Raw genomic sequence first — 72,089 nt, forward strand, 5'->3', positions numbered from 1 at the left:
TGTTATTCAGACTTGTGTTGTTGCAACTTCAGGCATAGCCTTTAGTGGTTAGTAATTCTTTCTTCCTTCCTTTATCTCACTCTCACAATGATTTATGTTGGTCCTCATAATTTTTTTAAAGTTACAATTATATATTTTAGCTATATATTATTATAATTACTTCCTCCGTCTCTTTTTATGTGGATGCATATTACTGTTTGAAGAGTTTAATGATTTTGTAAATATAATTTTCTCAAAATTTAAATTATTAGCTGTGCCGACTTGTAGTGGTAGTTTTGAATGTACCAATTTTTTTTCTAAAAATTATAAATTTAAAGCAGAAAGAAGTATTTTGACGTGACATAAAGGTATAAAAGTTATTTGTCTTATTTTACGTGTTATGTTATCTGGAAAAAAAGAATCACACTATCGTTGATTATAAGTCAGTCTAATCCCACGCAAATACTTGTGCAAACATGGTTAGCTTTTTAGAATTTTACTTCTGCATATTGATGGTGTGAAATATTTCATACACTATTTGTGCATTTTAATATGTTTTTGCAGTAATTTGTCATTTTTTTTCTTCAAATTACTGTTCTCAATCTTATGAACGATTACTTGTTACTTCTTTTTAAGTAACCAATAATCTAAAGTCAAACTATAACTTTTAATTTGGATAGTTAACTTATCATGCATTGAGGTGATCAAATTTGAGCGTTAGTTCCATATTTGAGATCTTGTGAAAAGTTTAGTAGTCATAATTCCAATTCCAATAGTGACGCAAATCAAGTTGGGACTAAAAGGAGAATTCAATTCAAGTTTGACTTCACAAAAGGTGGTGATTTAGCTGTGTTTTTACTTTAAATCGTTAGCTGATGAGACGTTTTTACTTTAATAGTACTCTTTCCGGTCTCACATATTTGACGGAACGCAAAATTTAAGAAAGAAAAAAAATATTTTTGAAAATTATGATCTAAATCATATAATAATAAATATAATTATAGCTATACAATTACATCATTAAGAGATAAAAAATTAAAATTAATTATTTATTTTTAAACATAAACATGTGTATCTCTTAAGACGAACAAAAGGAAAGTGTGTTATGGACTAATGAAAATAATTGGATAATGTGTAAACCACTTTCCATGAAGGTGGCCAGGTGGGGTTGGAAAAAAAAATGATTAATCTGTATTTTTATCATAGCGTGTGTTTATCTCATTCTACTGCAGTTAATGGTGATTTTGATTAGGAGAGAGAGATGTAGATAAAAAGAAATTAGGGACATCACCATTAATGTTGTTGAAATGTACCAACAAAAAAAATAAAAATAAATTAATATTGTTGAAATGTTGGACTATATACATTGTCATTGTCATTATATAATGCACGGGATATTTGTTTATCGCCCTTCTGGCGTCTTGCTTTGTTGGTGGGTTTGGGGACTCCACAGATTATAAAAATATCAATGAATCTTGACATCACTATTTGTAAACAAATTTCAGTATTTAAAATATGTAAATATTAATTATACATTAAAAAAATTCTTTAAAGAGTTGTTAGATATTAATTTTTCACTTACAAAATTTTCAAATATTTTTTTCCTTTTTTTTTTTATCTGGTGCCCGATTAAATCCTGAATCGCACCACGTAGGGCTCATTCAGGGGAAGTGTTTCTTACAAAAAATATTCGGCATACTCAGCGCTGAAATCCGAAACTTCGAGAGCAGTCTTATCCGCGGATCACATCCTTTTGTGGTTTCAAATAAAATTCATGTAAAATACAAAAAGTTGGAACATCTTTTTCTAACTTTTGTTCCAAATAATATCTTATTTTAAATATTTATTGAATATTATTCAAACGCTTACTTTATCCTTTGCACGGGTGAAAAAGGATGTGTGGGGTCCGTATTAAAGTGGTCTCATCTCGTTAGGCTCAAAATGTGAATTTCTAGAATAGCTGTAAAGCCCTTGTCCTTTAATTTACTTAAATAATAAATAATACTACTTTATTTCGTTTCATTTTATATGTATCTTAATTTCTCGGAATATAAAATATGAACAAAAATACTTTTGAATCTTATAATTTAAATTAAGTGCTTATACTATTACCTTTTGATTTTTGTAATTTTAAACCTATCATATCATAACAATAATGGATCATTATTAAGAGGTGAAATGATTGTGTCAGAATAGAACCTTACTCCCTTTGGATCAATTTATATCACACTTTTTTCTTTTTAATCGGTTTCCAAAAAAAAAAAGACATATTTTTTTAGTTTGCAATAATTTTTCATTGAATTTTAAACTTTACCTTTTACGTTTAACAAGATTATTTATAACATAATTATCTTTGATTTGTTTTTGGCCACAAGATTCAAAAATTTTCTTTTATTTCTTAAATTTCGTATCTAATCAAGCGACATCACATAAATTGGGACCGAGGGAGTACTAAATATGAAGGTTATGCGACATTCTTTTTAGCGGACTAAAAAAAGGCTCGTAAATTGAAACGGAGTAAATGATAATAATATTTTTTTCATTTTCAATATACTCTTTTATGCTATTTGCAGAAAATCTTTAAAGAACTCTCGGAAATTATTATTTTTATAGAATTTTTCCGAAAACCAAGTCAAAGCATGCCTAAAATGATGACTTATGATTTATATATATTTTGCTATTAATATCTGTGTAGAGTAGAAAATAAAATTCAGGATGATGAATTAGTATATTCTTGGAATCTGAGAAATTATAATTAAATCAGTTTAGTCAATGATAGTGTGAATGCATGACAGAATTTAAAGTCTTTGAAAGACAACTGGAGTTTCATTTACTTGACTTGTTAGACTAATCACTAATCTGATACACATGCACGCAAGCTGGAAACTTGTAACAGTTATAATTTAAAGTCTTGGTTATGAATTATTATCTCCGCAAGTGGTGGGGGTCAACAAAATAATGTTGATGATCGTTTTCCACAATTAAACTAGAAGTTCCATAGGAGAATCACTATTGCTTTAGAATATTGAAAATAATTATTCCGATTTTGGTGGAGTTACAAATTAAAAAACTCGAGAAATTTTGTTTCAATCAGGATTTACATTACAAAGATTGAGAAAAGGTCGAATAATAATATCCAGATCACTAATATGGCTAGATCTGAATTCAGAATTTTAAGCTAGCGTTTGGACATAGATTTATTGAAACTTGAGAAAAAAAAAAGAGTTTTTGAAGTTGCGTTGAAATTCTTTTTTTTTTTTTTTGCAAGTTGAGGTTGTGGTTGTACTTGCATTTTACTTGAAAAAAAATTAAAGTTTTCTGAGTGAAAGAAAATTTTTTACCAAAAGACTGGCCCAAACCAGTTTTTAGAACTTGGATTTTTTTTCAAAAACTAATCAAACTCCATGAACAAATAATGTTTTCAATTTTCTTTTCCGAAAAAAAAAAGAAGAAGAAAACTTTGTCCAAATGGGAGCTAACTCATTTGGTACAAAATATATTTCCTCCGTCTCAATTTATGTGATACTTTTCGCTTTTCGCGAGTCAATTTGACTAAAGTGTGAAGCTAAATTGGATTAGATTAACTCATTATTTTCAGATTAAAATTTATATATTTGAAAACTACATGAAAAATATTATAAGTTGTAACTTTTCTCATATCAATATGGTGGAAAAATACACCTTAAAATGTTGGTCAAATTTCATACAATTTGAATCTCGGAAAGCGAAAAGTATCACATAAATTGAGAGAGATTATAATTTAATGCAAACTACTATAGCATAACGACATATCGAATTTAATAAATTACTATACATAGAGTTCCAAGTAGAGAGCAGTGGGTATTATTAATTCTACATCCACCACTTCACCTATATCATTTCCTTTAAACAAATAAAATGAATCTTGAAGTGTATAGGAGTGACGCTGCAAATTGGCGCACTCTCCATTGTTTCCTTGATAAATATGGTGTTGAGGCCAGTTTGCATGCAACTGAACTATTTCACAGGGTATTTGTCACCTCCTATCAACACAAACACTAATTTTGTTCTCCAAACATTTTACAGATGAAAAGAAATCACTCTTTTAAAATTCGTGCACTCTCCCTTCGATAAGGCATTATTAATGTGATAAAAAGCATCTAAAAATTAAATATCTCTTATTTTATTTATTTACATTTATTTTACCTTTGATGAGCAGGAGGTTTTGGAAGCTATCTTTTTGGTATGAGCGAAGTTGTTGCTAAGCAGTCAACTGAAGCTAATGCTGCAGATAATGTTAAGAACCCTTCTTTGGGATGGATGATGGGTTTTCTCTTTGTTGTTAGCTTTCTTGGACTTTTCTCAGTTGTTCCCCTTCGTAAGGTAAACTCTTCACTCAGCATTACATCTGTAATGTATATGTATAACACATTTTCTAGCCAAGGCGGAGCTAGAGTTTTGGTTACGTGTTCAACAGAACCAATAGTTTTGGCTAAAACTCTGTATTTGTGTTAAGAGATCAACTTAATATGTATAAATAATCTATTCAAAACTCAGTAGGCTGCATTTTTTATAATCTTGAACCCATAAACTCAAAATTCTAAATCAGAGACGGCACTTCTATAGGCCTCAAGTAGTTTTGGAATGAATTGCTCACTATTGATCAGAGTAAGGTCTCGTTTTCCCACTTAAAGTGATTAAGTGATGCGATTCGAGGGATTATTGCTTCATGAGTGAGACCATGCATTTCATAGAAATGTGTGCATCAAACAATGACATAAAAGTGATCCGAATGGTCATTTCTTTGTATCTCAATTTTGAGGAGATGGATTAATATCGACATTATTATATATTGGATGTTAATATTAGTTACATTAATTGCAATTTAATTATTGAAGTACAAAAATTCGTGTATGAGTGGTATGTTTAGTTCTCTGTAAATTGTGGGCTTCACTTGTGGCTTTTTTTTTCAAGCCCCATGGACCTTGTTGTTTTATTGCGCTTTTCACTTTTAAAGCACTGCGAACTGTTCTTATTTTGTTTGGATGAGTTGCATTTTTGAGATTGTGTAAATATGTTTCAGATTATGATCATAGACTTCAAACTTATTTATCCGAGTGGCACTGCAACTGCTCACCTGATCAACAGTTTCCATACTCCACAAGGAGCTAAGCTAGCCAAGTGAGTCTCTAATTTCGTATGAATTTTACTAAATATTCTATAGTCTTATAGATTATAGTACTTACAGTACTAATTGCTCTGTGCAGGAAACAAGTAAAAGCTTTGGGAAAGTTCTTCACCTTCAGCTTCTTGTGGGGTTTCTTCCAGTGGTTTTTCACAGGTGGTGATGGCTGTGGGTTCGTGAATTTTCCCACGTTCGGTCTCAAAGCCTACGAGAACAAGTATGTTTGAATTTCAAGTAATATCAACTTTTTGCTCACATCAATTGACCTGAATTCATGATAATCTTACTTGACATGAATTCATGATAAGCTTACTTGTGTACAATAGAACAACTGGAAAAGACTGAATAAGCGTTTGGAATCATTAGCATATAAGTAAAGTTTTCAATTCGTTTTCAATAACCTACAAAACGCTGTTGTACAAAATGCTGTTGTCCTAAGTTTAATTAACCTTTTGGACTCTAATGAACAAATATCTGATGTTTTTGCATGTAAATCCGAAACAAGACTATTTTGCTATATTGCTCCGACTCTCCAAAAATATTATTGCACCCTTGTCGGATCGTCTAAAAATGCATTACTTTTGGAGGATCTGATATGCACCCAGTGACATTTTTGGAAGAGTCCGAGCAACATAGATGTTTTGTGTCCATTCATTAACTTGGAAGCATATTTCTTGTTATATCTGTCTCTCCATGTGTCCTCCCAACTTGTGCTTGTTCTACACAAGATAATTAACTTTCTTCCTATATATCATTATAATGTTTTGACTTATTTCTCTGATCAACCAGGTTTTATTTTGACTTCTCGGCGACTTATGTTGGTGTTGGGATGATATGTCCTTATCTAATCAACATATCGTTGCTAGTCGGAGCGATCCTTTCGTGGGGTATAATGTGGCCTCTTATTCAAGACAGAAAAGGTCATTGGTACCCTGCTGATCAAAGTCCTAGCAGCCTTCACGGTATACAGGGTTACAGGGTACGTAATCAAAATGACCCGTAGTTTTTAATTAGCTCTTCGATAAAATTCAAAATGAGGCTAATGGCTTTTCTATATGTTCTTCTATTTCAGGTCTTTATAGCAATAGCCATGATCCTTGGTGATGGTCTATACAACTTCATCAAAGTTCTTGGACGAACGTTATATGGTATATATTGCCAATTCCGCGAGAAAAGAGCAGGGTCTGTCCTTCCTGTTGGTGTCCGTGCATCCCCTACAGAGGCACCTCTATCTTATGATGATTGGATACGAACCGAGCTTTTCCTCAAGGATCAAATCCCTACATGGGTTGCAATAGCCGGTTATATTAGCATTGCCATCCTCTCCACTATAACTCTTCCACACATTTTCCATCAACTTAGGTGGTACTACATCATTGTGATATACATTTTTGCACCGGTACTAGCCTTCTGCAACGCTTACGGATGTGGTCTCACCGACTGGTCGTTGGCATCCACATACGGAAAGCTAGCCATCTTCACGATTGGGGCATGGGCGGGTTCCGCTCATGGTGGGGTTCTAGCGGGATTAGCTGCTTGTGGTGTCATGATGAACATAGTCTCCACTGCGTCTGACCTAACGCAGGACTTCAAAACCGGTTACATGACTTTAGCTTCTCCAAGGTCCATGTTCATAAGCCAAATAATCGGAACAGCGATGGGATGTATCATTTCTCCTTGTGTATTTTGGCTCTTCTACAAGGCCTTCCATGACTTAGGCGTTCCCGGTTCAGAGTATCCGGCCCCTTATGCGCTCGTCTATCGTAACATGTCTATCTTGGGAGTCGAAGGATTCTCAGCTCTACCGAAGAATTGTCTCACCCTTTGCTACGTATTCTTCCTCGGAGCTATTGCTATCAACGCGGTAAGGGACGCTGTAGGAAAGAACAAGGCGAAGTATATTCCTCTTCCTATGGCAATGGCTATACCGTTCTATCTTGGATCGTATTTCGCGATTGATATGTGTCTCGGGAGCCTGATATTGTTCGTATGGACAAAGATAAACAAGACCAAGGCCGATGCATTTGGACCAGCCGTAGCGTCTGGACTAATTTGTGGTGATGGGATCTGGACCTTGCCTAGTTCGATACTAGCTTTGTCAGGTGTGAATCCGCCGATTTGCATGAAGTTTCTATCAAGGAAGGATAATATCAGGGTACAAAGTTTCATAAATTCTTGAAGTCGTATACTGGTAGGTTTTATCGGGTTATATTGTTCTGTTTCCTCTGTATGTCGCCTTTTCTACGAAGATTGTTCGATGTCCATATTGATATGAACTGCCATAAAGATAGAAGTTTTACTTAGAGAATATGTTGATCTTCATATCAGGTTGTAAATGTGATATATCTTAAGCACTACTACAAGTTAATTCTGATTAAGTGGTCATTTTAGCTATAAATTAAAGCTGTAAATGTGATATATCCCGTATTAGTGCCTTTACCCGTCTATGGTCCGGTTTGCTATATTTACCCGTATCTTTGAAGACACAAACACAAAAAAGAAGTCGGTGAGCTTTGATCATTAATACTCGGTTAATGTGGGTGGCGCATGGTTGAGATCTAAATTAACCCATGATTGGTAATGGGTAATGTGAAACTTAGTTTGTGGGGAGATGATTTGGGGTACAAACAAACTCCCACATTGGTTGCTGAAAGAAAAGGAAACTATATACTAGGTATACTGATACTCTTACGAGGTATAGTGATACTCTTAATGCTGTGTGACTTTTCCGGAGAAACCGTGCGGACTTAGCTCAAAACGGATAATTGTTCACATTAGCTGCATTCAGCTTTGCATTTGAAGACGGGGGAACATACCAACTTTTGTTTCAGACTTGAGTCAAAAGTTTTCGACTTTAAGCTCAAAACTTAAGGTAGACATGCAATCAGTTTAAGTTTCTATACCAGTCATGGCATCAAATAGAATTAGTACATGCAATACTTACAAAACTGTCTAGAAATTGAATAATTAATTAAAACTCAATGTTAAAAGTTACATGGGAGTAAACTAAGCCAACCTGAGAAAGGAATAAGATATTATTTTTGACAGCCTTGGATGGTGGAAAATGCATCTACTCCATAAACACATTGGTGCCATGCCACGGAAAATTTCATATTTAGCCGCAATGAACTTATTTGAGAATATAATTAAGTAAATAAAAGTGTATTCTCCCTTATCATTTATTCTTTTAAATGAGATGATCACACATATATAGAGGTGTCAATATGGGCTGGCCCAGCCCAACCCAACCCAATCCTAAAGGGTCAAAGAATTAAATGAGCTAGGACGGGCTGACCCTTTTAATTGAAGGGCCTACAAAATGGCAGCCCAACCCAGCCCTAAGCGGGCCGCGGGTTAGGACGGGCCAGCCCTTTAAGTTTTTTCGTCTTCCGGAATAACATTTTCTAAGTGATTTTTGGTACAATTTGAACATGAAACTTATGCAATATGAAATAGAATCTTCTACCACACCATTCTTAAGCAAAATCATATCATAGAAGAAAAAAATTTAAGAGAACAAATATAAATTATTATTTTTTATCACTAATTCAGAGCACGTTCAAAAGAAATTAAACATAATATAAATTCTAAGACTAAAAAGTATTACTTTATTTTCTAATTTACTACTTAGTAGTAAGTACATTCTTTTTTAATCATTACTTTTATCTTTTTGTTTAATTTACTTATATATTTTTTTTAAATTAATTAATTTATTATTCTTTTCTGGCCTCAAGGGCTGGCCTCAGCCCAACCCTTGAGGCCGGCGGGCCAAGAGAGGCTGAGATTTTGAGCCTCACTTCTATATAGGCCAAAGAAATCCTAGCCCAACCCTACTTAAATGAAGGGTTGGGTTGGGCCGGTCTCGCGGGCCAAGCCCATATTGACAGCTCTACACATATACATTTGACACCTTTGCATTCAGCCTTGCTGGGGACCCAACACGGGGCCATGTAGTGAAAGTACAAGAGAGGGGGGGGGGGGGTGAATTGTAAGCCTAATAAAAAATCCAGTCGACTACTGTTTGGTGCCAATCGACTGATAGCGAGACAGCCTGCACAAAATTATCAGTCCTTCGATTTGCACAAGTATAAACCACAATAAATAGTAAGGGTGCATAAATAATATGAGAGCAATAAAACAAATGACACTAGGAATTTTTATACTAGTTCGGAACCAATGTGGTATCCTAATCCAGTCCCCTTGGGTTGCAAGGAGGTTATCTCTTTAAGCTTTTTGTAGTTTGAGTTGAGTACAGCCTTTGTGGTTTTCCTCGTTCACCACCAACGTTTACAAGATTAGTTTTCACTCGCTCACCAACAACGAACAAGATTTGTTTTTGACACACTCACCAACAACGTACAAAGTTGGTTTTTCACTCGCTCACCAACAACGACTCTTTGGTTTTCACTCGCTCACTAAATAAACGAACAATGACACTGTTATACCCCATTTTAACCGGATTAAATTAGAGTACAACATATTGGTGATTCCTAAATTGGTTTGTTTTAAGGAGTCGCCACCTAATTAGTTTAATGGTGAATTAGGACACCTAATTTATTAACTAAAGTAAAGCTAACTAAACCTCCATTAATAGTCCGCTTAATCAGTATGATTCTAGGTAAGGGTTCTATATTATCCTAAAGGGAAAGGGTTAGACATCCTTTAGAATCCGTTAACTACGGTTATCCGGCCAAACTTAGGTTAATTAATTGAGGCTTAAAATTTAAGAATATAGCTTTGAGAAAAAAGATAACTTATAACTAACAAAGTTTTAAGATATTATTATATGAATGATGCACTCTATATGGTGAAAATAAGTACTTAATATCCAGAGCGGTAATCCTAAATGATAAAATCTACCCATTCTAATCCTACGTGAATCATAAGTTACACACATACTTTCAAACCACAGACAAATCCAACATACAGATAAATTAGCAATCATGAAAACAAATGGTGAAATAAAATGAATGATGAGGAAAGGGGAGAAGAGAAAACGATAAAGATGTCAAAGACAGCCTCAAACGATTAGCGATTTCGCTTGTTTCTCACCGAGTGTTGTGATTAAAGAGTATGGGACGCATCGAATCCATGCATGGGTATAGCAATAGCGCCGAGTCTCATTTCGAGACTACATTGTGAGAGAGTCCTGAATTAAGACTCCATTTGCTCCAACGTGTACATGTAAAGAAGGGGAAATAAAGATTAGTGACAAACGATTCAAGTTTCCGAGACTTTAAAAGCAATCAAACACAACTTGACATATCAACATTCATAAAAATAAAAATAAAAAGAGGAAACTAATAAACATTCATTACTGTGACCAAAACAGATTCATAGATTGCTATTATCTTTGTTCATTAATTGGTTCGACTGACTTTAAAACCTATTGCTACACAGGTTCGTAAAAGAAAAAGAAAAAAAAGCTGATTTTGACACATACTCCATACAAATGAAAGTGACGAAATAGACATGAAAGTGAATGTAGGACACATAACACTTTATGCTTGATTATTCAAGTTTAGGATATCATTTAGCTGAGGTTTGCACTCTTAACTAAGGATTGGAAATTAAACAAACTGAATTTTAGGAATTGGAGGTAACAAAAAAAATGAATTTGCATAATATGTCAGCCATTCAGCAGTCCCGAACTAAAACTACTCAAACAAAATAGGAGAAACATATTTGAGTACTCTTGAAACTTTAAACTAAAAACATCATTTCCAAATTTTAAACAAGGACTTTTCGACTCATATTTTGTCAAATAACCTTAAAAGAGATAAACTATTTAAAGCATTTATATTCTTATATTGATTTAAAGAGAAAGATAGGCTCGAAGAATGAAAGAAGAAAGCATTGCTCAAATTAAGGAAGTAGATTAGTTTGTAAAAATCCAGATGGTTAAATCCTAAATGAAAGGTAAACTTCATTACAATTATGAAGTCAGAAAACACATATTCTACAAATAAGGTTCAAATAGTCAAAGCTCAACCCAACAATGAATGTGTGGGAATATCACTAACACTTAGTCTATGAAGAAAATATTTATTTAAACTAGTTAAGCTAACATGGCCAAATTTTATACTCGTAAACTAAAGCTTTAAGCATCTGAATCCCAGTAACTTAAGTAAAGAAAACTGAGATGTAAACACGACCCAACGACTTAGAACTAATCTGACTAATCCACAATCACAGAACTATAGAAAACATAAATAAAAGGGAAGAGCGCTAGAATTGAAATAGGGAAGACCATTACTTATCCAACTCCTACAACATTAAAAAAAAAAACTAAGCTAATTTTATGAGAAATCAAAAAGGCATAGAAATTAAAAAAAAATGAAAATAAACTCTGCCGAGGAAGAAAATTATACTAAAGGAACACAAACCAGCAGTCTAAACATACCAAATTAGAACCAACTAAACTAAACTAATCTAACTACATGAATTTACATAGAACAGAACTGAAGCGAAAGGAGAAGGAGGATTACCGACCTTTCTTGGGTGCAGCGAACTAGATGCGGGATCTCCGATATACCCTCGAACACTTCAAATCTCCGAGTCTGCGTAGACTCAGATGCGAAACCACATCAGGCAAATGAAACAAAGACGATGATCGGATTTTGCTCGATTCAGAAAATGCAAACACTACTGAGCATTAAAATTTTTTGGGATTTTGTGCGGCTAAAACAAAGCTTCTCAATTCTATGGAGTTTTCAGGCGGCTAAAAAAAGAAGACCCCTTTCTATTATAGAGAACCAAGATTTATAGGTTTTTCGTTTGTGAAGAATAGAGAGAGGAGCGGGGGGACAAAGGGAATGGGGGTGTGCAGTGACAACGTAGGGAACAGGGAGGAGTGGATGTGGCAGAGGCGTGGGGAACAGGAAGGATGGGGCGAGTGAGGGAGAGACGAAAGAGAGAAAGAGAGGAAGGGAAAGAGAGAGAACAGGGGAGATGGGGATGGGGGTGTGCGGCGGATGAGAAGGAAAATCTGAAAGGAACCCTAGTGGTTCCTTTTTGTTTAATTAGAATTGGGTCGGGTCAAATGATTTAATGGACTGGGTCGATTTTAAATGTGGGCTGGGGTGAATTAAAATGGGTAGTGGGCTATGAAAAATTGTTTTGGGTTAAATTTCAAATAAAAGACTCATTTTAATTAATTGTATACTAAGTGTGCTACTTAATGAAATATGTAATTATTAGTGCTCAGGTAATCAAATTATATGACGTTGTAATAGCCGTGCAATAATATTTTGAAAAATAAATAAACGCTATTATTTAATTGTGCGAAATAAATGCGATGCGTATGCATAAGGTGGTAAAAATGCTGAAGCGCAAATTATGATAATACTGGTAATAATAACAAATAATAATAATAATAATAATAATAATAATAATAATAATAATAATAATAATAATAATAATCATAATGGTAGTAAAAGATAATGACAGGATAATGAAATACCGGTATTAATAAAAGCTAATAATTATAGTAAACAAAAATGCAAATAATATTTTTTTTTTAAAAGTTGCCAAAATATTGGAAGCGAAAATAGGTATTTCGGAGGAAAGGTGGGACAAAATTGGGTGTCAACAACTTGTCCCTCTTTGCCCGGTAATGATGAAAGAATTTTTGGGCAAAGACGTTGACTTAGTAGCCTATTTTGTCCCGGCTAAAGGATTTTGGAGGACTAAGGGTAAAGAAATTACGACCGAACTCCGGTCTCCGAATCGCCTACATATCTCGGGCTGCATGAGAATCAGGCCATGTGTAGTTCTGGGATGAATACCACCCCTATGAATAACAAATCCCGATTGGTGCGAATCTTTGCAAAATATTGTCCCAGTGTCGAATTATGATGACACTGGGTATTATGGTAGAACTCGAAAATTCTGCTGGAATGTGAGCGGGATATTTGGAGTTGGAGGTGAGTGTTCGAGGTAGATCTTTGACCCTTGTCGGGAAGTCTGCTTTCCTTCCCGACGCATAGCCCCAGTTCGCTGCCGAAGAAATAGTTCCACGTTGCGCTAAAGCTCCTGCGAAACTTTAAACTAGATAAAAATAGTCAGTAAAAATAAATATCGAAATAAAGCGATGTAAAATAAACCCATAAAAACTGCAATGATTAAAATGATAGGCGCGGTGCGATGTGTCTGCGAGCGTACGCAGAGCATTTAAATAATAAAACAATACAGGTGCAGTGCGGTGCATCTGCGAGCGTACGCAGAGCAATTGAAAATAAAGCAACGCAGGTGCGGTGCGACGCGTCTACGAGCATACGCAGGGTATTAATAAAGCAATGCAGGTGCGGTACAATGTGTCTACGAACATACGCAGAGCATTTGAAAATAATAAAGCAATGCAGGTGCGGTGTGATACGTCTGCGAGCATACGCAGAGCATTTGAAAACAATAAAGCAATGCAGGTGCGGTGCGATGCGTCTGCGAGCATACGCAGGGCATTTTGAAAACAATAAAGCAATGCGGGTGCGGTGCAATGCGTCTGCGAGCATACGCAGGGCATTTGAAAATAATAAAGCAATGCAGGTGCGGTGCAATGCGTCTGCGAGCATACGCAGGGCATTTTGAAAATAATAAAGCAATGCAGGTGTGGTGCAATGCCTGTACGAGCATACGCAGGGCATTTGAAAATAATAAAGCAATGCAGGTGCGGTGCGATGCATCTGCGAGCATACGCAGAGCATTTGAAAATAATAAAGCAATGCAAGTGCAGTGCGGTGCATCTGCGAGCATTCGCAGAGCATTTGAAAACAATAGAGCAATATATGTGCGATGCGGGGCATTTGAAAGCAATAGTGCATGGGCGAGATTCGTACAAAATATTTGAGATAAAAGTTGTGCAGATGCGAGATTAGTGCAAAATATTTGAGATAAAAGTTGTGCAAGTGCGAGATCGGTATAAAATATTTGACATAAAAGTAGTGCTGGTGTGCGATTAGTACGAAAGTTATTTTAGGTAAAAGTATTGCAAATGCAAGTGCAACATCAGTGCGTTTTTATAAAACTTAATATGTCCAATTTTAAGCGGACATGTCTCAAGTAAATTAATCAAGTCCTATTATACGGCGGACAAACCTAATAACATCGCGTCCCATTTAAAGGGGGGAGCAAATCCAAATAAATAATGAAGTCCTATTATAAGGTGGCCAAACCTAAATAAATAATGAAGTCCTATTATAAGGTGGACAAACCTAAATGAATAATGAAGTCCTATTATAAGGTGGACAAACCTAAATGAATAATGAAGTCCTTTTATAAGGTGGACAAACCTAAATGAATAATGAAGTCCTATTATAAGGTGGACAAACCTAAATGAATAATGAAGTCCTATTGTAAGGTGGACAAACCTAAGATGTTCAATTAAAGGCGAACAAGCCTAACATGTTCAATTAAAGGCGAACAAGCCTAAAATGTCCAATTAAAGGCGGATGAACCTAAAATGTCCTATTAAAGGCGGACTAGCCTAAATGCGGTGCTTTTGCGAATAATGATGTTGTGCCTTTGCAGGGCATTTGAAAGTAATAATGCAATGCAGGTGCTGTGCTTTTGCAGTGCGGGACATTTGAAAGCAGTAGTGCATATGCAGTGCGGGGCATTTAAAGCAATAGCGCATATGTAGTGCGAGGTATTTAAAGCAATAGTGCATATGCAGTGCGGGGTATTTAAAGCAATAGTGCATATGCAGTGCGGGGTATTTAAAGCAATAGTGCATATGCAGTGCGTTTGAGAGCACTTATGCAAAGCATTTGAAAGCAATAATCATTTGTAAGACTCCAACATTAATTTGTTGCAAATCTCGAAAATTATTGATACCCGAGAGGCATAATTATTATAAGAAAACTCAAACCGTTCGACGCGCAATCCTTGCGAGGCTGTAAACATTACATATCTGAGCTTCTGCAACTTGAAAATCTGCATCCAAAGAGAATTTGTAAGTTTCTGGGGGGGGGGGGGGGGGGGGGTTGATTCGCGTTGACTTTGAAGATCTGGCTCTTGGCGCTTCATGCTTCCAACGTCATCTGGACTTGTAAACTCCGCCCATTTCTAAGTCTTGGCTAACTGGGACTGTGACACACTGTGAAACAAAGCGAGCGTCCTTTCTCCCAAGTCTTCTTTTGCCTGATGACTCTGTTGAGCATATATTCTTTCAAGTTTCTCGATGCCGTCTTGCGGCGATGCCTTTAAAATTTGTCCTAGTTTCTGGCACAGGAGGATGTTGAGCTTTTAGAATAGCGAGACCGAGCCTATATAGGCTGCCTACGTATCCCACTAGGGGAATCAGGTCGAGCGTAGTTCAAATTACAAGCATAAATAAAATTGAGGTTTTCTAATAATGTGACCGAGGCCTACGCGGGCCACCTACGTATCCCACCATGGGAATCAGGTCAAGCGTAGTTCATATTACAAGCAGAAATAAAATTGAGATTTTCTAATAATGTGACCGAGGCCTATGTGGGCCGCCTACGTATCCCACCATGGGAATCAGGTCAGGCGTAGTTCATATTTAGAGGTGAAAAGAAGTCCCTTAATGTAGAAACATCGAGAGGGCGGTGCTGAGCCCATGCAACACATAGAAGGCGATGCTCAGCCTTATGCAGAACATCAAGAGGGCGGTGCTCAGCCCATGCAACAGATAGAAGGCGGTGCTTAGCCTTGAATGTCCTATTGAAGGCGGACTAGCCTAAAATATCCTATTGAAGGCGGACTAGCCTAAAATGTCCTATTAAAGGCGGACAAGCCTAAAGTGTCCTATTAAAGACGGACAAGCCTAAAATGTCCTATTAAAGGCGGACGGCCTAAAATGTCCTATTAAAGGCGGACAAGCCTAAAATGTCCCTTTTTTTTAAAAGGCGGACTAGCCTAAATGCAGTGCTTGATTTATGATTACTAAAATTAGTGCGGAGCGAAGAGCTTTTGCAATGCTTGATTCATATGCGGTGAGACGAGTTTGCCGCGGTGCGTAATTTGCAGCAGCAAATATTCATGATGCAGTGCCGAAGATTTGGGGACCTTATACCCTGCCAAAATTTGCATCTAAAAGTTCCTGCACTCAAAGAAATTTGTAAGTTTCAAATTTAATCAGTATTAAGTTGACTTTGCCCTTTGCTTTATCTGAATTTTGCAATTGCCGACTTGATATTGTGTGATATGCTTCAAGAATAGCTAAAATATGCCCCTGCGTTACTCAAAGAAAACTTGTTAGTGTAAAATAAAATGGTTGCCTTGCATTGAACACTGCAGCTTGGCATTGAATCTGCATTTCTCGTGGTGATGGAATTGCGACAAATTTGGTGACGCTAATATATTGCTCGGGATCATGCTTTTGTCGAATAATGATAGGCCATTTGTAAAGCTGCCCCAGTGTTGCTTTGTGGGAAAAATGGAATTTTCACTATATTAAGACCGTGTCCAAGAATGGACTGCCTACTTATCCCGAAGGAATCAGGTCAAAAGTAGTTCATACAAGCTTTAGCAAAATTACGAGAAAGAAAGTTGATCATAGGGCGGGTGGATGGAGAACGCTAATGACAGTAGATCCTTTTAACCATCCTACTTAGTTCCACGCTTCCTTTTCAAATGTCTCGGTGCCAATCTTGATGGATCACCGGCAACAATAATTGCATTTGCAACTGGAGGGCCATCATTGTCGCACAATTTATTTTGTTTCACGCTTATCTTATCCTTTTCAATCATGTTCTGGATCTTATGCTTAAGTGCTGGGCAATCTTCTGTGTCATGACCTGGAACATTAGAGTGGTAAGCACAACTCTTGGACCAATCAAAATCTGGCGGTAGGATTTTAGGGATCCATCCTTTCTTTGGCTTCAGGAGTCCCTTGACTTTCATTCTCTCAAATATGCTGGTTAATGACTCTTCAAGAGGAGTAAAAGTGCGGAATTTTATGTGCTCTGACTGTCGTAAGCTAGACTGTGCTTGATCGGGTTGATATTGGAAGCCTCGTTGGTGAAGAGATATATGATCACGCCAAACTTGATAGTTCTATCGTGATTGCGGCTGATATGTAGACCTGGCAGCTGAGTCGGTTTCTCTCTTTTTGCCTTGCAAGTTGTTGAATGTCTTAGCTTGAAAAGTTGCATGTACTGATGAAGTGTCAACAATTCTTCCTATTCGAACGCCTGCTTCTACTTGCTTTCCAACTTGAATTAGATCAGAAAAGTCACGTAACCGCGCACATAACAACTTTTCATAATATATGCCCTTTTGCATTTGGATGAAAGTCAAAATCAACTCATTCTCGGGCAATGGAGGGCGTATTTTTGAAGCTTTCAATTTCCATCGGATGACATATTCCTGAAAAGACTCATGTGGCATTCTTTCTATCTCACGCATATCATAAAGATTCGGACTAACCCCGATGTTAAACTTGAATTGTTCTACAAAGTCGCGGGCCATGTCCTCCCATGTGTACCATTTGCGAAAGTCTTGTTCTGTGTACCAAGCTAATGCTAACCCTGATAGGCTCTGAATGAACAATTTCATTCGTATGGCTTCATCTTGTCCAATTCCCATTAATCTGCTACAATAGTCCTTCAAGTGCGTAACAGGATTTCCTCTGCCATTGAAGGTGTTGAATTTTGACACTTTGAATCCTGGTGGAAACTCAACATTTGGAAGCATGCACAAGCTTTCATATCTTAAACTTTGGACATTTCTTGCCCGCATCTCTTCTTCAACAATTCTCCTTAAATTTGTATGATATCAATAACAATTGCAAGCCTGCTTGTCCTAATAACTTATGACAGATTTAGATTTCAGAAAAATGCGAGACATGTATTTGAGTTATTTAAGGTCTCTAGGTAAAGGTTATAACCAGTAACAACAAAATAGTAGCATGATGCAATTAGTCGACTCAAACCATAAATAATTGACTAATTAAACAACAGCTAGATATACATCACGTAATGCAGTAAGAGAAACTTGAATAATCTTCAATAATACCATTTATTTAAACTTTACCATCATATGTTGTAGTTCCTTCAATTTGGAGAATACATATGAACTTTGAAGCAACTTTAATCTCGTTCCTTGACCAGCCGCTATGAAAATGTCAATGATTCTATTTATGGCTCGACTCAAGGAATTCCTACAAAACAAATTAGTTTGTGTTTGGTACCCAAGTCTTTTTGGGTCCTTCATGGTTAGTAAATTGTGTAGTTGAAGATGCATGTAAGTGTTTGCGTCTCCAAACATATTTAGATCTTGCATGATTTCTAGCATAATTGCACATAAATGCTTTATGTCCAGAATTACCACAGTAATGACATATAATATGAGAATAAGAGTGTTCACCTGTAGTTTCCTTATTAGTCGACTTGAACCTTACCTGAGTTGACTTGGTTGAAGTAGGGAATCTACTAGTGGACCCCTTTTCAGTCAACTGGTAGTTCTTAAGGAGATGAGTCGACTTCCATTGATCAAAGTGGTGACTAGAAGATTTGTGCAAAGTCTTTATTTGCTTGTGCAACTCAAAATTTTCTTCTTGAAGTAAGTCATATTTAGTCTGACATTCCTTAAGTCGAATATACAAGTCTTTCTTTTCTCGTTGAACTTTCTTGAATGCACCAAGAATTCTTTGCAAATCTTTCAAAGCTAGATCTAGAGTTTCCTACGAATCATCACAATTGTTACAAGTCATGATAGGAGTATGACATACCTCGTCGGTTTCTTCCTCGTCACTCGAAGAAAAGGTTCTATGATTTTTGTTTGTTTCTTTTCCTTCCAGGAAGCACATGAACGCCATTTCTCCATGATTACTCTCTTTATCAGATTCATCCTCGTCGCTCCAAGTTGAATTTTTGGAGTTCTTCTTGTTGTTGTTGTTATGACACTTTGATTTATGTCCAAGTTTACCACATTCGTAGCAGTGTATGTTCTCTCTTTGTTGGACCTCTTGATTCTGGATGGATTGAGCTCTCTGCTTCTTTCTTCTTTTCCTTTTGACATTGTTGGATGCCTTATCCAAGTTTTCTTGATATACCTTATCTTTTATGGTGCCCTCATGGATAGCTTCCAATTTGTCCCATATTTCTTTAGCAGTTTTACAAGCGGAGATTGTCTCATATTCTTCTTCACCAAGAGCACAATGGAGCAGGTACATTGCTCTAGCATTAGTTTGCATAATATCCAAATGTTCTATTGTGTAGTCAAATATGGATGTCTCTTTTTCGACCTTCTTTCCAACACTATTATTTGGAATAGACCTCGGCCCATTCTTAATACATAGCCAGGCTCTATAATCTATTGATTGAACATATATCTTCATTCTATCCTTCCACTGATTGTAGTATAAACTATTAAAGTAGGGTGGCCTGCTTGTTGAGAATCCCTCTTTAAACATGGCTTCAGTAATTTGATGCCCTGCTATGGATCTTTCCTCACTTGCTGTTAAGCAAAAACAAAAATGTGAGACGAGACTCTGATACCAATTGAAAGTACAAGAGGGGGGGGGGGGGGGGTGAATTGTAAGCCTAATAAAAAATCTAGTCGACTACTGTTTGGTGCCAGTCGACTGATAGCGAGACAGCCTGCACAAAATTATCAGTCCTTCGATTTGCACAAGTATAAACCACAATAAATAGTAAGGGTGCAGAAATAATATGAGAGCAATAAAACAAATGACACCAGGAATTTTTATACTGGTTCAGAACCAATGTGGTATCCTAATCCAGTCCCCTTGGGTTGCAAGGAGGTTATCTCTTTAAGCTCTTTGTAGTTTGAGTTGAGTACATCCTTTGTGGTTTTCCTCGTTCACCCCCAACGTTTACAAGATTGGTTTTCACTCGCTCACCAACAACGAACAAGATTTGGTTTTGACACGCTCACCAACACGTACAAAGTTGGTTTTTCACTCGCTCACCAACAACGACTCTTTGGTTTTCACTCGCTCACCAAATAAACGAACAATGACACAACCTCTCAATACAAAGCCTCACCAATTATACTATATCTCTCCTCTTTATTTTTTGTTTACACAGTAAGTCACTCAGGATTACAATGCTTATGAAAAGTAGAGCAAAGAACTTGAGAAGATTGAGACGAAAGTATAAGTGGCTGCGTATCTATTTTCTTGTTCTCCTTGTTCTTTTTATAGTCTTCAAGAATTAATTAGCCGTTGCATGAATCATGAACTTATATATTTGGTTGCTCCTCTTTGAATTTGGACTGCCTTTGAATAAGGCAGTGCCAGCTTGTTGCTTTCCTTTAAGCTTCCTGTAGGTCTTGAAATATATTTTCTTTCCTTGAATGAAGATTTTTTGCTACTGAATTTACTTGTATAATCTTTTTTTTCCTTGAATGTTGTACCATCAATAAATGATCACTTTTCTCACCTTTCCTATTGCAGAGAGCTTTTGAATAATTTTAAGGAATTGCCCCTCATATTGATTTCCTTTCCATCCGTAGAATATTGACAATGATGCTTCCTGATTCCTTTATTGTAGTAAACAATAGTATCATTTATTCAACCAATAAAAGCTGTCCTTTGGATATGCTTCCTTTCAAAGATATTGGTAAATAAATTTCCTCCACAATAATATTTGTAATAACGTAGCAAATAATATCAGCCATACCCTTCATAAGATTTGCTATGGTAATAAATATCTTTCTTCTAGAATGACTAATATTCTTTCCATCTTTGAGCTCTTCTTTTGGCTTGTACAAATATGAGATCTTATGAAAGCAACCCAACAGAATTTCAAGATCCTCTTCATTTCACCTCGGATCTTGATTTATATTAATTTGAATGTAGTCACATTCATCTTCTACAAATTGAATTTTGATCACTTGAGTGTGAAAAATTTTGTGCACTTGATACTTCTGACATATCTTGATAATCCATCATTTTTAGACTTTCCTTAAGTAACAAAAATCTTGATCTTTTCCTTTCGTAGAATATTTTCCTTCCATAGGATCGTAGTAGATATTCTTTCCATAATTTTAGCACCTTGATTTGAGTAAGTATTTTTCTTCCACATCTTCTTTCGCAATTCCATCTCGTAATATCTTATTTTCCTTATTTGATTAGATTTTCACCAAATCCCTCTTCATCAAATAAACCTATACCAAAAATAAATTTACCACAAGTAAATGTTCTTTTATTAAAACTTATGTTGGTTTGTTATCATCAAAATTAATCGGTGAAACCTTGGACCTAACATGCAGCAGTTCTTGAACTCACTGCTGCATCAGCCCACATTTCTCTTCACTTGTTTTTTTTTTTTTAATTATTACATAAGGGTAGGGGAAGGGGAAACGGGAAACGGGAGAGGGGATTACAAGGTGGGGAATCGAACCCTCACTAACAAGGTGAAAGTTCAGGTAGCCAACCAACTGAGCTACTAAGATTCCCCTTCACTTGTGTACGATATATGAACTACTTAGAAAATACAAATGATCGGTATGCCAAATTTTCGACGCTAGACAATTCTTTTTATGTTTTGTTTCGTTTAATTGTCTTTTGTTTATTAAAATATGGGTAGTGAAATTATGCTTGATGGATTTTAATTATTTCTCTCATTTGTGTTCTCTAAGCCGGAAACTCAGCATCCTGGTCATTTGTATTTTATGAGTGATTTTGTCATAGTTCAATTACTTTAATAGGACAAAAGATAACTTTGTGACTGTATTATTATAGATGGTAAAGTTCAAACCTTAATGTAATAAAAAATTAGATAAAAGTTCGGTGAAGTTAATCCTTGCATTCTGGCATGTGTTCGTTATCTTTCCCTTTGTATCTTCTTAATAATGGCTAAAAATGTAAGTTGTGTACATAAATTTGTGTTAGGTTCAAATCTTTTATATGCTGCTCCAAATAGAATTATTAGATGTTTTTTGTCCCCTTCATGGTCACAGCCCGTGATTTTCTTTCCTTCTGTTCATTTTAAGATTGTAAAGAAAACTAGTCAGGAAATTATTTTTCGGAAAAGTTCCAAATTACCCTTCAATCTGTTATCTTTTGGTAAATCTCCTCGTCTTCTAAAAAATGGACTTCTATCCATATTGACCCTCATCCTTGTCTAATTAGATTAATTCGTGTTGTTGAAGGGTGATTTTGACCATTTTTCTGAAATTTGAATCCTCCTCTTTTAGCTTAATTCGAATATTCCATAGCTCAGACAAGAAATTTCTTCACAAAGCGGAAAGATAGAGAATATCACAAGTCTGAATACACCAAAACCCAGTAGTACTGTCAAGAAGCATCTAAGATTATTTGAGTGTAATTGTGAGGCTCAGCGTGAAGCAAGAAAATCGACAATAAGGGAAAAGAACTGATGATTGCCACCACAATGAAGAGCATTTGACTCACCTTAGCAAAAACACAATGCCTGCTGCAATACTAGGAGTAGGATCTGTACAAACAAAAACGACAATGAGGATGAGCCTAAAGCCTAGCAAGATCATTAACCCGCCTGGCCGTCAATTCACGTGGAGCAAGTCTCCAAAAATACGGTGCATGCCATGTGTGGGATATAATGTATAATTTAAGTGCAATAATATGTATAAGTGAATGATAGCAGATATACATGTTCAGCTCAAATACAACATCAAAGTGACACCTATGCATTGCAACATATCGTCCATAAGGTGCAATCTTACCTGCATTGAACTATGTGTTTCAATAATCCATTCATAGTCAACCTCATCCATCAACAACCCAACCGAGTGTTACACTGTCCGCCATTGTGCTGGTTAGGGGTGTACATGGACTGGGTTGGTTCAGATATTTTAAATACCAAACCAAATCAATTGCGTTGGATTTTAAAATTTATACACCAAATCAAACCAATAAAATTCGGGTTTTCTCGGGTTTTTTCTTTCCCAAATAGTCTTGATACAAAACATATACACTTTTACATCAAATATTTCTTTACACTGTCCGCCATTGTGCTGGCTAGGGGTGTACATGGACTGGGTTGGTTCGGATATTTTAAACATCAAACCAAATCAATTGCGTCGGGTTTTAAAATTTATACACCAAACCAAACCAAACCAAACCAATAAAATTCGGGTTTTCTCGGGTTTTTTATTTCCCGAATAGTCTTGATACAAAACATATACACTTTTACATTAAATATTTCTTTAGTCCTAGTAAGATACAACTATATAATTAAGGTGTTTCTTAAGAAAATAACACAAAATGTAAGGAGAGTGATGACATTGTATTAAAATATTCAACAAAAGATAATAAACTCGGTTAAAATAAATACTGCTAATTAATAAGCCATAAGAAAATGATCATAATCTAAAAATACCAAGTCATGCTAAAATAAGTACGGCTAATAAGTATTAGTTACATGACAAAGAAAAAAACTTAAATTATGTATTTTTACTCTCTAAACCAATTATGCAAAACTAAAAAATAGATATCCAACAGTATTGTCATTCTTAGTGGTAAATGGAATTTCTTTTGTTAGCATTAGTGTTGAGTTGGTTTTGGTTTGGACTTTAATTGAGTTACTAACATTCATAGGATATAAAACTTATTGACATTCAAAATTCTAAGTTCAAGCTTGAATAATATGATAATAGATAAAAAAACTACGATTTTTTTTAAGAAATATTTATTAATTACATTACAAATAAATATTTTTATGTATAAAATATTTTAAAAATTGAATACATGTAATGTCAGGTTGGTTTGGTTCGGTTTGACTTTTTTTTTTTAGCTAAAACCAAACCAAACCAATTATGGTCGGGTTTTTTTCAACACCAAACCAAGTCAAACCAAATCACTAGTCGAGTTTTTTTCCGGTTTGACTCGGTTTATCGGTTTGGTGTGGTTCGTCGGTTTACTTTGTACTGGCTACTTGGACTGTGGGTGACTTAGGTACCGAGTGTCCACAGGCAGAGGCGAATTCAGGATTTCATGAAGATGAGTTCACCATTGCTTTAAGATAAGATATAAATTTTTATGGGGACATCGACTTCCTGAGCAAAAGATAATTAATTACATTGGTTTCTAAGTTTCTTGATTGTCATGACTCATGAGTTCATCGTTGTAGTGCTGCCATGGAGTTTTTTATTTTTATTTATTTATTGGGACTTGGTATAATTAGAAATAAAGGAAAGAAAAGTATATGATGCAATATGAAGTAAAAATATTTTTTTACTTGAGTAATAATATAAAAAGGAAGGTAAAAAGGTAGCTTTAGAAAATAATAGCAAAAATTTAAAAAGTTGCTTGAGCTAGGGATTGAACCTGTGACCTTGAGAATACAAATATAACCTTTGATCAGTGATCCACTCTGCCTATTATAACCATGTGTTCACTTAGCTAATATTAGATATATTATCAGAATTATACAAATAATATATTGAGATTAGTCGAGTGACCATGTGTTTCCGTGACCCAAAATTTACACGCCAATTCGCCCCTGCCCACAGCTCGTAAGGTACTGATACCATCTCAACTCATAAGTCATAGCTCAAATGACAAACAGTGCAATCATAATAATATCAATTGAGAACATGAAGTCGTGTTAATGCATTCCAACTTGTATAGAAACAGTACAGCTTAATAATCAATGCATCTAGTATGCATGTTCAATTTTACAATTCAGTGATAAATCATGATAAAATGTCATTGACTTCATCATATCAAGCTTTTAAAGTCACCATGTGGTCAACCCGGTCAGATTTCGAAACAACTTGCATGGACCGGCTACCTGTCCTGTAGCTAATGATTTCATTCCAATAATCAAGTTTTGATTCAAGTCAAATTCTCAAATGCCTAATTAGTAAAACAGGTCAAAATTTCTTAATTTGGGTATTCAAATCACATGGCTTCAAGGTTAAAGTTTCACCAAAATCAAATATAATCATCTTAGGGGGATAGAAGGGGGGATAGAGAATCATTACCTTGATGATTCAAGTCGAAATTCATACCTTAATTACATCTCCACGAGCTCCTCGTTGCCAAAAGTACCCTCATCTGATTTGTCCCTTCATCGCGATAAAGAGTCCCTCGTGATAACGAAGTACAACACTGCTAGACCATATGCGATCGGCTAATTAACTCCTCACGTTCCCAGAATATTGTTGATAGTTGGTCAATGCGCAGCCCTTCTTCGTGTTCCTGACTCAATTCCATACGTTTGTACTAAGGCAACTAGTTGACTCCTGCGTTCGTGGTTGCAGAGAGCAAAATCTCCTTGACCAGTCAACCCTTCAACTACCCTACACAATCGTGATGTACCAGTCATCGTCAAAAGATGTTTAATTTCTACGTGGTACAACATTTGCAGAAACACAACCGAGCCTTTAGGTTTCAATCCCGACCATCCAACAAGTTCCAAATAGTTATACCATTTATTCAAAGTTTCAGAGTACAATCTAAATCATATTTGTGCAAAATTAAAGGTCGGGTTGTTACATTTCTTTTCATTCAATTTTATGACAATGTCCCGCCGCAGTACAGTTTCAAAAGCCCTTATTTTGTTCTTAAAATTTCTATTAATTCTAATTGTGCCACATAAATTGAAAGAGGGAAATATAATATAAATTATGCCAAGTAAATTGAAGTAGAGGAAATATAACGCGGTTGGTTACAAATTATAATGTGGTTTATAAGTCTGTGATTTAAAGCATATTTATTCGGAGAGAAACATAGGAATAGACGTCGGCAGGAAAAGTTAGTTAGTACAATAGCTTTCAATTCATTCTAACAAAGTTAAAGTTCACCAGTCTAAGTTATGGCAAATGAAAAACGAATAAATTTTCCATTGAGGTAATTAAAGTGATGGAAAATTTTGAAATCACTTTAATTCCCAACGAAGGAAACGAACGACCCCCCCAAAAATCACTTTCACGTGGCGTTTTGGTACATTTCCTATTCCCACACATGACTTCACTTTTATCATTGCTTCATTGCAATCATTTAAATTGACAAAATTTATTCCTGTTTTCATACGTACGTATTTAATTTCTTTCTTTTTGGTTATGAGAAAAGTCTATAGCTACTTAATGCTACCAAGTAAATTTACTACAGTATAGGTTAACTAATACTCCTCCTCCTCAAATTATCTGTGGCTTTTTTATTTTATACGCCCCTTAAAAAATATTAATTTGAAGGTTATTTGACTAACTTTATCCTTATTTATGTTTAAGTTATAATCTCCATTCGTTAAATGTTAACTCTATTACTCTATTTAAGTGTCGTCTCCAATAATGACAAAATTTTACAAAGGGTAAAATGAGAAAAAAATAATGGTAAAAACTAACCCCCACCGGTGTTTACACCAGACCAATTTGTATGATATTTGTTTGAATGTATACAACTATCAATTAACCATGATTAATTAATGTTTATATGCACTTCATTAAATCACTTAATCATAGCAAATTGCAATGATTTGGTGTAAACACTCGGTGTGGGCAAGTATTTACCAAAAATAATTAATTGTGCGTGCCTTGAACTTCTAAAACGACAAATAATTTGAGACAATTATTTTCAGTAACCACAACAAATAATTTGAGACAGAGAGAGTATATTCTTAACATTTACGAGTTTTAATGTGGTAATTTTGATTTACCAAAAATAATATGGTGACTTTACTTAATTTATTGTAACATGTAAGTAAATATCAATTAGCGTGTATACAGGTTAATTCTTTCATATATAACTAATTTATCCAACCAAATACAGTTACTTATAGGTTAACTTTTCTTAACAAGTCTTAATGTGGTGACCTTACTTTATTTGTTGAAACATGTTAAGTATAATAGTACTGTATAGTCTATACGAGTTAAATATTTTCATAAATTATATATACAAATAGTGTAATAATGTAAAATATATTTGCATAATCAGTGTGATAACCTGTTAATTATATAAAGTTACTCATAGTTTATTCCACGTTACCAAACAATAGCTATTACTCCCTCTGTCCCAAAAAGATTGTCTCACTTTCCTTATTAGTTTGTCCAAAAACGATTGACACATTTCTATATTTAGAAACACTTTAACTCTATGAGATAATTTACAGCCACACAAATTTGGACCACATATTTCAAAAGTTTTCCTTTATTTCTTAAACTTTGTGTCAAGTCAAACTAAGACAATCTTTTTGGAACAGAGGGAGTACATGTTGAATAATTACTTATAATTATATTTTAAGTGAACTGATGTGTAAATATGTTTTGCACGATTTAAACACTTGATATAAGTTGCCCAATTATATGAATCGATTAAATGACCCTCAACAAAATAATACACATCGCCTATGTGTTATTTCAGAATCGCCCATGTATACATAGGGTCATGTGAGGGTCATATACCTCAATTCATTTTTATAAAGACCCCTTTTAGCTAATTTCCTCTTTTATTTGGCCTAATAACTTCGATTGTAAGTCTTCCTTGTAGCTTCTCTCAACATGTTCCTCTACCTTCATTGCAGCCTTAGGAATCTTTTCAACTTTTGCTACAGTATAATGACACCAACATATATGGAATATTAATATATATAACTTTCCTTAAGCTTTGAGTAAGCAAAATATATCTATGTTTTTTTAATTCTATATTTTGGTTGTTGACTCCTCTTCAACCTTGTTGGGTCTTTGTGATCTTTGTTCCATACTTTTTCTCCTTTTTATCCTATGATTGTACGAAAAAAATTCTTTTTCTAAGAAAGCTATATATCTGCAATTTCATTGGAGTTTTAATTTGCTACATTAAAGTTCCTTATCACTTTCCTCATTCTTGCTTATAACTTTCATCATTTTTGGTGAATGCAGCAGTAGAGAATATTTAGTTGCATAAATCACAGCCCTGGAAAATTTTCTTAGCAAGTAATTAAAAGTTCATAATCCAAGAAGAAGAGATACAAAGGTAAGTAAAGTCTTGAAGTTTCCATCTATTTGTTCTTGCATTATGATGTTGTTGTTTTTTATTTTATTTTGATGACTGCTATATTACCTATAACATAAAGTAATCAAAAACAGAAGAATAAAGACCAAAGATAAAGTCTTGAATTTTCCTTTTATTTGTTCTTGCATTATGATGCTGATGATGATATTGTTTTTTTTATTTTTTATTTTGATGACTACTATATTACACAGTATAATATAAAGTAATTAAAAACTCATAATATATCCCAGAAGAATAAAGACAAAGGTAAAGCTCTAATTTTTCCTTCTATTTGTTCTTGCATGATGATGATTGATGATTCTTTTTTTTTTTTTGATTATTAGGGAAGATGGCAAACACGACAAACAAGAAAAAAGAGAAAAAAGTTCCTGGTTTAGTGGATTTGGTGTTTTCTTGGTCTTTAAAGGATGTGTTGAACAAAGATCTTTACAGAGACAAGGTTTGAATTAATCTTACAAAGACACGATCTTAATTTCTTTGTGTTCATATGCTGACATGCCGGATTAACAATTTAGACATTGTTTGTTCTAAGTTGAGAGATTGAGTTCTGAAATGTATATCTAATTCCATCTTGTATTAATAATATAGGGACAAAATGTGAATCAGTAGTTGGATTTGCCATTGCATATGCATGCCCAGAACTAGTTTTCTAGTAAGCCAAGCAAGTAGTGTTGGCAAAATCTGCGCATTTATTATAGTTGTTATTGATCACATGTGGGATTTTCTTCATTTTTGAATCTTTAATTAACATTACATCCACAATATGGAAGGCGTTTCGATGCTTGGACAGGATGATCCTTTCCAACTTCCAATTGTCTGTTTTGCAGTTGTAGAAGCCTTTATGTTTATTACACAATCATACCTTGTGTTGAATCATTACAAGAAATAAGTTCTTTTGTGACAACTAATCACTGTAAAAAGTAGTGCTAATAGTTTACATGACACTTTGTTTAGGTCGCTATAGGAAGTGAGGGTAAATTTCATGAATAGTCACTTAATTATCACTTTTTTTCACCAAAATCACTTAACTATATTTTCTAGCACAAAAGTCACATAACTATTTCTTTTTCCACCAAAGTCACATAACTGTCACTTTTTTACACCAAAGTCACTTAATTATATCTTCTAACACAAAAGTCACAAAGCTTACTAACACAAAAAATTGCACCTACAGAAAAATTCAACTTCCGATGGGTAATATTTTTTAAATATTTTTTCTATTTTTAATCTAATAGATACAAACTCAATTAAAAAGAATCGACCCGATCCAAAACTCATGCATTTATTAAAATATTAAAAAAGCAAAACCAACCCTTCACCAAATATAGGACCCTTCTCTCTAGGGGCTCTCAAGCCAAAAATGTTTGAATTTTATTGGCCTTTTTTCCAATATTGTATATTGAAAAGTGTTACATGATGTTGGATAGTAGGAAATTGAATTATACGGAGTAATAGTTATTACTCCTATTATTTTCATCGAAAACATAACCTTGTGCTAATTGTTTTTTTCAAATTTATTCAGCCTTTGGTATTTTAATATCTAGATATGAGTTTTGGATCGGCTTTTGGATCTGCTCGATTTTTTTTAATTGAGTTTGTATCTATCCGATTAAAAATAAAAAAATATTACTCATTGGAAAATGATTTTTAGTAGGTGTGGCTTTTGTGTTAGAAAACATACTTAAGTGACTTTAGTGAAAAAAAAAAGCGATTGTTATGTGACTTTTGTGTTAGAAAACATAGTTAAGTGACTTTGAAAAAAACAAATGATAGTTAAGTGACCATTCATGAAATTTACCCTAGGAAGTGATTGTATTAATGGTGATCCTTGTAGACTTGTAGTTCACACATAAAGTAACACTTTAGCGGCGACTATACTTAGGTTGCCATGAATCTGGAGTCTTAAATTTCTCTTATTTCTGTTAAGGAACAGAATTTGGCTGAAAAAGTATTTGTGGAGATCTATCAGTAGTTGCTACTAAAGTCATCATGAATAGTTACTTAGGGGTTGCCGTGAATAAGTTTGGATAGACAATGATTCACAGCAACTCTAAAGTTTCCACAAAGAGTCTCATATCTTGTAGTTAATTGTATTGGCTAAGAGTGAAGTAGGTGTACAACCTTGCACATTGGAGAGTCTCAACTTTGTATTAACGAAATCAAGATGCAGCACTATTTTCCGCTTGTGTTTATGTTACTGGAAATTTCTAGTTTCTTATTCTATATCCTTCTTGAAACATTTTGTATTTTCTTTTCCCTTTGTGTGTGATTGGCCAAGTTACTAATCCTATCTCCCGTTCTCTGTCTGTTACAGGTTAAAGATATTCCAGAGACATTTGAGTCGATTGATCATTACCTGAGGTCATTCGTTACTCCACTTGTTGAAGAAACACATGCTGATTTGCTTTCAAATTTGTCCATAGTTTGGCGAGCCCCTGCACTTGAGGTTCTTGATGTTAAAATATCAAAAGACTTTAAGCCTCCCAAAGGTTTATATTACAATATTTTGTTGAAAAGAACTAAAGAGGGAGAAGGAGAGAAAAGTGAAGCAAAAAATGAATCAAAATACAAGCCAGAGGTTGGTGATCTGATCGCGCTAACAGATGTGAGACCAAGAAGAATTGAGGATTTGAACAGGCCTAGGAGATCTTATCTCATTGCTATTGTTCAAGGGATGAAAAATGAAGATTCAGACAGGATACCTATCCTATCTTCACAGCTTATTCCGTTTCAGAAACCGGATAGGGCAAAGGGTGAACATGGGGACAAGCTTTTTATCGTGTATCTTTCTAATTTAACAACGAATATTCGAATATGGAATGCATTGCATTCAGACCTTGAAAATGCAAACATGGAGATCATTAAGACCGTGTTGAAAAGTGATCCGGATATTGTAAGTAAACACCTTCTTTCCTTCTTGAACTTTAATGTGACAATAAATAGTTTGACTTTACTATGTTGAGTATAGTGTGACAAAAAAGTACTTTGTTTGACTTTACTGCTATAGGGACGATACGTGAAACCAAACAGTTAATCTAGCTTTACATTTATTGAGGTTTAGTAAATTTCAATTGTTTGCAGGGTGAAGTTGACTGCTCCCTTTGCTCCGTTAGAGAACCTAAAACTAATGCTGCTTTATCAATTTCAAGAGCCATTGCTCAGTCCTTTGAGCTAGACAATGCTCAACAAGAAGCTGTTGTAAGTTGTATTGCTACAAGAGAATGTGCTCACCGGAATATGGTAAAGCTAATTTGGGGTCCTCCCGGAACCGGGAAGACCAAAACAGTTGCCTCTTTACTTTATGTCCTGTTACAGATGAAATGCAGAACTTTGACCTGTGCACCCACGAACATTGCTGTGTTAGGAGTTACAAAAAGGCTGATGCAGAATGTACAACACTTTCCACAATATGACACATATGGTTTAGGAGACATCGTCTTATTTGGTAATGGGGAAAGAATGAAGATCGATGATCATGAAGATCTGTTCGATGTATTTCTTGACAACCGTGTTGCTGCTCTTGTTAGTTGCTTGTCTCCGTATAATGGCTGGAGAATTGGTATACAGTCAATGATATGTTTGCTTGAGGATCCCAAAGAGCAATATCATAAGTACTTAGAAAAGCAAAAGGATACGGACCATGACAGAGACGATACTGAGGATATAGATGATGAGGAAGAGGAAGAAAAAGGAAGTGTTACTAGTCAAGAATCTATTTTGGGCGAAAAAGATGGAAAGATCAACGACCAAGGACTCCAAAAAAATAGAAAGAGTAAGTTGTGGAAGAAATTTGTCCTTGACACATTAAAAGAGAACAAGAAGAACGATAAAAAAAATTCTCAAAAGAGGAACAACTCGAAAGCAACTGACGAAGCGAACAAGGTCAAGAATAAAAGGGGAGGCGAGCAACAAAGAAGCCGTTGTGTGGACATTTGAGGAGTTTGTTAACAAAAGATTCAAATGGATCCACAACCAGTTAATATTTTGCCTAACGGGCTTGTACACACATCTACCTACTTCTTTCATTTCACTGGAAGTAGCAAAGGAAATGATCAGACTACTTGAGATGCTTCAAACTCTTGGAAAATTGTCTGCTACTGTGGAACCATCTGAAGGATTAAGAGAAATTATACGGGGATTTGTTACAAGGAATAAGACAAGACTTTTTAATATTCGTGCAATGAAAACAGAATGCATAAAAGTATTGAAATTTCTTAACAAAAGTATCTCTCTTCCCAATTTCATCGAGGACTACCAAATCCGAAGTTTTTGTCTGAAAGGTGCGTGTTTGATTTTCTGCACGGCTTCTAGCTCAACGAAGTTGCACACAGAAGGAATGACGCCAATGGAGATGGTGGTAATTGATAAAGCCGCTCAGCTGAAAGAATGTGAATCCACTATTCCGTTACAACTCCCCGGTCTCCGACATGCTATACTCATCGGAGATGAGAAACAATTGCCTGCAATGGTTCAGAGCAAGGTTATTAATTAATCTCTTTACAACTTGTTTTTAAAATTACTTGTTTTTAAAATTATTGATCTTTTATATATAGATCTGTGAGAAGGCAGAGTTCGGCAGGAGCTTATTTGAAAGGCTAGTAATTTTAGGACACAAGAAGCACCTTCTCAATGTTCAATATAGGATGCATCCGAAAATAAGTATGTTCCCGAATAGAGAGTTCTATCAGAAGAAAATTATGGATGGTCCGAATGTGAAAGGAGCAGAATATGAGAAGAGATATCTTAAAGGAAGTATGTTTGGCTCCTATTCATTCATTAACGTAAGTACTGGAAGTGAGCAGGTTGATGACAAACACAGCACGAGAAATAAGGCAGAAGCTTTCGTTGTAGCTGAGATACTTGCCAACCTTCACAAAGGTAACACTCTTATCCTTCCAGGACCTAATTTCTGCTTGAGATAATTTTTTTTCTAGTTTTCTCTACTGTATCTTGGTTTGCATGTCAAATGTGTTGGCAGGCCTGATAATATTATCTTACCTACAGAATTTGTCTCTTCAAAACAAAAAGTTCGTGTTGGTTGTATATCTCCTTACAAGGCTCAAGTTTATGCTATTCAACAAATTCTTGGCAAGACATATAGCACAGATGCTAAGAGTGACTTCTCAGTGAACGTACGGTCCGTTGATGGTTTTCAAGGTGGTGAAGAGGATGTGATAATTATCTCTACTGTTCGTTGTAATCTTGGTGGATCAGTTGGTTTCCTCTCTAATCTTCAGAGAGCTAACGTGGCACTAACACGAGCAAGGTACTAATTTGGTGATCAACATTACTGCAATTCAAAATGTTTGAATATCAAGGATTGGTTCGAATCGGCTATTCTTATATATTTTCCTCTTTAACAAGAAGATAATTGATGAACATGTTCTTAATTATTTCCGTCGCTTATGTAGATACTGCCTTTGGATATTGGGAAATGGCACAACTTTGGTTAACAGTGGTTCCATATGGAAGAATTTAGTCATTGACGCCAAGGCTCGTGGCTGTTACTTTGATGTTACTGAAGACAAGCGATTGAATCAAGCAAATTTGAATGCCACCACTGAATTTGGCCAGCTAGAAATGTTACTCAGAACGGACTCCTCTATATTCCAAACAGCCAAGTGGAAGGTATGCTGCTTCATTTGGCCGATGATGAATATATACGTTCTCTTTCACTCTTTCTTTGAGTCAATTGCGTACTTTTGAAAATTTAAGACCTTACTTAACCCCATTACCCCCTATGCCTATACAAATAACTGTTGGGCAATTCATGTTCAAGAAGTAGTTTTCCAATCTTAGATTTTATTTCTTAAATCTGGAATTTGCTTGTAAAGTAAGCCAAAATTTCAATGTTAGTGTTTTGTGGTCTTTTTAATCTTAAATTTTGTTTTCAAATTGAGAAATAAAAGGATATTTGCTCTTACAACAAAACAGGTTATATTTAGCGAGGATTTCTCAAAGTCCATCGCTATAATTAAGGATGTGGAGATCGGCAAGGAAGTGGTTTCCCTTTTGGTGAAACTTTCAAGTGGTTGGCGTAAGTCGGAAAAGAATAGCACATTCAGCAACAAGGGCGGGATTTCTTCTGTACCGTTGGAGGTGTATGGTGTCAAGCACCTAAAACTGATTTGGACTATAGATATTCAGCAGCAGAAATCGATGTATGTTCAAGTATTAAAGATATGGGATATTTTACTAGGATATCATATACCAAAGTTGGCAAAGGCCCTTGACATCCATTTTAGTAAATATACAGTGGATATGATGAATCGTTGCAAATACAAACGTGTGGAAAGGTACAAAATATCTTTTTTTTCTCTGATCATCTAAATTGCTGTCTTGTCGTTTATTTAGCTTTTGTACACTGACAGTCTAAAAGAATCCAGGTCACCTAAAAGATAACGACAAGTAACTTTACCATAACAAGTGCAACTAATTAGTAGTAAACTGAGGTAGGCTGTAAAAATTCTTTATATTGTCTGTATATGTAAGTTAATTTGTTGTCTTCCTAATAATAGTGGAAGTACTCCATGAACATGTATTAGTTATTTTTTCTGATCTAAATTTATGTCTAGGCGTCTCTGCATATGTATAAGTTGTATATATTTTTGGATTATTGAAATGCTGACTACACAAGTCTTCATTTTCTGTAGGAACTTTGTATTTCCAATGACTTGGCCAATTGATGGAAATGTTGTCTCAAGAACCGGCTCGGCTCATGATGACCGAGAAGACAACTTGGCACGTCAATTGGGAGGGATGAGTTTGAGGGATAAACCAGGATCTTCAAGAAGTTTCAAGTGAGTATAGGTTGCAAATACCACATGAAAAAGTGAAACTGAACTCTTATATATGCTTGTGTTTTGGTAAATACTCTTTTTATGTTGTTAGATCAATCTTCGTTACTAACTCTACTCATTGTTATACCAGTAATTTTCAGAAGTCCAACATGAAGAAAGGACAATTGTTTCGCGAAGTGAAAACCAAATCAACTTGCTGATGATTTTATGGAACGATATATGCGCAACAAGTCCTAATAGGAGGCCGTATTGCCTAACAAAGGTAAAATACTGGCATATATATTGCAATGGCACAAAAAATACTGGCATATATATATATTACAATGGCACTAAAAATGCTGGGCCTATTGTTACCCCGTCTGTTCAATTTTTTGTGACAATATTTGTTCATTCCAAAATACTCTTTCCGTTCACTTTTACTTGTCCACTTTTGACCATCCACACCCCTTAAGAAATTAATAAATGAAGTGCATAATTTACCAATGTACCCATATTAATTAGTGCATATTTTTATTAGATTTGAAAAATGATTTGAAGTGAGTGTTTAATATTATGGGTAAAAACAGGAAAAACAAAATTGTCTTGTCTTTATACGTTAAAAGTTACAAGTAAAAGTGAAAATCTATTTTTAAAATACTGGACAAGTAAAAGTGAACAGAGGGAGTAGTACACGTTTTCTATCTTTGGAGACAATTAATTTTATACTTCCCATTTTGCCTTTACATGAAAAGTTTTTATAGTCACACAAATGCTATGACATGTTTAAAGATCACAAGTTTCAAATGTTATCATTTCTTTCTTATACTCTGTGTCAATTCAGACTATGTCTCATAAATTGGAACGGAGGGAATACTATATTCAGTGGTATCCTCGTCCCTAGTGTTTCAACTTCTTTCATAAACTGCGTCTAACTTCTTCTCAATTTCTTTCCGTAATTCATTTAAAGCACCAACTTATATTATTCATATCTTAAAACAACTAATTTCTTAACGTTATTTTTTTATTTTTTTATTTTTTTCTGTTTTTTTTGGGACAGTTTGTTACTTGGAAAGCTAGGATTCTTGGTACTATTCACTGCCTTCATCATGTTAATCCTGCAACTCTGGTGGTCCGAGAGAAATGTAATTAATAGTTACAATATTGTTGAAATATAGCAACGGTTAATGTGCATGGTTTGTAAATGGAACTTCTATCCTTTAAAATATGTAGCTAAGACCTTATATATGTAGAATAAAATACAACGTCTTGAAGGTCTTAATATTTGATTGTGGCATCATCCTGATCTTCATGTTGTCCTAATATTCTGTATACCAAAATATAAAGATTCATACATAAGAAACATGCTTCCTAGAATTTTAATGTGCATCTTATGTCAATGGATTTAAGTCTATATAGATAATGATATGACTTTTTTACATCATCAGTGTAATTTTATTTGTTATGGCAAGTTACTTACCTCTATGTTAGGTTATCATCAATGTTATTAAATACTCCTCCCTTCTTATCCGTTTTCTCTTTCTACGCCCCTTAAGAAATCATAAATAAAAGTAAAGGCCCGTGTGGAAAGCCACCAAGGTAATTGGAATTGAGTGTAACTACATAGTTTGGTTTGTTGTTTGACCAGGTAATTACACAGTTAGGTGGGAATTTAGATTCAACAATGAAAAGAAAGATCAATTCTTTGGGATCTTCCTTCCTTTCTTCAAACGGAACGAAAAGAGATAGGGTGTAATTACACTCTCTAATTCTCAAGGGGGGGGGGGGGGGGGGGGAGAATTGAGTGTAATTACACCCTGTAATTTACAGGGTTACCTTTTAGTTTATTTCTTTTTTCTTTTCTTTTTTAATTTATTTTTTATTTCTATTATTTAATTTTTTTTAACTTTTTAAATTTCTTTTCTTTTCTAATTTATTTTTTGTTTCTATTATTTAATTTTTTCTTATTTTTATTTTTTAAAATATATTTTTCTTTTATAGTATTTATATTTCATTTCCTTTCTTCTCATTCCCAACCTTTACTTCTTGTGGTTCCATATAATTGCTCGTATTTTTTATTTTCTATTTTATTTTATTCATTTAGCATAACCGTGTTAATATTCTATTTTTTGAAACTACATCTTTTAATATTAGAAAGAATGAGTCATTAAAAAACTTGGCATATAATGAGTGATGTTATTAAAGTAGAATTTTGTTGGGAATAAGGTTATAGACTTATATTTTCCCTTTCTTTTGAATTATAAGAGTATTTACTTATGTTACGTTGGAACTTACTTATGTAACGTTGAAATTTGGCATAAGAGTATTATGTTAATTTTTTTTTTGGATTTTGAATTTAGGTTATATTTTCGATTTTAAAAAAATTTGCTTTAGTATTATTGGCTTGTTATTTTACATTGCATGCTATTTATTTTTCACTTACAATTGATAAAATTATAGTTAAACATTTGAATAATGCTGTGGCATTATATTTATAAATATTGTTTTTGTCAAACATCCAATCACATGATGTTCTCACAAAAAAGGTATGCTTTTAAGTTTTATAATCAATTAAAAGTAAAATATTACTAATTTGAAATTATATATCAATTTTTTTACACTATTAATTACAAATATATGACTATTAATTAACATATTTTCAAAAAACAATGTATTATTAAATAACTAATTTAATATCATTTATATATGCACATATTTTTTAAATATTAATTTTAAAATTTTTATGATTAAATTTATTTTTAAATTAAACTAACTGTGTATTTACACATGTGCAACCAAACAACACGCTTCTAATTAAACTGTAATTACATTATGACAAACAAACAGATCGTTGTAATTACAATACTGTGTAATTACTAGGCTGTGTAACTACTAAGGTAGTAATTACACCAATTCCAATTACCAAGTGGCTTTCCAAACCAGGTGTAATTACTAGGGTAGTAAGTGATTGCGTGCAATTACACTAGAGTTAATAAGTATTAATGGTAATTACATGCTCTAATTACATTTAAAAGGTGATCTTTTAGATCTTTTTATGTTTTGTTTTTTAAAATATAAATTGCTTATTACACTTACTCCTATAGTATTGCTCTTTTATCTTTGTTAATTATGCTCCTAATATATTCATCAGTTCAAATGAAATGAGTTTGAAACTTTAGATTACACTCGTAAGCTCGACAATTATATGTACAGAGAAATAGGATTCTTAATTTTCACAAGTAATTCAAAATGCATAAAGCAATCATTGTTTATAGTGTCAATTCATATCCTAAAAAAGAAATATTTCTTCCTTTTTCCACCTAACAATTCAACAATGTAACTGTTTTTTTTTTTTTTAAGCGAATCCGCTATGTGGGTGGCTAGGGATAATGAGGTAACGAACCTTTATTAATCAACAATGTAAGTGCTGTACATGTCGTAGCTCTAAAACAGAGTCAAACATTCAAGGATCAACATGACAACAAAATGCACCGGTTCAAGAATCAGTGGATCAAACAAGGTGTAATAACATGATATAACACTTGAACCAGAAATTAAGGTAGCAATCAACCACCAATGTTGCAGTAATAACATGATGTAACACATTTCCATGATATGCCTAGCTTTTCAAGCGATGGACGCTACAAACAGCCAAAAACCAGAGACCTTAATGTTTATAGAAACTTTGATTAGTTAATATCTGTAATTGAACTTAAATAGATCATCTAAATATTTGAGAAAATTTTAAAACCTATTGACCTCGGTTATGCAAAACGATCCATATGATCTTCGGCAAGTTAGTAACTAGATCGATCTGATACAGGTTGCCACACTGCTTTGACTATTCCTCCTTTCTTCACCTTGGACTTGTGAAAATTACTGGTAGCAATGACAGAGTTATTAACAACATTGATGTGATACTGTAAAATAGTATTTCGTTAGTAGCTACACAAGTCATCTACACAGTAGAACAAGCATATTGAACAATCTTTTGTTTGTATACTTTTCATGTGTAAGTTTCCCTTGCCGAAACTTTCTAATGTACACGATACTCACTTGGAACTTCTTGAAGATCCTAGTTTATCCCTCAAACTCACAGCTGATAGTTTACGTGCCAATGTCACGACCCAACTGGAGGGCCGCGACGGGCACCCGGTGCTAACCCACCCAGGCACCTCTTAACATACTTTCACATTTACCTCTAGGCAAGCCACATAGTTAAATCATACTTTCTATCCATTATTCAAGCTAATTCCATTGGACAACAATACATATATACATATCACCATTAATAGCAATGCCCATGGCAATGTACATAAGCCGACGAGGCTAACAAAATGACATCCAAAATATAGGCCGACAAGGCCAAACACATCTAACTATATACCCTTGTCTACGAGCCTCTAAGGAGAGTATGTCATATCATATAGGCGGGACAGGACCCCGCTATGCCCATAAATATATACACAAAAGAATAAGTACCAAAAGCTATAGCTCCGAATGAAGTGGAGCTCCGCTATGTAGTCCCTGAGAAATATAGCTATGGATCAAGCCTGTCTCCCTGGCCACCTGCGGGCATGACACAGCGTCCACAAACAAAAGGACGTCAGTACGAAGAATGTACTGAGTATGTAAAGCATGATCAATATCATTATGAAAGCATAATAGACAACATAGAAATAGCATAGGATGAGAGATAGTAATATCATCGTCATAAGCACTTACTTGCTTCTCATAGGCGCTTTCCATTTCTAACTCGTAGTTGTGTACATACATCCATATCCGTATCCGTAATCATATCCTTACTCATATCCGTACTTATTTACATTTCGTATTCATAGTCGTAATCATATACATATTCTTATTCGTATTCGTATCATACTCATATCTGTTACACCCCGGAAAAATTTCGTTCGGGCACAGTGAATTGACTGACGAAGGGCAACTACGAGTATCAAATTAATGATGTCTTAATGAATTTTGGAGAAGAATTATAATGTCCCTTACATTGGTAATGAAGTGCCAAGTAAGTTTCAAGAAGGACCCATAAGCCAAACATGAGCATAAGCCATCCGAAAGGGCGAGTTAAGGAAACATCTTCGTAATGATCTGGTTTGGAGGGGCCAAAACGCTATTATAAAGTTGGAATTTGGGAACAACACCACAGGATGAAAGTTGTAGACAATTGAAAGAGCTTTCTAACCATAGGTCGTGGGCCCTCACAGCATATCGGGATCAAAAGTTATGGACATTCTACGACGGACGGTTTGGCGCACCTTGCGGCGCAAAATGCGGTTCCGCAAGTGCGACATGCGGCAACGCAGTCTCGCCGCAAAGTGTGCCAGTGAGAGTTGGTCAGCTGGCATGCTTTGCGACACAACATGCGGTTCCGCAAGTGTGACATGCGGCTCCGCAGTTCAATCGCAAAATGTGCCAGTGAGAGTTGGTCAGCTGGCAAGCTTTGCGGCACAACATGCGGCCCGTATAGAATGCTTTGCGTCTCGCAAAGCGTGCCACATGTTGTGTCGGTCCAGAATTTTCTGGACCACTTTAAATAAACCCACCTCGTCCAAAATCATAATTTTTTTTCATTTTTGGCCAAGAACACCTCTAGAACCTTCTCTAACACTCATCCACAAGAGAACTCAAGGGAAATCCATGATCAATAACACCAAATCCATGAACCCAAGTGTATGAAACCTAACCCAAGTGCATCTAATTCAAGAAAACCCAAAAGAAAGGAGATAGGGTTTTGGTGCTAGAAAGGAAAACTCCACTCAAGGCTTGTTCAACCATCATCCAAGGTAAGTTTCATGACCATTACATGTTGTTTAAGGTATTGGAAGGTTAAGGTACCCGACTTGTAGAGGAGCATAGCAAATGGGTCATTCAAGAGTGAATAGTGTCATGTTTGGATGGTAGTTGAATTGAATCATGAATGTTAGGATGTTGTAAGTATGAATACGTTATAAATGACTTGTAGACCATGAGATAAGTGTGATACGTGGGAAAATACGATATCGAACCTATAACCATAAATGTGAAGAAATTGGAGAGAAATGGTGGATTTTGCCTAAAGTATATAAATGATGATTGTTGCTTGCGATATTGTGAGTTGTGTTGTAGATGTTGGGAGTTGATATAAAATACGGGAAAAGTAGTATAAACAACGGAAGTGCTGCCCAATTTTCTCTAGAATAGTAGTGCGTTCTTATGGCTAATTGACTAATGTTAGTACGACTCCTCTTTTGAAGGTAGAGGCGCGACATTGAAGGAGAATAAGCAAACGCTAGATCGATTAAACGCGAAAGGTATGTGAGGATCAACTCTTCTTCCAAAAAGGCATGAATCCTTCAAGTTTTCTATAATCCTTCTATAAGATGGAGCTTATGAGCCCTTCTATGTATGGAATCACATATGAGCATGATAATGGTGTTATTATTGTTAACATTCGCCTTATGTTTTATTTCCTTCAAGGCGAGGTATGATAATCACAAATGTCCATAATACTATCGGGGGTTCACGACCTTATGTCACCCCGACATAGTGTGATTGCATTAAAGCTTAACGTATGCTATGATAGTAAAATGATCAATGATACTAACTTGTAATACAACTATGGAATACTAAGAAATGATAATATGATGCTATGGCAAGAGATGTATAATGATAATGTGTATGATTGAGGTTGTGATGATACGATTTCCACCGTGCCTATATGGCCGGGCATGTCACCGCTAATGCGGGCTGCTATGATTTCCACCGCGCCTATATGGCCGGGCATGTCACCGCGAATGTGGGCTGCTATGTTTACACCGAGCCTAGAGGGTCGGGCATGATCACCACTAGTGGGCGGCATATGAGGGTTACCCGGACGCGGGTGACGATACAGATGATGATGCGAGGATGTATATGACGATGTGTGTGATGATGTATGGGATGTGCTAACATGTGTGCTATAATTATGTAAAATGTGATATAAGTAAGTAATGTAATTGCCTATGACATTTGTGCAGGTTAAATCCTTGTCCCTTGACTCATGACCTTTCCATTATGTTGTTCATTTTATTCCTGCCTTACATACTCAGTACAATATTCGTACTGACGTCCTTTTTCTTGGACGCTGTGTTCATGCCCACAGGTAGACAGGGAGGAGATCTTGCTCCGGATTCCTAGAGGCCGCTAGCTGACTGAAGGCACTCCATTGTCCCGGAGGTGCCTATGATGATTATTTTGTGTAAATTTGTAGCTATCATCTCTTAGAGGCTCGTAGATACTCGATGTGGGTCGTATGGTTTTGTGGCAGGATCTTTATGCATGTATATATATATATATATATATATATATATATATATATATATATATATGAATTGTTTTGCTAGCCTAAGAGCTCATGTGTATAAAAGTATTTTGTTCTAAATGAAATGATTTCTTTTTATGAATTGAGCATGAATTGGATAATTGATTGCTAATAAGCCCAAGAAGTAATAATATGAGCGGTGCTCGGTGGATTGCCCCGGGTACCCGTCACGGCCCCTAGCCGGGTCGTGACAATATCTATATCATATACATATCCATATCATATACATAGCATTTACATAGCATACCCGACCACGAAGGTTCAATGTTTCACGTACCCGATCATGGCTAGGCTCGGTTATCATACATACCTGGCCAACCAAGGCTCAGGGTTCACATACCTGGCCCTACCAAGGCTTCAGGGTTATCCGTACCCAACTGCAGTGGTGCGCGTGCATCATATATATATATATATATATTCTACCCGGGCATATAAGCTCGAGATTTCATAATAACCATACATAGGCACATATACGTAAAAGCTCATAGGCATCCTTTGCATCATTACTATTATCATCGTCATCGTTATCGTTATCACTATTATCGTCGTCATCATTATCGTTATCACTATTATCGTCGTTCATTACCTTTATCTTTATAGGATTACTCGTCATATGAGGAATCTAGTACAATTGTAACATATCGAGAATCATGAGCTTAGTAGCTTTTGAAGATAGAATCATTTGGAGGACATCATAAGAATCATTTGGAGGACATCATAAGCACATAGAAGAATAGATATTTGGCCAAAGAACCATGCCTTATGAAAGAAGGGTTAGTCTTACATACTTTTCCGTTCAACTATTCTATCACTTGCACGTTCTCCTTCAATGCTCACGTTTCTACCTTCATTAGAGTTATACTATCATTAGAAAGTCGATAACTTAACATACATGACTAAAGCTTAGAGAGAATTGGACAACATCTCCTTTATTTATACGACTTCCTCCATATCATACATCAACTCCCAAACATCAATAATACGTTCACAACATCATAACAATAGTCTTTATTTAACTACATTATCCATATTCCTCAATTCACTTCAAGTCATCCATATCCATGGTCATAGCACACTATTACCTTCACTCATATACAATGTCTATCCCATGTTCTCAATTTCATTTATAACATGATTGTATTCATAACATATCAAGAATCATTACTCAACCCAAGCTATTACTAAAAAATGACACTATTCCCACATTCATGACCCATTTTCTATCTCCTTCTACAATCCAAGTGTTTCAACTTCTCAATACCTTAAATAACATGGAAATATCACAAAACTTACCTTAGATGTTGTAGGAATAAGCTTTGGATGGAAATACTTCACTTGAGCCAAAACCCTAGTTCATATCCAATGAGATTTCTTGACTTGGATGATCTTTCATGAGTTTCTTACACTTGGTTTTCTTAGTTTGATGAAGTTGATCATAAATTTCTCTTGTGTTCTTGAAGATGAAGAGTGGAGAGGGTTTCTAGAAAGTTCTTGAAGTGTTGGATGAAAAATGAAATGAAATAATGACTTGGTCCCTTTTTAATAACGTGAAATCTGATCTGTCGGGCAAATTATACGGACACTTAACGGTCTGTATAAACTTATACGATCCGTATAAGTGACCGTGAAATCACCCCTTTAATCACTCGATTCTGTGTCCATTATACGATACATTATACGGGCCGTATAATTTTATACGGTCCGTATAAGTGACCGTGAAATTACCTCTTCCACATCTCGCCTCTGTGACAATTATACGGGCCGTATAATTTTATACGGTCCGTATAAGTGACCGTATAATATCACTAGTGAGGGACGTCACTGTGACAATCCTGCGGTCCATTATACGGACCGTATAACATTATACGGACCGTATAACATTATACGGACCGTATAACTCATCTTTTCACTAATCTTGTTCTCGTCACTTGGTGTGATCTCGTCCTTATGGAACCTTCTTGACACTTGTTTATCACCTTATTAAAAATCTAAGGGACGTTATAACTCTTCTCCAAAGCATCATTAAATCATCATTAACTTGTTACTCGTAAATCCTTTCCGATACACATCGCATTCCTTGCCCTCTCTTGGCAAACTTTCTCCTCTTACTACGAATGTCTTTGAAATCTTAATTAGGGTCTTAAAATGTCATTCCTCACTCATTGAAATACCGTATATCCCGTGCTCTTCGTTAGTCTATTCACTGTGCATCAACGGAAAATTTTTCGAGGTGTAACAACCAAGTTCTGGTCTCGGTCAGCAGGGCCGTCTCAACAAGATTGAGAGACTCAGGCCAAACTTCATAGAGAGGCCCTAATTTTTTAAAAAATAAATAAAGGAAAGATCGTCATATGTATTTTTATTTAAAAGTCTACTTTTCTAGCTTTTTTAGATGCGAACTCATTAATTATTGTTTTATAATCTATTTGTTCTAACAATTCTTTTTCAATTGATAATATAACCAATCCATTCAATCTTTCTTGATCCCTTTTCTACTAATAGATCTCTCAACTTTGTATCTACAATATCCCATTGACTTGGATTGCATATATTTTTAGGGATGCGCTTATTTAAATCATTTAGAAGTTTTTGATTTTCTGGAACTATATCAGATTTCTCAGTACCTTCTTCTAAATTTTCTTCTTACGTGTTATTATCATCTAACTCAACTCTACTAGCAGGGGCGGCTCAAAACTGTTGGGGGCCTAAAGCTAAACCTCAATAAGGGGCCTTAATTTTTTTTTTTATCACAAAAATAAGAATAGAAAAAAGAATTCATTATTATTTTTCATTTGAAGTCTACTTTTTGAGGATTTATGTCAGATATCTCGCTTACTTCCTCAAGAGCTCATTTTTGAGATTGTATCAAAGATTCAATTTTTCTTTCTTGATCTTTGAACAACCGGATTCATATTTTCAAGTGTTATACCCCATTTTAACCGGAGTCAAAATGTTTTACAACATTTTGGTAATTCCGAGGTTAATTAAAGTTAAAAAGTCGCCACCTAATTATTATGATGAATTAGGACACCTAAAATTTGCTAAAGTTATTGTCTAAAAGTTAACTCCGTTTATGGTCTACTAAACTTAAAGATTCTAGGTAAGGATTCAATTAATCTAAAGGGAAGGTGTTAAGCATTCTTTAAGATCCGTTAAAAGACGGTTAACCGGCCGGACTTAGAGTCAATTAAAAAGGCTAAGTGGTGTATCAAATTAAGGCGTAAATATTAGTTCCACAGTAGACTACAACCATTCAAACTAATTTTCGGACATCTAAACTAAGTTAACGAGTGAAACCAAATAAATAAACTAACTAAAAAGTTTAAAAAGCGCATTAGTTGGACTACTTTTGAATAAAATGTTAAGAGTGAAGCAGTTGACCCTTTTAAAAGTACAAGAGTGGCCAAAAGCCAAAACCATTTAGTCTTAACTCTTTCAAATCAGATCACGTTTCGTTTTTTTTTTTTAATAGTAGAAAAGCATAAGACTTAGGAACAAATCAAATTCTTGGCTTACTTTAAAAGACGAGTTCATCTGCTAAATGCCAACTAACTTCAATATTAAAGTAAGTGCATTAAGCTCTTCTAACAGTAACATATAGTTGAAAATAAATAATTAGTCACACCAACACAAGCAAATAAAACAAGCTGAAATAAACGGGATAATCAACAGCCATGTTTGGCTCCCAATAACAAAATTAGATTTTTCTGTGGTTTGCTTTTAAGGCGATGTAAGGCTGAAAATGAGCAATAGAAGACGCGGATGTGCGGACTCCTTGTGATAGCGGCGTCGTTGAGTTTCAAAGTGAAACTCGTCGGCTCCGGTATGTCATACAAAATAATAAAAGAGACGTGGTTAGAAAAAGAAATTAAATTTCCATGAAAAGAGTAATAGAGAGTAACTATCATCACTAACACGTTAGTTAGCAACAAGATTTTTATAAGTAGCAAACTAGTCCTTTATTGCTCACAGATATTCTTGAAAGCATGTGTGGTGTTAACTATTTGAATAAACCTTAACGTTACGGACATAACGAGATAGACTAATTAACATCACCAACTAGGACTCAGGCCATAATGCATCAAGACAATATGAATTACACGAACAAGGAGGTCATGGATCATTTTTGGTGTTGATTAAAAGATTAACCATTACTACTAGTATAATAATGTCCATTCAAGTTCATAAGGAAAGTATCATGACTTAATAACTAAAGCTTTGAACAGAGACCTAAGGTCATACTTCTACCATATGAAAATACAAATCGAGACAGTAACACATAGAAATATGAACCAAGACAGTAACATTTTCATTAAACCTTCATACATGTGATTAAAAGGATGAATAAAAACAACCTATCAAAAATAAATATTCTAAGTCATGATAACATTTATGCTCATCCACGTGATAAATGAAAGGGACAAGGAATAGGATTTCAAGAAGATTTAAGTATGGCAGGTAGCAGAAGAAAAATAAATTAACTTAACCAAAGTAGAATCATACTCATGCTTTAAGCATTCATTATCAGAACACACAAAAATAAAACCATGAACATGGATTTTTCTAAATAGGCAAAGACGCTAGACACGGAGGGAGTAAATGAACAAAATAGAGTCAGATTTACCTGTTTGTGGTGCAGTGAACGAGACGACGATCCAGATCTACTCTCCTACTCACGAACAAATCCGAATTTCAGATGGAAAATCACCAGAAAGTCTCTTCTTTAGAGCAATAGTGTTGACAGTGAAACTATGGTAAGTCTTCGGTAAAAAAAAAAGGCCCCTTTGGTTGAGAGTTAGAGATGTATATATAGGAAAAGATTAGGGTTTCGAGATTCATGAGCGGGAACTTTTCAACTTTGAAATATAGTCGTTGTGAGAGGTCAAAATCGTGTCGGAAGAGAGAAGAGAAAGGGACTGATATGGATCAAGAGAGAAAATAAGCCCGTGACCTATCACTAGTCTAAATGAATCTCTGTGATGAAATTTTGACTTGGAACAAAGAGATTTGTGGAAGAGAACAAAATAGCTTTGAGTAATGTCTGAAACTTTCACCAAAAATGGTGGAGCAGGGTCTTGTGATGGTGAAAGAAAGGTACAGAAATCGTCCAAAATGGAAGGGAAAAGGAGATGCAAATGATGGGGATAGAAATTAGGTTTAGGAAAAGGTAAAAGATATTATGGGCTGGGTCTTCAACATTTAGTAATTAATTAGCTAAATGGGCTGCAGATACACGAATTGGGCTCGTAAGAATGGGCTTCAAATAGCTGAAATTGTTGGGTATTTTCTTCTTCTAATTAATTCCTTTTGGGCTTCTAACTTAATAAGTAGTACAATATATTATCACGTGATGACAATTAGTAATTAATATGTAGAAAATAAAGTACTAATATTACGAACTTATCGTTAATGATTTAGCATATAAAGCATCGACTTATAGCTAATTTAATAAGTACGAAAATAAAGTAATGACGATCAATTATTAAAAAGAGGTGTAAAATAATAAAAATGTAATTAAGTTAGTAATTCTAAAAATGGTGACAATGATAATAAAAAGGGTAATTACTATAATAGTAGAGAATAGTAGCAAAAATACTGTAATTATTAATTTAGAAGCTTAGAAAGTGAATAGGAAGAAAGGAGGGTCAAAATTGAGTGTCAACATCAAGTTGACATATTTTTATATTCTAATAAATAATTAAAGAGACAATATATATTACATAGTAAAATATCAAAATAAGGAAGTTGTAGATGAAAAAAATACTAAAGAGTTGAAATAATAGAACCCGATTCAAGAAGTTGATAACTTGATTTGAGAATACTTATTTGGTGCTTCAATATACCTCTTGCAATATTTGGTGCCCCGAAAAAAACAAAAAGAGAAAATTCATACACTGTGTCTTTCATAGCAATATAAGTCAAAGACTCTCTTGGAGAAACAAAGAACATAAATGCATAGAAGTATACTAAAGTTTAGAGAAAGGTCAAAAGTAGATTAAGTATTGTAGAGAAACCAATCAGGGGCTTTCTTTTTTGTCAATATGCTAAAGATTGAGTATTTATATACTATACATTACTTACTGATTTAGGGGCCTTATTTTCTGTCAATTAATTAACAATTTCCTTTTAATGACAAAAAGTACTTAAAATACTTTATAATTTTTCAAAAGCGAACTATATTGATGAAAATTGGGGTCCCCAAAATTGAGATGCCTAAAGCTTAGGCTTTAGAGGCTTCACCCAAAAGCCACCCCTGTCTATTAGTGACTTTTTCATTTGAAGAACATCCTCCCAAATTTTCGGATTCAATATTTCTATTATTTGTTAAATATCAGTCAAGTGCTCCTTTTTGGAATTTAATTAATTCTTCAGCTTTTCTCTTCTTCTCTTTTTTTGCATTTCCGGGTTCATATTTTCTAGTTGACATATTTAAATTGAATAAATTTTAATAATAACTAAAACAAAATATTTACTTATGAAATCAACAATGACAAATATTCAATGAAATATAAGAGAAATTAAAAACAATAAAACCTGGTTCAAGAATTTGATAAGTTGATATAGAAATAGTGTTGCGGTGCTTCAATATAATGATTGCTTGTTGCAATGCTTGATTATTTGAAGAAGATACCAAAAAGTAAATCTTGATCTTTTGTAAAGTACTAAGTTTTGCAGCAGAATGTTTAGGTCTTTAGGAGAATGAGAATTTTCAATAATAATAAGAGTACACCAGTGATGAAAGAAAGAAGAAAATAAGTAAATATAGACAATAAAATACTTACCCAAATAAATAAGGATACTATAAATATACAATTACCAAGAATAGTATCCCATTCCCCCAGTTATGCTCAATGTATCCACTCCTCCATAGAAGGAAAAAAGTTACCATTCTTTCCCCAAAATATCCCCAATGCGGACCCCACCCCCATAATAAAAAGGAATAAATAATTGTTGTACTTCTTCCCAATGTCTCTTCAAACTTCCTATTCAACTGTACACTTTTTATTTTTTATTTTTAAAGTAGTAAATAACATATAGGGTGTTTAAAAAAAACAGTGGGCCCCCCTAAAAGGTGGGGCCCTGGCCCATTGCCTTACCTGCCTACCCTTTCAGCCGGCCTTGTCGGTCAGTATGAACTGATCTGGTTCTTGAGATAGCATTTCCATCATTTGACCAAGTTATTGGAAATAAAAAGTTTCTACATAACCTGATGATTTTTGAAGTCAGCATTTAAGAAGAGACGACAAGACAGAAATTTAGATCAGACAAAAGAAATACAGTCAAGACCTCTCTGTAATGACACCCGCATATAACAACATCTCTCTATATTAGTTAAGTTTTTTCGGAACCGATTTTTTATGTTATATTTTACTTTTCTATAACAACATTTTACCTATAACATCAACAACCAATTTTATAACAGTACGCTCTTTGTAAAATTACCCCTATATAACAAATTTTTTTTTGTAATATAATAATTAACCATCTTTATAGGAATAGAATACTTATGATTACCAATTATAAGTTTAGAGATTTTGACCAAATATTTTATCCTTTAATATCATATGAATATATACATTTTATCATTAAACGATTTTCCTTCGTTATATAAAGTGTGATTAAGCTTAAAATTTGGCAATTAAAAATGAAATTATATTTTATGCATCTTTTTTGCCTATAACAATGTAATATTATTTAAATGTCAATGTTGTTATAGGTGTATAACAACAATTCTCTATAACAGTCAAAATTTTTGGATCCAACGATGCTGTTATAGAGAGGTTTGACTGTACTAAGACATGCATATGACTTATAACCACATATGGAAATACAGTGATTCAGACCATAGGCAAAACTAAGATATGTCTGTACCGTTCCACATGCTTGTATTTGCAACGATTCATCATATCCACTATATATTGACCAAAAAGGATGTCAAGGTCTTTTTCCAACTTTGGTATCTGATACGCTGGTAAAATGTCCCATATCTTTAATACTTGAAAGTATGTAGAGTTCTGCTGCTGAATATCTATGGTCCAAATCAATTTTAGGTGCTTGACACCGTAAACCTCTAACAGTGCAGAAGAATTCCCACCCTTGTTGCTGATCATTCTGTTCTTTTCTGATCGACAACTTGAAAGCTTCAACAGAAGGGAAATCACTTCTTTACGGATCACCACATCCTTGATTCTAGCAATGGATTTTGAGAAATTCTGACAGAATAAAGCCTGTTAGGATGTTAACAGTTAATAACCTTTCATTTCTCAAATCAAAAAGAAAAATAATAGAATTAAGCACTCAACACAAAAGATTAACAACCACAATATGCTTACTCTACAGTATGCGTACATTCTACCCTCCCCAGACCCCACTTGTGGAATTACATTGGGTATGTCGTTGTTGTTGTTTCAAGAAACAAATCAAATAACCGATGATTTATGCAACAGCTGTTAGTATAAACATCCAGCTTAAGCCAAAAGAAGCAACACATCTTCCACTTGGCTGTTCTGAATAGAGGGAAGTCCGTTGTGAGTAATGTTTCCAGCTCACCAAGTTCAATGGTTGCATTTGAAATTGCTTGATTTAATCTCTTGCCCTTAGTAACATCAAAGTAACAGCCACGAGCCCTGGCGTCAATGACTATATTCTTCCAAGTGGAACCACTGTTAACCAAAGTTGTGGCATTTCCCAATATCCAAAGGCAGTATCTGCATAAGAAACCATGGAAACACTTAAAAGCGTGTTCATCAATTATCATCCTACTTAAAGACACCATTTAAAGACAACACTAAATAAGAATAGCAGAATAGTACCTAGCTCGAGTTAGTGCTACATTCGTTCTCTGAAGATTAGAAAGGAAACCAACTGATCCACTGCCATTACAACGAACTGTGGATATAATTATCACATCTCTTCACCACCTTGAAAACCATTAACCGAGCGTACATTCACTGAGAAGTCACTATCAACATCTGTGCTATATGTCTTTCCAAGAATTTGTTGAATAGCAAAAACCTGAGCCTTGTAAGGAGATATGCAACCGACACAGACTTTTTGTTTTGAAGAGATGGATTCTGCAATTCACATAATAATATCAGGTTTTCCAAATCAATTGGCATGCAAACAAAGATACTATACTAGAGGAAACTAGAAAAAATCATCTAGAATATATTAAGTTCATGAAAATTAATCACCTTTATGAAGGTTTGCAATTATCTCAGCTACAACGAGAACTTCTGGCATATTTCTCGTGCTGTGATGGTCATCGAGCTCCTTTTTTCCACTACTTACGTTAATGAATGAATAGGAGCCAAAAATATCTCCTGTAAGAAATCTCTTCTCGTGTATTGCTTCTTTCACATTAGGTCATCCATAATTTTCTTCTGATAGAACTCTCAAATTGGAAACAAACCTATTTCTGGATGCATCTTATATTGAATATTAAGAAGATGCTTCTTATGTCCTAAAGTAACCAGTCTCTCAAATAAGCTCCTGCCAAAGCCAGCCTTCTCAAAGATTTGTCAACAACAGACACTAGTTGTAAATTTCCAAAGAAGCATAGTTATTAAGAAAAATGAAGTAAAAAGATTATCTGAAAACCTTGGTCTGAACCATAGCAGGCATTTGTTTCTCATCTCCGATAAGTATAGCATGGCGAAGACCAGGGAGTTGTAACGGAATAGCGAATTCACATTCTTTCAGCTGAGCAGCTTCATCAATCACAACCATTTCCACTGGTGTCATTCCATTTGTATGCAACTTTGATGAGCTAGAAGCAGTGCAGAAAATCAAGCATGCTCCTTTCAAACAAAAACTTCGAATTTGGTAGTCCTCGATGAAATTGGGAAGAGAGATACTCTCCTTAAGAAATTTCAATACTTTTAGGTATTCTGTTTTAGTTGCAAGAGGATTAACAAAACATCTTGCCTTATTCCTTGTAACAAATCTAAGTAGAATTTCTCTTAATCCTTCTGGTGTTTCCACAGTAGCATACAATTCCCCAAGAGTTTGAAGCATCTCCAGTAGTCTGATCATTTCCTTAGCTACTTCCAGTGGAATGATAGAAGTAGGTAAATGTGTGTACAAGCTCGTCAGACAAATTTATTAACTGGTCCTGGATCCATTCGAATCTTTTTCTAACAAACTCCTCAAATGTCCACACAATGGCTTCTTTGTTGCTCGTCTCCCCTTCGTTCTTGACCTTGTTCGCTTCGTCAGCTGCTTTCGAGTTGTTCCTTTTTTGAGAATTTTGTATCGTTCTTCTTGTTCTCTTTTAAGGTGTCAAGGAAAAATTTCTCCCATAACTTACTCTTCCTATTTTTGTCGAGTCCTTGATCATTGATCTTGTCATCTTTTACGCTCAAACTAGATTCTCGACTAGTATTGCTTCCTGTTACCACCTTTTCCTCGTCATCTATATCCTGATTATCATCAGTGTCATGCTCCTCATCTTTTTCTTTTTCCACGCACTTACGGTATTGCTCTTCAGGATTTTGGAGGAAACATATCATGGATATACCAATTCTCCACCCATTATCTGGAGGCGAGCACTGAGCAAGAGCGGCAACACGGTTGCTAAGAAATACATCAAACAAATCTTCATGATCATTAATCTTCATTCTTTCCCCTTACCAAATAACACAATATCTCCTAAACCATATGTGTCATATTGCAAACCATTTTGTACATGTTGCATCAGCCTCTTAGTAACTCCCAGCACAGCAATGTTCGTGGGAGGACAAGTCAAAGTTCCGCATTTCATCTTTAACAGGACATAAAGTAAAGAAGCAACTGTTTTGGTCTTCCCAGTTCCTGGAGGACCCCAAATTAGCTTAACCATATTTAGCATTCTCTTGTTGAGCACCATCTAGCCCAATGGACTGAATTATGGCCCTTGAATTTGATAGAGCGTCAGTTTTAGATTCTCCGGAGGAGCAAAGTGAGCAGTCTACTTCACCCTGTGGACGATTGAAATAATGGATCTCAAAAGATGATTATAGGAGAGAGCTTATAATATACCTCCTAAATGGCTACAAAAAACAAAGGAACAAGATTAAGCAGTGGCAGAGACACCCCTTAGTAAAAGTTGTCATTCTACATTGCTTTGGAAGAGTTTTCTTTACATATGCGTGTAATAATATATGTTTAAGAAACGATATACATGTAAGCAATAGACTGACACTACTTGAAAATGATGCAAAGTATAGAAACTGAAGCCTGAAATCCACCACAATCCCAGACTCAACGTAACTTACCAGTCAGATTGTAAATATAGGCCGATACAACTTGCGTAAAAATTCCTGCATACAAGAAAAAAGAAGTTTACTTACAATATTTTGATTGATGTGCCGTAGAAATACGACACATTTGATGCATTTTTACGTAAAGTTTTTCTTGTTTTTAAGTAGTTTGTTGTCATTTTTGATGTCTGTATGTGTTTTAGTCATGTGATGGCAAGTACGTGGAAAATAGCTCGAAAAAGGGCCCAAAATGTGAAGTTCAGAAGGCAGATACAAGAAGAGGATTTTATGGTGACGTTTACGGTCCATGAAAGATTATACGAACCATATTCCTTGTCCCACATATCAACAGAAACCTGTTCAAGACAAGTCAAGATACGGTGGGTATTTACAGACCGTGAAATATTTTACGGCCCGTAAAATCCACTGTAAAAGTTGCAACAAGAACTATTGCATGAAATGTCATTCTATAGTGGAAATATACGGACCGTATTTCTGTTTACGGTCAGTAAAAATGAAGCGTGAAAAGAAGACCTAATTTGAAGACTTCAGATTCTACGGTGCAGGCTGCAAATTTTACGGACCGTATTCTTGTTTGTTTTACGGTCCGTATTTTTGTTGTCGGGGCAGTTTTGTTTAAAGTTATTTTTCATGTTTGGACCATTATAAATACAACTTTTAGGGTTTGTATTCATTATTTTGACATTTTGTCACGCCCCGAACCATGACCTAGGCGTAACACGTCACTCGGTGCCTAACTGCATGTGACTGAGCGAACCCATAGGCTAGCTGAATCAACATGTGATATAACAACATGCAATAATAAGGAAATAAGTGTCACACCCCCGGCGAGGAGTATGACAGGCTCCAACCCGTAGGCCGAAGTCACATGACTTAACTGTTACTTGGACATCACATACCATAACTCAAGAACGTCTGCTCGCGGAAAAGGGCCCACATAAGAGTATTCGATAAATCAACACACACACACACACACACACACACACACACACACACATATATATATATATATATATATATATATATATATATATGCGGACCGACAAGGTCGCTACAACATCAAGTATATCGTAGAGCCGACAAGGCTGTCAGAAACATGTCAAGAAGCCAAAACAAGGCCGACAAGGCCATACATAATAATTACATATCCCACAACGTCCATGAGCCTCTAAGAGTATACATATGAACATCTATTACACTAAAAGTAAAATAACAAAAGATAGCAAGCCCGGAGTAGTGGTACTTGCTAACACCGCTGATGCTGGAAAAATCCTACTGCGATTGCTCCTCAATAAATCTGTCAGAACCTGCAGCACGAAATGCAGTGTCCCGGGCAATGGGACGTCAATACGGATAAAAGTACTGAGTATGTAAGGCAAAATGGTAATAATATAATTAAGATCAAAGGTGACATCAATATAGGCAAAAGAGAGAATCGAACATTTGAAAATAGCACAAATGTAGAATGCATGATAAAATCATTTGTATGCATATATGTATATATATATATATATATATATATGTGACAGATAGTATCCATGCCCGGCCGTAAGGCTCGGTGTTATATATGTAAAATCATGCCTGGCCATTAAGGCTCGGTGTTATCATCATTAGCTCGCGTCCGGGGCGATATCATAACATGCCCACTGCAGTGGTGTGCGCATCTACGCGCCATGCCCGGCCGACTATAGCGCGGCGCGGTGTAGTAAAATAGTGTAGTACATTTATATATATGTATATACCATCATTGGGCTGGACTGAAAAAAAAAAGAACTGCGCAGAGTTCCGCTTTCCTTCCGTATCGGCTTCCGCTTTCCTTCCGCGATGCGGAAGGAAAGCGCAATGTCCTGAAGCTTTCTGCGCAGAACTCTGTTTTCCTTCCGCAGCAATGTTCTGAGGCTGGTTTTGAATGAGAAATCAAGGATCTGATTCTTGGCCTTTCGGGGTGACATAAGGTCGTTAACCCCCGAATAGTTTATGGAATTCATATTGAGTCCAAAGGAATAATCGATGACGATGAGTGAAATAATGTCTTAAAACCAATCAAACGACAAGACCTTAAGGTTGAAATACAAGCATAAGAATGAAGTGGAATTTGTTATGGAACGCTCGTGTTTATGTACTAATTGGATTCGTGCCAAAGAAAAAGGGAAGCGAACACCTTACATACCTTATCCGTCGAGCCACCACTTAAAGAATTCCTTATATCGAGGCTTGCCCTTCGCCCGAGCCTATATATCATTAATCACACTTTCCTCATATATATATCCGTCACCTTTATAAGTAATGATTATGGAAGACTAATTTGGGTTGCGAAAATTTGGGCAGCACCTCCCCTATATCGTCGACTTCCTCCAAATGCTAAAACAACTTCCAAACAATACCAACAACATTTACTACAACATCCTCAACATTCCACAAGACAATTATATATATATATATATATATATTTTCATACAAATTTCTCTTCAAACTTCATCCATAAGCCAACAACATCAATACAACAAACTACAACTTTTATTCTTATAACTATTCCTTAATCAAGGTTGATAAGGGGAGAGATTCAAGGATTCATACCTTATTTTTACTAAAATAGCAAGATCTCCAATAATCACTTGTCCCCAAGCTAACTCCAACACAGAATGATATGATAATCGCAACTACAAGTTGTCCGGTCTTTGATTAGTATTCCGTAGCTCGAATTTTGCTCAAGATCCTCACTTCTATGTAATATTTAGGAACCCTTTTGGTGCTGAATTTTCTGGAACTTTTGGGAGAATTTTGGATGAAAAAAATGAGGTTTTAACCCTTTTTATAAGGGCTGAGGCGGCAGCACGGTAGCTACAGTACTGTAGCAGTACTGTTTCTGCTTTATCAGCTCAGTTTGTAATGTCTATAATTTTCTACTCCGATATCCTATCGACGAAAGTTTGTTGCATTAGAGACTAGACTCGACGAACTTCATTTTAGAATTTTGAAACAACTTAAAACTCCTAATATACATGGAGATATGCCTCTCCAAAGTTGACTCAAAATCCTGTTTCAAATTTTTCGACAAACTTAATTTCCTTGATTTGCTTGGTCCCCGAGTCTTCCATAGATTATTATATGAACTCAAACCCTCGTAACCATGAGATGAATGCACCACGTCTAGACTTAACCAACTAACGCCCAATAGATTTCACGTACACGACTACGAGGTGTAACAATAAGTCTAAAACATGCTGATCTAGTAAAAGTCTGACTGAAAATATATTAAATGCGGAATTACTGGACTAAGTCTGAAACATCTGAATAAATAGCCAACAAGGCTAAAACATAAAAGTTTGCTAATATCTGACTGACTACACTATATCTATGAAACCTCTAAAGATAACTATCTAAATGCTGGGAAGACTGAAGCAGGATAACGCCCGGAGGAACTGGGGCTCACCAATAGCTGATACAAGCAAGTCCTAGCTAGCTGGATCGTCAATCTGTATATCGTTGCCAGCACCTCAACAAAAGGGACATAAGTATATTTGAATTGTACTGGTTTGTAAAGCAACTGAAAGAAGAAATATAAGTACTGAAATTGAAACTGAACTAAATAGGAAAGCAAGAATCTGAAGTACTCCCTGTTCTGAATGAAGAATCACTTGCATGACTATAAATATAAACTGTGGCCTAGGGCCCAAATAATGTGCACAAAAACTATAGCCTCAGGACCAAGCAATACGTATGCATAAACTGTGGCCTAGGGCCCAAAAATACAGATACAGGTGTTCAACATTAAATAATTTACAAGACTGAGACTGGCTATAGCCGATAGCATAATAACTGTTTCTGATTATGGGACTTAAACAAAGAACTGTTTATATACTGACTGAGACTCATGTGATGTCAATACATAAGTCTATAATGATTATGTACTGAGTTCATAATATTCAAAGTGATCACCATGAACGAATTATGAAACTATAACCCTAGAAAATAGTAGCTCTACAACTATTCAAGAAACTAGGGCTAAACTTTTTTCTGATTCAAATTACTAATAAGCATGTAGAATGAGGCGTAGGGAGAATCATAAACAGTCCTTAACGTATATAGTTATCCTCACATATTTGTATATGATCCAAACTTGTATCTATAAGTTTGAACTTGAGAAGAATCCCAAAAACCTGTGTCTTCAACCTTGAATGTGGGTTTTCTTGAAAACCCTAGGTTAAAAACAATTATTCCCTAATTAGGTTACGAAATCTTATGCTAGAATTGGCTTGGAAGTGTTTGAGATGCTTACGTTAGAGCCTTGTATTGTTTGGAGAAAAGAAACTTCGTTCTAGGGAGCTTCGTTCTAGGGCTTAATGGATTATGAAAACCCATTTCCTAGACTGAAGGTCCCTATTTATACTCTTTGCTGTCGCCGTATATTGATGGTTCACTTGACGGACTGTCAGCATGTTGACGGTTCATCATTGTAACCGTCCTTTCGCAAAATCAGAAGAGTTTCCGAGGGTCTATGATAAGCTCAAATTTACACGTTTAATAGCGTAAAGTGGACGATGTCAAATATAGTAACCCAACGAGGTTGGGGTCGAATCCCACAGAGAATATGGTGTGAAAAGTTTACTAAACAAGTATTATACTAGTCTTGCGGTCCTGGTGTATTCCAGAAAAAGGATTTTATAGTTGTTTTGGTTTGTAGACTAATTTAAAGTGACTAGAAATTTAAGGTTGTAAATATATGGGTAAAAAGAACCAATGTTGTGTCCTCGTCAGATAAGGTGTATGATCATGGGTATCGATTGTGAGATACTTCTAATGAATCGTTTGTATGAATGCACTTAACCTCTATGTGAATCATAACTATTTCCCAATAAGAAAAGATTGTTTCTTTCTATGCTTTTTCCAAAGATAAGAAAGTATGCATGCAGAATGGTTAATTATGCCAAGTAAATTCCTCTTATTCCTAAGTGAATTTATTAAACAAGGTTTAAATACCTGAGTTCTTGTTATTTGTTCTTACCTAACCCTAGTTATTTTCCCAAGTAAATTAAAGTTTATGGCGTTGGCTAATGTTTGCAACCACTAACTATATGATGAAAACGAAGAACAAACAAACCCTACCAATCTATTATGCGTATATCGTTCACGATCCCCAATCACAAAACACCCATCCTTGGGTTCACAACCTTACTCAATGTGTTTAGCTACTCATGGCAACGAGAAAACTAAAAGATTGAAGATTGCATAATTGAATTTTTGTATTGAACTTATGAATAAAACTTGAAAGTAATGAATGTATTTGTCTAGAAAATCTTCAAAAGCAATAACAACTCAAAAGTAATTACTACCAGTCTAAAACTCCAGATATTTGAAAAATAAAACCTAAATAGGTATTTATACAAATTAAACTCGGAATAATCAATCCCAGTCCTGGTCCAGTTCGGCTTGCACTTCGACGGGTCGTCATTGCACTTTGACGGTCATTGACATGTTCGACGACCATAACGACGATCTGATGACATATTTTTGCTCTGCAGGAATTCCATCATCGAAGCACTTCGACGGACCGTCGATCATGTCGACGGTGCAAGTCGACGATCTGATGACTTTGTCACTTTGCAGGAACTTATCGACGAGGCAACTTCGACGGACCGTCGAGCATGTTGACGGTCCGTCCTTAATGCTTATTAGAACAGATCACTTGTTTTCCTCATTTTTTCGTTTTTCGAGCATTCTAACTTCAAAATGCCTGTACAACACACAAAACACATCAAACTAACACAAACTTGCTCGAAAATAAGTAAAACTTAGAGTTAAAAAGCATTAGATGTGCCATAATTTCACGGCATATCAACACCTCCAACTTAAAGTCTTTGCTTGTCCTCAAGCAAGTCAACTAACAGACGCAATCTACAAATGTCTCGATATCACAAAGTAAAAATATCTACAGTGGTTGTGGGAATTAACTTCCGGCCTATCATGTGCATCACAATGACTCTCCCCCCAATAAAGATAAAACCAATCAATGACTCGTTGCAACTAACAATGAGGCTTCAATTTATGACATCTAGTTATCAAGAAACTACATCGCACACGAATCAAGACTCATGGGAAACCAATCACTTAACAAATTCTCATACCCTCACAAAGACCAAAGAACGTCCCAACATATATGTACAAACAGAATGGGACAAAAGACAAAGGAGAAGAGAAACACTCACACTCACAAAGAAAGTCTCTAGCTAAGCATGTAAATACCACAAGCTTGCCCTTATTTTCAGTGCCCTTGACTTTGGACAGTTCGGCTGTGATCACATTAGGACTTTTTTCACAGTTGTAGTGTAGGCTCGGGGACGGGTAGGATAGATATTTGGATAACTGTGACTCACCCTCCTTGAACACTACATCTTATTCTTTTCTTTTACCCTTTCGCCTTTTGTTTTCTTCCCTTCTTTTGTTTTGTTGCCTCGGTGTGGTTTTATTGCGATTCTACTTCTCCATTTTTTTTTTCTTTTGTTTGCTGTTTTTTTTTCTTCTCATTACTTACCACACCGATGTCTTTCACTAGGAAATTCACTTCTACCCCACTTTAGGCTTACGCCTCATGATCTCCTTATTCCACCTATCACCCCCAACTTAGGCTTTTAGCCTCAATATTATTATTTTAGTGCCAAGGAGGGACCGGGTGCAAATAGATGGATATTCAGAACGGGTATCGGCTTATTACGGCTAGTCAAAGAATAGGTTTTAAGGCTCAAAAATGGCTATCAAGGGATATTATTCTACGGGTAGGCTCATATTTAGGCTAACAAGGGGTTCCTAATACAAACAAGGCCTAAGATCATTTCACAGCTTCACTTATCTTCAGAATGTAGGCACAACTAACCAGGGAAGTTCTAGATTACATACACAACTAGAGAATATATCTACAAAACCTCACAACACATGATATCAGAATCGTCAACACACTAGTCTCCCTGCTATAATTTCGTACACAAAGTAACTCGATAATCTAAATGTCATACAAAGAAGCATGCCTGTCAATTAAACAAGCAAGTCCAAGTTTTCAAAAAAATAAAAATATCGGAGGGGTGTACGTTTTCTCAAATCAACACAAGAGCCCAAAGTTAATCAAACCACCACCACATAAGTCAACATTACTCTACTTTATCTAAACACGGCCTAAACATTCTAGGTTCAACAAAAAAATAAACCCCTCAGGAAAAGAACTATGGCAAAGAAAAGTCGAGAGGGTCCTAAACACATATATACAATATAAACAGAACAAATACTCCTACCCCCAATAAAAAAAAATCTGCAATGTCCTCAATGCAGTAAAAGTAAAACTAGGGAGTAGGAATACCTGTGGCGCACTAGGCGCGCTGCTCATCTCGCGACTCATCAGTCTGCAAAGCATCAGGTGGTGCAACGCACCAACAGCAGTGTCTGTATTAGCATCAGCAACAACATCAATAGTGGTGCCTGGAGGCACTGGCTCTGGAGTAGGAAGGGATGGTGGCAATGTCTCTCTAATGGGAGCACTGCTCGAGGTGGCTCCGCTAGTCCCAAAAGGAACTTTCTCCACGAGCGATCTCTGAATGGCCTCTGCCATCTGTTGCTTCTTTAAACTCGGACCCCTAGGGTGAGTGCTCTCTCGCACCTTCACCTCATCATGGGCCACTTTCTTTCTCTTTCCCCGACCACCCGCTAGGGTAGACGCAACTAACTGCACTACTAGAAGCTCCTCCTCAATCTCTTCCGCAATAGCCGGTGTTGCTACTACTAGGCTCGGTTCACGCGCCTTCAACAATAACATATTAGCCTTAAGCTGCTCCAACTCTACCCTCAAAGCATCAGTGGAAGTGTTCGGGCGATCCATCTTCAATGTGATCAATCTTATCTCAAATCCATCCAGCCGAGCGGACAGTGTCGTCTTCATATGATCTAATGCCTCATCCACTCTCGTTCTCATATAATCATCGAGCCGGTTTACAATGATCTTTAACTGCTGGTCCGCTGTAGTCTCCTGTTTGCAGATTTTCTAAAGTTATCCATCAAGAAGGCATAGGGATCAGCTCTGGCTGTACCTTGGGGCTGTGCAGCTGGCTCGCTGGCTGTGGGGCTGGCCTCGGAGGTTGTGGAGCCGAATTCTACGGATCAGGAATAGTAGTCTGAGTCTCAACAGAATCATCTCCAATATTAGTAGCTGGAATCTCAGAATCTGCAATCTGGACGGTCTCAGTTATAGGGGCAGTAGTGGCGGGTAACTCCTATGTAGAGTTACCAGTGGCCCTTGGATGAATCAGCTCCCGAGGTAGGGTTACCCCTCCAAGTGCCATTGGGAACCTATTTGCTTCCCCTTGGCTCTCATCAACTGCTTCTTTCTTGCTATTTTCTTCCGAATAAACTGACAAAGCTGTAATCTGGTAGTCGATATCATGGATAAACTGCATCTGTGACCTCTGAACAAGCTCTGCAATCAAGCATTGAAATATCAGTGAAGTGTTGGGCTGGAAAGACCTTAACTGGATCTCAGTACTAGCTAATGCCCCGAAATCAATCGGGTATCTGGACATCAACGAGGCTACAAAAACCTGCCTGTCAACCGGAAGAGCATTATCGACCTGAGTGGGGAGAAGCCGCAACTGCACCACGCTCCACTAAAACTTTCCCTCTAACGTCAACTATCTCTTCATTAACCGATTTGCCAAGTAGGTACACTCGGCTCTCTTGGTCAGGTGACCTACCACTGTAGCTACCCAGTCCCTGACGGACTATTCCTTGCATCTGAGCAACTTATCTGCTAACTCAATTGTCTGCCTCGGGGCGGTGTAGTTATCACCAAAATATTCTCTGTTGATGGCCTGGGCAGATATATTAACACTCACCCCTATGATCTCAACCTCGCTCCGCGGCGGTATCTCCCGCAGTTTCTGACGCCTCTTTCTGACTTTCCTGATCAAGGCCCCATATGCGGCATATATCTCTCGTACCAAGATCGGGCAATAATCCCCAGGCAGCTCCTGCATAAACTCTAGCTGATAATGGCGAATGGGCTCTCTGGCCCTGGGTAACATCTCGAGCCCCTCAAAACTGATCCGACTTTCTTCATTTATTGTGCGGTTCTCATGCTGGGTGTCGTCACCTTTTAACTCAATGCCATACTCATACAACTCTCTGGCATCCTTAACAGTAAAATGATCCTCAAGCCTCTTGCTTTTAAGTTCCCGAGCCCTGGCCGCATTAGCATCAGTGTCATCCTCATCATTACCAGGCTCTGAGATCTGACGGGCTTGGGATCTAGAAGGTGCCTGAGAAGATTGAGCAGTATCCTCGGTAGACTGTGCCTGTGAGGTAGGTAAGGCCTCTCTAGATGCAACCTCTGAACCCTCCTCCTCGGATCCATCACCGGACCCAGATGTAGATGATTCCTCCTCGTTAGATTGGGAGGAACTGGGTGGTGTAGGAGCCGGTACAGTGACCTGCTTGTTCCAAGGGGGACGACAACCCTATTCTTCTTCACGGGCATAACCTCAGGCTCATCATCCGATCTTTCGTCTCTAAGTGTTGGTTCGCCACTGGGCCTCATTCGACCCGTTGTTCTTTGAGTTTGCCTCGAGCCACCCCCTCGGGTAGTAGTCAACTTGGGTGGCGCCATACCTGTAATCATTAAAAACCAAAATATAGTCAATCTGTACGAGTGAAATCAAACATAGTGATTTTTAGATAAACACAACCCAGTTCTCTAGTGTTGGGTCTGTAGACTGTCGTCATGCTTCGACGGTACAATATTTATACAAAGACGGTCCGTCGACTTGTCGACGGTGCCGTTGACATGTTTACGGTCCTGACAGCAACAACTTATTAGTTTTACAGACTTCAATTTGGTTTCGGGTTTTTAACTCCAATCAATCAGAGAACACATTAATCAGTTATTTTTCACATTTGGGGTTGTAGGGCTTCGGGTTACTCAGACTTCACCTTCATCTTTGACCTTTTTGACTTTTGGTAATTATCCGAGTTTCGTTTGGTGGGTATAATGATATCAAACAAAGATTTCTAATCGAAATACCCTCCAACCCATTGGAGTTACTCAGACTTCACTCCTCAAATTGCAATTTTAATAGAATTCCTCTTTTACGGACCATTAGTGGACATAATGAATCAACAAGTTGATCAAAATGCCCATCGACTCAATCAGGGTACGATATTCTCGTCCCCACGAGTCCTACTAACATCACTCATAGCAAATTGTCTTCCCCCAACCACAATTTCACATTTTTTTTCAATTTTAAGTATGGATTTCATTCACCAAGTACAAACCCTAGGTCATGATTTCTACCCTTTGCATTAAACATCACATATATCACTACCCCAACCCAATTAACACAACCCCAACTGATTTAATCATGGTAAAAACACACACCAAGTTCCCAATTTCTGTATCCATTAAGTTAGGAGTCCTAGGTAATGTTTTCTAGAGATTTTCGAGCAGACTTACCAAAATAAAACCAAGAAAGGGCTGAAAATCACTTAACATACCTAATTATGTGAAGAAGTAGAAGAATACTTGAGTAAATATTGAAGAAAAATGAGAAATTTTCGTGGACCTAGGACGGAGGGTTTCAGTTTTGAGTGGAGATGAGAATGGAGGGTTTTGGTTCTTTTAATTTGTGAAGGAAGGTGGAGAAATTAATGGGGACTTATGGAGGAAATTATGGAGGGAGTTATGGGTACTGAAGAGTTTGAGTGGGAGTATTATATGCGACTGCTCTGTTTTGCCCATTATTTTTTTTTTTTTAAAAAAAACACGACTGATCTACCCTTTATTTATTTTTTGAAGTTTTTGGACGAGTCATCGACATGCCGACGACTCGTCAAAGCGTAAATACGACCAAGAAAAATGAAAAAAATGCTGACCTGTTGATGAGCACTTCGACGACATCGTCGAACGTGTCGACGGTCCATCGACATGCTCGTCGACTTACTTACCTGCAGAGTAGCAGTTGCTAATTCTCAGAAGTTTAGCTCTACATACCATCATTGTACATTGACGGTCCGTCGACATGTCGACGGGCCATTTTTGGGCTCTGGTGTAACTTTGCCGGTCACTCGAGTTTCAGTTCCTTCGCACTCCTACATTCGCTAAACAATAATTAAAAAAAAAAACCAACACCTATAGAAACAAAATTGCAGAATTTTAAACTTGGGTTGCCTCCTAAGAAGCGCTTGATTTAACGTCGCAGCACGACAGTGTTGTTATATCCCATTTTAATCGGAATCAAAATGGTTTACAACATTCCGGTTATTCCGGGGTTAATTAAAGTAAAGGATTCGCCACCTAATTATTTATGGTGAATTAGGACACCTAAAGTTAATAAAAGCTATTGTCTAAAGTTAACTCTGTTTTAAAGTCTACGGAACCAAAAGATTTTAGGCAAGGGTTTAATTAATCTAAAGGGAAGGTATTAAACATCCTTTAGGATTCATTAAAAATGGTTAACTAACCGGACTTAGAGTAAATTAAAAAGGCTGGTTGTAAAGTTGTAAATATTATGTACAGATGCCCAGTATCAAAAAATCTTCATTATCAATGCCTCAAAAATGCTATTTATGTAAATCCACTTTTCAAAAAAAGGGAAGGGAACTAAAATGATTTTGTAAACTCAAACCAACTTCTTTGTTTAAAGTGCAACATTAAATTGGTGACCATGAAGACCCATTTATTTTCAAAGAAAGATTGGAGGAGCTAGAATAAAATGAAGGCTGCTTTGTGAAGTAATTGTTTTTAGTGAAAACATGTAACCAAACTCCACCTAAGGCATAAAACTTGGAGAAACATAGATAATTAATTACCTGTTCAACTTCCTTTACATCTTACTGTTATATCTCATGTACCAAAAGTAAGTATTCTGTTATTAACTAAAATAACATTTAAATGAGTCTCAACTATAAATTTTAGTAACTCAAGTCTCAACAGCTGGTCACACAAAATACAAATAAAGGTAGTCACATGGGAAATCTTAATCACACCAACAGGATAGCAAAGATGGTGACATAAAAAATTAGAAAGGTAATTTCCGATTTTCACAAACGATAGGAATGTTCTGCAATATGCCACTCAGGCAATGTAAGAGAGCGTAGACGGTGAATGATGTGCGGACTCCGTAAGCGGTATCATTGAGTCTCAAAATGAAACTCTTCGTCTCTGGTATATCATGCAAAACGAGAAAAGTAACAAAATCGTAGGTTAGAAGATCTGAGTCTTAAACAGTAAAATATGCAAAGCAGAGCAGAATTATTTGAACATTTGGTTCATAATAAGATTAACGCGTACGTATTATGTAATCAGGGCATTACTCTTACGAACTAATGTATTACACAAGCTGAATATTATATCCACTGTAAGTAAACCAGTAACATGTCTACTGCAACAAAAGAAACCGAAGGACATGACATATTTTAAACAAGACATACATTTGCGAAAAGAAAAGAGTTTAACAAAATTCCCAGTTAAAATTTAAACCTTGGATCTTTTGCTATATCTAGAAACGCACCTTTAGGAAGCCAATCACTTATTGTAACAGTATCATCTTATGAATTTTGATAAATGTATCCTCGGCATAAAGCTTACAGAGCGTTTTATTATCTAATGTAGCATATCATTCTACGATATAGCCATAATATATTTGAATTTATATGACAACAACATCTACTTAGACAGGGAAGAAATAGAACCATAACTTTCACGATATGTAGACATATAGGGAAGACCCAAAACATATTCATACAACCCTTGAAGTAGCTACATCAGCAAACATGCTTAAATTCTAGATTTTTGTTATTCAAATACGTATTTTATTTGTCCGAAGCTATATTTGAACAAAGGACATACTAGAAAGGTGATGGTAAATAAATAAGAAGATCTGAAACTTGAGCCGAATGAGTTCGTACGCCTCGTGTATGAAAGTGTTGAGGGTTCTAGCGAACTAAAGTTTTTGTATTTCTTGTGGGATAAATCGAGTGAGAAATGTTAAAAAATAGAGAGCAAGGATATGTATCAGCAGTAGAGTTATATTGATATATCGGCAGCTGAATTCATAAGGTAGTATTTATAGGTGAAGTTCAGACTCTAGGGTTTCATTTGGAGTACGGATTCACGAGCGGGAATTTGATTTTCGAAATGTATCCATTTGAATTTTGAACAAAAGTTGTTTTCCTCTGAAAAATTGATTTCTCCGGCTGGAGAATCAAAGCCAATAAGTCTCTTGGATTTTTCTTGTTTGACTGAATCTTTAGGCAGAGAAACGTCACGATATGCTAAAGAGAGACTAGTTTTTCTTGAAACGAACCGAACAAATTGACTTCTTTCGATCTTCTAATTTAATAACTAGTACAATATATTACGTGATGACAATTAGTAATTAATATGTAGAAAATAAAGTACTAATATCGCAAACTTATCGGTAATAATTTAGCGTATAAAATATCAACTTATAGCTAATTTAATAACTACGAAAATAATGTAATGACGGTCAATTACTAAAAAGAAGTGTATGAGTTAGTAATTCTAAAAGTACTGACAATGATAAAAAAAAAAGGATAATTATTAGAGAATAGTAGTGAAAATAAGGTAATTATTAATTTAGAAGCTTGGAAAGTGAATCGGAAGAAAGAAGGGTCAAAATTGGATGTCAACAGCTTGCCCCTCGTTGACCGGAGACGATGTAAGAGTTTTCGGGCAATGAAGTTGACATAATCAGCGATTTTGTCCTTACCGACAAATACGACCTTGGGAAAATTAGAACAATATCGGTATAAAAAAGATTATGTGTATGAATGTTTTGAAGATTATGGGGGTAGAAGGGATGTTAGAAAAAGTTTATGAGTTGAAGAGATGTTGGAAAAAATTATGGTCGAACCCCGGTTTCGAGTTGCCCACATATCTCGGGCTCAATGAGAATCAGGCCATATGTAGTTCGAGATTTATGTTGGGAGAGTGTTATTTATAGATTTATAACTTTGCAGGGTTGTAGACGGGTGACAAGAATGTTCTAGAATGGAACATATGCTTATAGCCTCGTAATTATAAGTGTAGCGCGCAACACACCTATAAGTAGGACTCTACTAGACACGATGCAGATTCTCAAAAATTGCCCCAGTGTTATGTTGTGGTGACACTGGGATATAGAAAGGGGATATAAGATTGTGAAAATAGTTGAATGAGTAGATTTTTAGCGGTGGATATGACAGAGAATTTGGATAACCTACGTATCATGTGTTTGTGGACACAGGCGGAGTTGAGTTCGAGAGTAGACCCGTGACCTTTGCTTGTGAGTTTGATATTCCTCTTCAACAAATTTTCCCCAGTTCACTGCATAAGATAAAGTTCCACGTTGTGCTGCGTTTCTTGAAATTGGTGAATATGGATTATATTTTCTGCCAAAACTTAAGGTAAAGTAGTTAGCACACGAAGTAAGATAAAGTAGAATGTAAAATGAAATATAAATTGAGATAAATGTAGAGCCCTATGGCTAGGAAAAATGAAAATTTGATGAGTTGAAGGGATGTCTCTATTTTCAAACTGGAGTCTTGATATGGTTTGCTCAACGATCGATGTTGTAATATCTTAGGTAAAGTTACCTAAAATTCTTGTTAAAGTCGTATATAAGGTTTGGAGAAAAGTCAAAAGAACAAAATAATATGACAATAATATGTGTAAAAGGATGAGGATGAAGCCGTGTGGCTTATGAAATGACGAATCCGTGTGGCCAAATATTGTCTCTGCTTGTCTTCAGGGACTTGAATGATGAGTGATGCTTATGCAGAAGACAGAATGATATCTCCGGTTGTCTTCGGAGCCTTTAATGATAAAAAAAAAAGGCCTCCGGCTGTCTTCCGGGATTCGATGATAAATGATGTCTGTAAAATTTAAGGTAAAGTCATTAAAGTAGGTAAAGTGAATGATAAAGTTATTGATAATGTAAAGTAATAAAGTAGAGAGTAAAGTAAGAGCGTAGCAGTTTGGCTTATGCAGATGAGGATGTATAGCCAAATGACGTCTCCGGTTGTCTTTGGTGACTTGATGACGATTCTTGTAAAGTTCAGGGTAAAGTTGTTAAAGTAGGTAAAGTGAATGATAAGAGTGTAGCCATTTGGCTTATGCACATGAGGCTGTATAGCCAAATGAACGTGTCCGGCTGTCTTCGGGGACTTGATGTTGATTCCTGTAAAGTTCAGGGTAAAGTGGTTAAAGTAGGTAAAGTGAATGATAAAGTATAGAGTAAAGTGATATCGTAGCCGTTTAGCTAATGATGTTGATGAGATCGTGACAGGCCAACGTCTTTGATTTTCGACATGTAATCCTGATTTAATTCGCCTTCGATCTCGACAACCTACAAAAACATGTGTATTTGTTAATAAATCATAAAGTTATTGTGCTAAAAATAAAATTAAAGATAAAGTTAGAAATAAAGCCGTTTGGCTTTTAAGGCGAGGCCACAATGAGCCAAATGACGTTTTTCAGCCATGATTGATAGACTTGACTGTTGATCTCGCGGTCTTTTATTCTTGCACTCAATGAAAAATTCTTAGTTTGGGAGGGGGAAGTTGATTCGTGTTGACTCGAAGCTTGATGTTATTGGCACTCTATTCGTCTTGTTTGTTTGAATCTTGGGATCTCCGTTCAAGCCTTGGTAGATGAATAGTAGTGAAAACAATTGAAAGAAAATGTTTCATTTGAAAGATATATATGTAACTATATGTATATAAGGAAAGATATATATGTACGTATATGTATATAAGTTGTAAAAATTTCTGCCAACTTTTAGATTGTGACACTTCCAAAACAATTGAAAAGTCATTTGTCTATAATACTTCTTGTCTGGTAGCCTTAATCTTGTCGATGTCCAACCATTCTCTTGTTTATATCTTTTCAAAATCTGCCCCTGTTTTGACTTCTGGAGGGTACACTAAAATTATGTTGTGGTGTGACCGAACCTTATACAGGTTGCCTACGTATCCCGCCAAGGGAATCAGGTCAAAACGTAGTTCGTAGTACACAAAAATGGTTTAGGGTTTTTCTAATAAAGGGACCGAACCCGATGTGGATTGCCTACGTATCCCGCCGAGGGAATCAGGTCAGGCGTAGTTCTCCTTACATACAAATAATAAGGATTTTTTGATTTTTTCTACAATGAAACCGAACCCTATGTGGGCTGCCTACGTATCCCGCCGAGGGAATCAGGTTAGCGCAGTTCGTAATTACATTAAAGGAAAGGTTGCAAACTAGGCAATCTAATCTAATGTCCTCCTTTGATTTCTTCTTGAATTGATAGCCTTCATGCTTGTGTCATTATCTATCGGCTATTTCAATTTCTTCCATGTGGAGTCTGGTCTTGTCCTCGAATTTCTCTATTATTTTCTCGAGATGTATGTTGTCTTTCCATTCTTCATAATCGTGTTCGGCGCATAAAATTTATTCGTTCGTTTCATTATATGTCACAACCATAAAATTGACAGATTTTATAGTTTATATACTAAATAAAATAGAAAATAACAATTAATAGATAGTTAAGGAGAATAAGAAATGCATTCATAGATTTTTCAATTAAGCTTCCAAAAGATGAGGCAAAGCAACTAAAGTTTGGGGCACGATTCAGGCCTCAATTTTTAAAATCGTGCTATTTCAAAAGTTCACTACACGTTAAATCCACCAATACTCCTGGCGAACCAGGGATGGCGTACAAGTCCAATTCTTCAAAGTCTCTGTTGGTTCGGCACCCCAGATGGTCGGTGTCTCGGTGTTGTGACTAGTTAAAGAAGTAACCTTCATTGGCGCTTGTCTTTGGACTGTTTCTGTGGGAGCGACAAAGGTTGATGGCGTGCTCTTTTCCATATTTCCAATTAGCATGATGGTTCTTTTCAAATCCCAATCTTCCTAAAAAATTATCATGTTCACATTAGCATTTTCGTGAGTAAGCAGAGGGTTGTTGTCCACATTGGGTTGAGCCCCATTAAGTTAAATCGTTCCTTCCTTGATTAAGGCTTCAATCTTGTTTTTGAGACCATAGCAATCCTCGGTATCGTGCCCATCAACTCCAGAATGATATGCACAACGCTTAGAACCATCAAACCATCTTGGAATAAGATCGGGGATTTTTCCTTCGATTAGTTGTATTATGATTGTTGCTTTCAGTCTTTCAAATAATTGAGCCAAGGGTTCAGCAAATCGGGTGTAGTTGCGGGTATTTTTGATTTCAGGGTTTGGACGGGCTCTAGGTGTAGTATGTGGTCGATTTTGGTAAGTTGGAGCTTGAACGGATTGATATGGACGTGGGTTTTGATAGGGAGGTGCTTGGGGTTGGTAGTAGTTTGCTTGGGTGTTGTAGACAGGGTAAGGAGTTAGTGGAGCTTGGTAGAGTTCAGCATATTGGTAAGGGTAGAAAGGTTGTTGTGGATGGTTAAGGTTTGGCTTGGCTTACGTCCTTAGATATTCATGACTGCAGCTACATCTTCTTCTTCTTTTTTGTCCCGCTGATAGAACCAAATTGAATAGCTTTGCTTGCAGCTTGCAAGGCAATGAGATCCTGAATTTTTCCCGATTTGATTCCTTCTTCTAAGGCTTCTCCCATTCTGACAACTTCTGTGAACTTTTGTCCCATCATGCTTATCATTTTCTCGTAGTATATGTCAGCTTGGCATTTAATGAAGGTAGCAGTCATTTCTCTATCACTCATCGAGGGTTGAATCCTGGCTACTTCTGGCCTCCAACGTAGCGCATACTCACGGAACGACTCAGTTTACTTCTTGGTTACCTTAGTCATGTAGACTCTATCTGGTGTGATATCGGTATTGAAACTGAATTGGTCCATGAAGTCTTGTGCCATATCACTCCAACCACGCCATTTACGAACATCTTGTTGCGTATACTAAGTAAGAGCCTCACCAGATAAGCTTCTTATGAATAGCTTCATCCTTATATTCTGATCTCTACCTACTCCAACCAGTTTGTCACAATAAGCCCTTAAATGCGTATGAGGGTCGCCTGTTCCATAAAATGTATCAAATTTCGGCGGCTTGTAGCCTACGGGCAAATCAACGTCAGGCTGAACACATAGATCTTCGTATTCTACACTCTTGCTTCTCCTAGAAACTTGAAGGTTTCTCATTGCTTCTTTGAGATTGTGGATCTCTTTTAACAATATATCATCTGCCCTTGCTTTTGCATCCTTTTCCATTTCCTCATATTGATCCACCTCGGGTTGGAACCTCACTGTCATTGGGTTGGTAAAGGCTTGTGTTTCTGATGTATATACCAGAGGAACATATTACGCATTAGGAGTGACAAATTGTGCCCTTTGTATATGCTGGGTTGGATAAGTTTGGGCGGTGGGAGTGTTTTGGATTGGAGGTGGTATGTTATAAGTGGTATTTATAGGTAGTTGGTTTGGTGGGTTTAGACGAGTAGTTATAGGAAGTGGATTAGTGTTAGTGGATAAACGAACATAAGGAGTGTAAACTAGCGATTGACTTGGTGGGTTGACGGGTGGTGGATTAGGAGTAGCATAGGTAGTGTAGGTGGGTGGTTGACTTTGTGGATGAGTATAGACGGATGATGGATTTGGTGGATTTGCGAGGATGATTAGAGGTAAGTTGTTGT

General features: G+C 36.0%; 1 protein-coding gene and 2 pseudogenes across 1 annotated transcript in view; 2 read left to right on the forward strand and 1 right to left on the reverse strand.

Moving 5' to 3' along the window:
- LOC132616887 (probable metal-nicotianamine transporter YSL7) overlaps nucleotides 1–7,546 on the forward strand; it is an 8,077-nt gene extending 531 nt beyond the window's left edge. The window contains exons 1-6 of the mRNA XM_060331647.1: nucleotides 1–47; nucleotides 4,178–4,341; nucleotides 5,042–5,139; nucleotides 5,226–5,360; nucleotides 5,933–6,122; nucleotides 6,216–7,546. The exon at nucleotides 1–47 is cut by the window's left edge and continues 531 nt beyond it. Coding sequence (XP_060187630.1) covers nucleotides 1–47; nucleotides 4,178–4,341; nucleotides 5,042–5,139; nucleotides 5,226–5,360; nucleotides 5,933–6,122; nucleotides 6,216–7,322 — 1,741 coding nt within the window. The 3' untranslated portion in view covers nucleotides 7,323–7,546. The remainder of the gene's footprint in view (nucleotides 48–4,177; nucleotides 4,342–5,041; nucleotides 5,140–5,225; nucleotides 5,361–5,932; nucleotides 6,123–6,215) is intronic.
- A 20,150-nt stretch (nucleotides 7,547–27,696) lies between these two features.
- On the forward strand, nucleotides 27,697–36,212 carry LOC132618212 (probable helicase MAGATAMA 3; annotated as a pseudogene).
- A 13,808-nt stretch (nucleotides 36,213–50,020) lies between these two features.
- Nucleotides 50,021–52,801, reverse strand: LOC132620165 (uncharacterized; annotated as a pseudogene).
- Nucleotides 52,802–72,089: the final 19,288 nt, after the last annotated feature.

This window comes from Lycium barbarum, chromosome 11 (genome assembly GCF_019175385.1).
Source record: "Lycium barbarum isolate Lr01 chromosome 11, ASM1917538v2, whole genome shotgun sequence".
Lineage (NCBI taxonomy): Eukaryota > Viridiplantae > Streptophyta > Magnoliopsida > Solanales > Solanaceae > Lycium > Lycium barbarum.